Source organism: Apteryx rowi, unplaced genomic scaffold, assembly GCF_003343035.1.
Source record: "Apteryx rowi isolate R43461 unplaced genomic scaffold, aptRow1 scaffold_321, whole genome shotgun sequence".
NCBI lineage: Eukaryota > Metazoa > Chordata > Aves > Apterygiformes > Apterygidae > Apteryx > Apteryx rowi.
In genome coordinates, this window is record NW_020449653.1 from 924,932 (window position 1) to 995,328 (window position 70,397).

Here is a 70,397-nt window from a genome sequence, read left to right on the forward strand (position 1 = left end):
AGTAGGTCTCTGATGTAAAGCTTGTCTAAGACCCATGATTCTGGGGAGAATGCAACACACAATCAAAATAATATAATATTTTAGAGATAACATTATTCTCCTAAACCACTGTATCAGTTTTAGACATTAATGCTCCTTTCAACCCAAATAGCACAGTAAGTATGCCCAAACCCAAAGCAAAATTCTCACTGGAAATTTTCTAAGAAGATTTTGATACCAAGGAGTATATATTTTTTTAACTAGGGTAAGAAATGGAGAGTAAAAGAATAGATAGTCAAATGGCAACTAATATAAACATCTCCTGTTTCACTAATCTAAGATTTTCATTCTTATAGATGAATATAAAAGACTTCTCAGGGAAAAAAAACAAACTCTTATTTAACAAATGCCTTTGAAAAGGCAGAAAATATGCTTAAATGTGCCCTATTTTACACATTCCTTTCATCGTTTAGGGGTTTAATGCCCCTAATCACTTTAATCACTTTGTCATTATGTCAATTTGTGCTTCCCGATCTTTTTTTTTTCCTGTTGTCTCATCTTATATTTAGGCTGTGATCCTGTAAACACTTACCTACATGCTTAATTTTGCTACTCTTAGTAATCTCTTTGAAGTTAAAACGATTATTTGCATTAGTAAAATAAGGCATGTGTGTGCTTGCAGGATGAAGGCCTTAGATTGTAAACTCTTTGGGATAAGACCAGATTGTTTATTACGTAGTCATACAGCTCAAAGCACAGTTGGGTGGAGGTTCTGTTCAGGGAGCCTGGAAATATTGTTAATACATAGATAATTAGTACGTGGGATATCAGTCTGGGGCATAGCAGTCTAGTAGTTGCTGACCCCAGCTGCCACACAGAATCTTTCTCCTTTCTTTTTGCACTTGCTGGGGAGATTTAGCCACAAGATCATTTTTAGGCTGTCATATCTGCTGAGACTTCCTCTTTTCCTCTTTTACCACCTCCTAAAGCAGAATCTTGCCCTGGTGTTGGCAATGTGGTAACCTGGAGCAAGATCATGAGTGTCTTCATGCTGCTGTGCATAGGGAGGTGTAATCAAGATGTGAAACACATAACTGCAGAGCTCTCCAAGCTCCCCTTGTCTGAGAGTTGCTGTCTTCTGAGAGCCATGTAGCACAGCTGCTCACCCCATCTAATGCATGTAATACTTTCATCTTCTCCTCATTTTCCATTTTCCAGGGAGACACAGCCACTACATTTTTGGGGGGCTCCCTTCTCTGATAAGCTAAATGTCTTCTCCTCAGACACTCTGTCTCAGTAATCATTTGTTTAAGACAGCCATCATTTAAAAGCCACTTTGTGAGATGTGTAGAAAGCCTTCCCTAGCTTAATTCTGTGAACACAGCTCTCTATTCTACCACAGAACCTCAAATAATCTTGATATTTGGGATAGAAACTGCTGTAATACTTATCCTCTGGCAACCTCTAAAATAGATATTCCAGTTTTTTGTAATGTAACTTGGAAAATGACTCCTGGCTTTGCATGCAAAACTCAAGATCAAGGTTCAAGAAATAATTATTTCAGTTGATAATGCTAAGCAGGAAAATGGTATTTTTATTACAGTAGTGTCTAGAATTCCAGTAGAGATCAGGACACCATTTTGTTATATTATTAGGAACAGGAATGCTCTTCTACTAAAGAATATACTATAAGAACTTGTCTACAATGTCTAACTATTTTAGTAGTTATACTTAGAGAACGTGACAAAATCTTTGGGACATGAAACTGTGGACAAACGTCCATTTGCTGAGCTGGCTGTACTACTAGGTCACTGTTGCTAGACGCTCTATTCTGACCACTGCTAGATTTGCTAGCAGAGCTGTTATGTGAATGCTCACTTGCCCTCATAGTCAGATAGAGTTAACAAAGATATAGTAGTTAAAATATCTGAACTATCCTGACTGCTTTTGACTAAAATGGTTAGGGAGTGCTCATGCAAGTAGTTCAGCGAAGGCTGTAGTAACCTCTGGCAAGAACACTGCAAAGGGCAACAGGGAGCAAGACTTGCAAAGCACGTCTTTCAACACATGTATCTAGATGGAGAGCTATACCACTCATAGTGCTTTCAAACTGCATCTTAAAACTACTATTGGTCTAAGATATGAACTTAAATCGCTAGGAAGGTGCTGGGGGAGCATGCAATAGGGCAGGATGAATAGAGATGTCCAACAATTGATGTTCTCTAGATAACCACTGGTGTATCAAGAATTGTGCCTCTTAATGAAGTGTTAGAGATTGGCTTTTACAAGCTGTGGTAAAGTACCAAGGGACCGCACTGGAAGATAAGGCAGCTCCTGAGACCTAGTACTGAGATAAGAGTAGAAATGACTTGAAGGAAATGGGTGTGTGGGAGCAGAGGTGGGTCAGTCAAGCACTGAGTGTGCTTCTGCCAGCATGGGGGCAGCCTGCTTTCTGATGACTTGGTTGTTACAGACATCTTGATATTTATCTGACTCCACTTTCTCCTGCCCAGGCTCATCTGTGCCTTCAGTTAGAGTACAAATTCTGTATGTGTGGAGGGTTAACCCAGTTCTTAAAAAGCATGTGTGTGTGTGTGAGGCGGGGTGGGGGTGGGGCAATAGGAGATGAGGAACACAGCTCAGGAGCACAAAACCAAGTCTGAGGACTACTCCCTTGGAGCAGGCCTAAGCTACAGACTTCTGCTGGCAGTTCTGCCAGTGAAAAGCAATCGTTACAGCTACATGCAAAAATCTGTAACTGTACTGAGGAAACAGAATTTTCACTTGCATGTTATTTTGCTTTTATGATTTTTTTTACTAAATGCCAGTATAGCTGTGCTCATCCCTAGAAAACTGTCAGAGCAGACAGGTCCTCTGGGGTTTCTATTGCAAACATGGGATTTCCTTGTACTGGTGATCTTACACAGACGCCAAAGACAAATCACAAGAGAAAGTAGCAGAAACTAGGAACTGTTTTTCTAGGTCTCTGTATGACACACTTACTTTTCTCACAAAACATATTTCTAGTAATACTTACTTTTGATGTCTGAATAGTTAAAGATGTAAAGTAGTAAACAGTATGTGCTTTCACAGCTTGTAGTTTAGATGTCACTGGTTTTCTAATAATTTCTGCTACTGCAGATGACGTGTGAAGGATCGTACCTTTCCCCACCCAAGGCTAAGGAAGTCTGTGATGGCTTAAAATAGGTGTTTGCCAATACAGCTACCTGGTTTAAACACCCTCCTTGGAAACGCCTGTCCCAGCCCACGCGCGCCCACACGGACAGGAAAGACTGTGGAAATGGGTTTTGCTCGTAGGGCATCAACGGAAGCCCGCGGGCTGCCAGACCCTAACTGGGCGCTGGAGCCGCTTTGATGCGCCAGGGAAGGCGCCTGGGGCGCCCAGGCCCCGCTGTCCGCGGTTTCACCGGGGGCTGTGGGGCCGAGCCCCGGGGGCGCTGAGGGCAGTGCCGGAGCGCGGCCCCTGCCCGCGGCAGCCGTTACAGCGCCGCGGCGAGGCAGCCGTTGGGCCGCGCGCGCCGCGGGACGGCTTTTGCAGGCGGACCCGCCGCGCGCGCCTGCGCGCGACGCCCGCGCTCTCCCCCCTCCCCGAGCGCGCGGCCGCTTGCGCCAGTGTCTCGCGCAGCCCCGGCGCTTCCTTCCGGCCGCCATTTTAGTTGCTGTGCCTGGCCTCGCGGCGCCGCCGCTGCTGCTGCTCGAGGAGCGGAGAGCACCCGCCGCACCCAGCCCCGGCCGCCCGCCCGCCGCATCGTGCGGCTGCCCGCTCCTCCGGCTGCCCGCCGCCGCCATGTCCAAGCGCCACCGCCTAGACCTGGGGGACGACTACACCTCCAGCAAGAAACGCGCCGCCGACGGGTGAGGGGTGGCGAAGCCCGGGCAGCGCGGCCTGTGGCGGCGGGGTGGGGGGGGGAGATTACAGAGGCTCCCGCGTAATTCTCTGGCCGCCCCCCGCGGGGCTGGGCCGCCTCAGGCAACGGGGCGGCCGCGATGGGAGGTGGAAGAAGAGGGCTGAGGCGGCGGAGGCCTCATGGCGGACCTCCGGCGCCGCCGTCTCGTCTGGGCAGGCCCAGGAGCCTCGGCGGCTCCCTCTGAGCGCTGGGCCTAGGCCTGGGGTCGGCCTCTCTGGCGGGACTGGGCCCCTCGGCGGGGCGAGGGGACGGGTGGCGGCAGTGTGATGGCAGGGAGCGGGCGGGGAGGGCCTCGTGCGGCGGTGCTGGGCGGGGGAAGGAGAGGAAGCCGCTGGCCTAGCCGCTTGGGCGAGCTGGGTTGGCTCCCGTCGCGGCGGGGGCGGCGCGGTGATCAGCCCGCTCCCCAGCGCCTGGCTTTGTGTGCGTTTCTTTGCTCTTTCTTTCTCTCTTTCTCTTTGGCATCTCTGTGTGTCCCCCCACCCTGTTTGTTTCTTCCCGTCTCTGGCTTGAGAGGTCTGGCAACTCTGGTCCTAGAGGTCGGCACGAGGCATATTCAGCTTGTGCAACTAGCGCCTAACCTAGTAGAAACGTTATTCCTTTGTTAAAAGCTTTAACTCAGTAACCAAGAGGAAGATGGCTGACTTAAACTAAAAATTGGTGTGGGGTGGGATTTTTGCGGGGGGAGGGAGGGGAAGTTGTAACTCCACCCCCTTCACCCCCCCATAAATTCATTAAGGTTACATAAATTGCAGGAACTTGGGCAGTGTGCTCATGCTGTCCTTTTGTACACAGTCATTTCAGTGTGTCCACTGTGTAATCTCTTTTTGCTTCACTTTTGTGCGGGACTCTTAAAACAGACTTCTGGAATGTAAAGGGCCACAAAGAAATATTGTGTTTATCTAGTCTGCTCTTCTGCTGGTACCCAAAAAACTTTCCTGAATTAATTCTTTCCTAAAGTCCAACATCATTGCTTTGGACTCGAATATTTATCCTAGAAAAGTAAATGCCTTACTTTGTTATGAGAACTTGTAGTAATTAAAAATCAACCATAGCAGTTAGTGTTCATTGATAAACTGTCTTTGTTCTTGAAATAGAACTTGCATTTTCTTTAAGTGTGGACTTGAGTAGCTTTAATTTTTAGCTACTAGAGTTTGATATATTTTTGTCAGCTAAACTGAAATGAATATTTTCATTAAACATCTATTTTTTGTATGTATGTAGGATCACCCTGATCTAATTTTTTAATGAAATGGATTGAGCTGCTTATCTCCTCTTGAAATATATTCCCCCCGATTTTCCAAAAGCTTGTATAGCTCTTTTGTGAATACAAAAAGCCATACATATACAGACTTTTGGGGCATACAGATTTTTGTAACATCTTCAAATGGTGATGCCAAAACTTGGTATAATTTGAACCTGGTACAATTGATACTGTTGTGCAGATAATCACTGTTGTTCAGTATTTCCCAGTTTGTTGTAGGGTTGTGGGTTTTATTTTTTTTAGTATTTTTATTTTTTGGTATTACTTCCATTGATTGTCTGCTGTCACCCTGAAGGTGTAGTCTTCCCATTTTGTGTATGCTATAATCAGTTCCCAGCAATGGTATAACTTTTTTACCACAAGTGTTTGATCTTTATTACACCTTAAAAAAAAAACAACTGTACAAGCTCTGGTTTTGTGCCCCTTCTCCCAGCAAAAGCATTAAATGGCATAGGACCAAGAACCAGTCACTATAAGCAGAATTATTGAGTGTGATTATTACTCGAGATCTTAATTCATCTAACACATGCCATACTAACCTTACGTTGTCCTGATTTATTCATAGGGTTGTTAGGTTTTACAGCTTATAGAGGGCTAAGGGATATGCAGGTAGAGTCTTGTTAATAGCATGTATTTACATCTTTTCTATGCAGAGAGAGCCTTTATGCAGTTTAGTTGGTTTTAGAACTGGATTAAGCTAAACTTGAAGTGGCATCTATTCAGGGAGCTAATACAGAAATAGTGGGTGTATTTTACTGACCATCTAACTGTGTAGTATAAAAATTGTATCAGGGTACACTGTACTTTTTAGTTCTGCTTTAGTTGAGGCCATATTTCGGTATATGCAGTTTTGCACAGGAGTGATGTCAGGCCAGCAGGCTTGTAATCACCAATGTAAACTACTTAAGCATGGGCACAACATCTGTTTTCTTTTAGCCTTGAAGTATCTCTCTTGAACAAAAAAACTTCTTGAAATGTGAATTGTATGAAAAGTCTCTGCTTACAATGTTGCTGTGTGAATTATGTTAGTGTCTCTAAATCTGTTAATTTTTTTCTAAACTATTTAACTTCAGTTGCTGCTGCGTAACATCACAGTGCTTGTGTGAGTGCGATCTATCACTGACTTACTATAACTTCTATCTTCATACATGCAGAACAATTTCTCATTTAACGATATTGGTTTTTTTGCATCAACTGCGGACTTTTACAAATACCTATTCAGTAGTGGAAGAATAACACTGATGTTCTATTAGATATGTTTAGACTGTTTAACAGTGATGATCAGTGGTTTTACCTTGTGTGCTGTGTTTCCATTTTTAGTTTTATGTGCTTTTCATCTTAGGACTTAGTGACGTGTTTCTTTTGTAGCCATATGTGTATGTATTCTATATGTGAAAGCTGATAGACGAGACTACTTACAAAAAAAATTGATTATGGAATTGGAGTTTGTGTGCACAACAGATTTGATTAAATCAAAATTCATCTTCTCAGAGATGATGAAAAGTAAGTTAAATGTGACAGTTCTTAAATGAAGAATTGCCAAGTTGCATTTTTAGAAAGTTCAGTAGGTTCATATGGCCCCATAACACATTCAGTATATATCCTACCAAAGTCTTATATGGAGGCTTTCCTTTTTTCTGGAGCGATCAGTCTTCAAAAGATATGAGCTGGAATTCTTTTTTGTACTTTATTCATTAAAATGCTCATCTGGAAGTATTTTTTCACTTACTTCAAACTTGTCAGTGATTGGGAAGCAGACAGCATGTTTTTTGGAATAAAATGTCCTTCCCCTTTTCCTTGGTTGATCCCAGAAGTCTGAATGTGTCTGCCAGTTTTCAGTAATACCAACAGGAGACTGGGAACTGTTTTTAGGAGGAAAAAGTGCTGCTGCAAAACGAATAAACCGATACATGACCAATGAATATTGGAGAGTAAATCTGAGGGCATGTTATATGTTATGTTTTTTCTGTGCTGAGATCTAGTTGCCACCCTTCTATCTTTCTTAAACCTTTTTAAAAGAACAAAGAAAAAACAACTCCCTTGGTTAACCTCTATTGAGGTTAACCTTCATTGAGTTTTTGCCTTCTGAAATGTAAATAAAATTTGATAAGTTTGTTTTCTTAAATGCAGGAATGGGCAGCTGTAAGAGTTAAATGAAGTAATACAAATGGAGGATTAACAGGATTTTCCATTCTGGATCATATTTGTAGTTTATTTACACCAGTACAGTGTTCTTGAGATTATATCTATGCTTTAAACCTGCACTAGTCACTACCATCACAAAAGAAGGCAGTGCTGCCCCCTCTCTTTCTGTGCTGCAAGTGTTTGGGAGACTAGATTAGAAAACTGTTTTGTATTAGAATTAATTTTGGTGGAGATGGGCAGGAAGGGCTTGTTCTTTACAAGGCCACTGAAATGCTTCTACCAACACAAGGATAAGGTTGGCAACAGAGGATAGGTCTGTTTATTTTGACACAAGTGCTGGCTTACACGGTTTTGAAGCATACATGAAGATAAACTCATTTGCTCTGTAGAAGCTTCTGACAGAATTGTTTGCTTAGACAGTTGCAGAATAGTCTGTTTCTGAAGGAATTTTGTTGCTAACTTCTTCATTGGTGTCTAGTCAGAGTGTAAAAACCATTAATAGTATGTCTTATTCTTTCTACTTCCAGATTTTTCCCTCCATGAAGTATGTACTGTTATCAAGTTGTTGTATTTTGCCCTGGTTTTACCATACTTAAATTGCTTTTATAACCTTTATTTCCCTTTCTTATTATGCTGTTACTGTTTCATCACACCTTTATCTATGCCAATACCTGCTGATATTTAAAAATGCTGATTCTTAATAGCTCATTAACTTAAAAAAAACCAAAAAACCACAAAACCTTGATCCATTTGTCTGTTATCATTAGACTCTTCCACCATGAAGTGTAGTATTATGGAGCTTAGTTCCTTCAATTTGTAATGGGGTAATTTTCCTCTAGCAGAGTATAATACCCTACTAGATACTGCAATGCATGCCTGCCATTTTTATGTAAAAAGAGATTTCTAGCTTGTACAGTATTTGACAGTGTTAGAACTATGCTGGGGTGTTAGAACTATGCTGGCTATGGTGTTTCAGATTCAAGCAAAAGATATAAATGAGCCTTGTTTTTTATCATTTATTGTTTTTTAGGTAGTTCAGTGTCCAAAGACTTAGGAAAGCCTATTGAAAGGGAATTAGGACAGTGACAGTCAGCAGTGTATTTTGTTACCCTCCTTTCTTCTCAGTTTCGCCTATGTTAAAAGAAGTATTTTTAAAAGTACAATACAAAATAATGTAATGGCTATTAATTATGACAACMTCTGAAGCTATAATGTCAAAATATTGGAGGGAAGAATGTCCATACAGTCTGCCTAGATTATGTTCATTTTTACAAGAACAAGAGTGCTGGTCCTTCTTGATGTCTAGCATATTTTGAATTAGAATTTATAAAATCAGTATTAATATAAATTGTTCTTGTTTGCATCACCATTCCTATAGGTAGGAATTCCCATATTAGCTTATTGGTTGTATTCTATATGAGTTCATGCTTGGGGGCGGGGAGGTGTGTTCAACAGCTTTCACTCTTACTCTTAGGCATGCCTGAGAGCTGGTGAAGAAGGGAGGTGGAATTTCTTACTATTAATCTTTTGATTTTAAACTAGTTTAAAATTAGTGGAGTGTTTTTATTTAGTGGGATATAACTGCTGCAGAATTGGGAAGTTTTGATCTTTATTAAAAGCATGTAGCAACAGTTCTTTGGGTAAAACTGGGGATTTCTTGTGAGTGTTTCAACCATTAGTAGGGAGAGTGAAATTATGTACAAAAACAAGTATGTGGAGTTGCAAAAGCAAACTGCCACTAAGATTGAGGCCAGAGATTGAATTTGGACTGGGTAACTATAGTGAAAATAATGCTGTTTTTCTTTTGCAAGTACAATGAACTTTTTTTTTGGACTTCAAGATTACTTGAGGTTTAATATGAATTACTTTTCCTTGACCAGTTTGATGTTTACTAGCTTCATTTTAGCTTTATAATTTATTCTTAATTTAGAGAAAATGAACCAAATATTTACACTCCAGCAAATCTGAAACTGGAATTGCTTTGTGCTTTTTTTAAGTTTGTATCTCTCTCTGCCATGGTGAGGAGGTTAAGTATTTATGTAGCTTTTTATGTTGTGGGGTTTTTTTTCTGCAACTTGCTGACAGCTGTTTAGGTAACACAGATTTTTACAAATCATGTTGTTGTAACTATGTGAATGCTACTGTTTCAGGCTTGGTAACAAATAAAACAAATGTTGGTTGCTTCTTAAGTATGGGGTAGGAGGTGGTATTAGAGAAGACAGTACAACTGAAGTGACTGGCTTTTAAGTCTGAGTTTCAGACTCTGCAACCTGCAAATCAAAATTGAGTCACAACTTCACAGGTGACTTGGAGCAAATAAAACTGCAAACTCACTGTGGGATGTGAGAATCAAACTTCTCTCTTGGGGCTCATCTGTCATCTTGAGTTACAGTTCTTGCAGTTGGCATGATTCTGTTGCTAGGCAGGCAAGAAGAGTATTTAGCAGTTTCTTATTTTTCTGCAGCAACAGCAAATAGGGACAGGAAGAATTCTGAGAAAAGTCAAGGATGCATAGCTAGTTCTTGATAATAAGTGAATAGGATCAAGACGATGCTGTTCTTATGTGATTGCTTTAACCTTGCCTATGCTGAGAGGAACTATGGCAAAACTTATGTACAATGAGTGTAACTACTTTGTGTAACTAACATTCAGTATGCATCATATACTGTTATTCATTCTCTGCTTATCCTTCCTGGTAGCTGTTTGCAAGACTGTTTCAAATATTTGGTTTATATCCACTTTGTATTAGAAACCTTAAAGTTTCTGTTTTTATTTAGATTCCTGCTCTACCTTTAAATATTCAGGTGTCTCATTTTTCTGCTGTGTTTCCTAACTCACTTTAGGAAGGATCGGGACCGGGACAGGGACCGTGATGACCGTTCTAAAGATCGTGACAGGGATCGGGACAGAGACAGAGATCGTGACAGAGAAAGGGACAAGGAAAAAGATTTTCGACCTACATCAAATTCTACATATTTTGCTGCTGCTGGGTTACAGCCTATAAAGCCAGCAATGATTCCACACAGTATTAACCCTTTCACAAATCTACCACATACACCTCGATATTATGACATACTGAAGAAACGACTACAACTCCCTGTCTGGGAATATAAAGAAAGATTTACAGATATTTTGATTAGGCATCAGTCATTTGTACTGGTTGGAGAGACTGGGTCTGGTAAAACAACACAGGTGAGTTGTTCTCTACTTGATACCATAATTTTTAATGGTTGAGACTGTTGCTAACTGGGGTGTTAATCTTCTTTGGTTCCTTGAAATTCATTGTGCAAGGATACTTCACAAGGCTTGTTCAAAACTAGTTTTGACTGTTTTAATTGTTTAATGAGTATAAAAGTAGGTGAGAATCTTTCAGCATCTTCCCTTTTCACAGTTCTGTTCTGTTCTCTGGTCTCCTATTTCTGGTAGGCTTTCTGGTAGTTTATCCTTTTTGATGAGGAAGATGGAGGCTTTAACTCTAGACAAAAGTGTACTAATCCACCGTTTGAGATGATTGTTGCCAGCTTATATCTGTAGTTCATTTAGCTGGCTTGTGTAGGTAGTAGCTGGAAATCAAGAAAAATGTTATGGAAGTACACACCTGTTAGTGTTTGAAACATAGTGCTACAGATATGAACTTAATGTGAATTGAAACATCAGATACAATTATGGCATGATCTGTCTTGGATAATGTGTTTTGGTGCTATTCAGACATGAGAGGAAGAGATTCTTTTGTTGGTGGTGCTACAGCTTTACAGATGCTGTGTGACTTCTCAGAGGTCTTGTAGTTTTTCGGTACTACAGTTAAATTGTGTTCACAACTCCTGTCTGTGGGCTGTATCCATCAAAAAAAAAAAAAAATCAAAGAATTTGCAGATGCCCTTAAATGCCATAACATTTTTCTCTTTCATTGTTACCTGCCCTCACTAATGTTCTTATAGGTTGCTGTGTCCTTCATAGCATAGTTAGATGCTTGTCTGGATCCTGTCTTTAAGTCTGTTGGAGCTGGGTAAAATCACATTTTTAATAAATTCATGGCTTTCAAAATCCTCCTCAGCACTGGTGGGGACTCTGAGTGATGACAGATCTGCAGAGTCTCCTAACTGTTAAAAAGGATTTTGTGGGTCAGTAAAATGGAGAAGACCTGAGATATGGGCACACTGCAGTGCATTTATAGTGAGGTAAACTTGCTCAGAAATTTAATCTATAGTCTGATTTGCTGGTTACAATTTGTGGAAAAGTGATGTAAAAAAGTTCTTTATTCTGTAACCTGATGCATTCCTTTTATCTAGGGAGAAAATTAGGTACTGAAGTATGTCTTAGTCTTTATAGTTTAAAGTGGATTATAGCTAATTTAATCTAGGTATTACAGAAATTTTTAGTCATAAAACAGAATTTGAAAGTCTGGAGAATATGAAGGACATATGTACATTGATTACCTCTTATAACTGCACCTGATATCTTCAAAATAATATGCCCTTCTTGCTGCAAATTTCAAGAATCAATTTATTTAGGTGGTACATGACAGCATTATCAGTATTTCTTTTCTAATGTGTCAGCTGAGACCAGGATTTTACAGAATTCTTCAGATAACTTTGATTATATAGTTGAAAGATGGTATTCTGAACATTCATGTAAAAAAATTGGTACTTGTCTAACTGTGTGATCAGAGAATTCAGAGATCTAAAGGATGCGTGTTTTTAACACCTGTGATTTAAATTTCAAATATGTCTTACTGTCATGTAGTTCCCAAGGCATAAAGCTCTTCTAGAACTGTTGTAGTAATTTACCTCTTACTTTCTGAAATGTCTTAAGAAACCTAAGGCATATTAAATCCTAAAAAAGGAATCGAAGCTACAAAAAGCACATAAGTCATCTTGGAAATTTGTTTCCTCTGAATTTTATTTTTATGATACTGCAGRTATCACTTGAAACATTTGTGGGTGCCCCTGTGGGAATGTAATTTGTGGTCATATGCTATCTTAAACCTAGTTCTTGTTTTGTTTAGCATGTTTTGTTTTACTTTCATTGACCAGAGTAAGGTAAAATTTCTTTTGTGGCTAAGAAGCCTTCTAATGCTCAAACTGTGTTCTTGAACTGTTATGTTTGCTTTTGTCCAGTTTAAAGTTGGCATTACTTGAAAACTACAACAAACTGTCTTTCCTAAATAATTCTGTCTTTCCTTTCATGGCAAAGAGACTCTAGTAGTAGATAATGTTTTGAGAGTTATCTGCCGTCTTTGGTCCCTTTCCCCAATTAACATGTGCAAGTGTTTTCCCTTCAGCGTTGTAGAGCGCCCAGGTATGGAAAAGCTTGACTTTGACAGTGGGAACAAGAAGGAAGAAATTTTCCTGAAGGTCTTGTTCCACATAAACTCATAAAAAACCTCTTCATTAAACTATACTCTGAAAATATACTGAATATATTTGAAGCCAAGACCATTAATTTTGAAGTCTTCAGTATTTGCAATGGCTTGATTTGTAATTTAAACGTGAGTTTATAAGTTGACTGTTTTCCTCAAACCTTCTCAGAGTATGTTCAGTACTGTAATGGTGGAATGGATGTGCTGAATTTCTGCAAGAGGAGGTTAAATACTTGCTATAATTGCAACATGCACTCCCTTTTAAATGTGAGATCATATGCTGTGCCTGTATTATGACTTCAGAGTAGGCCATAGAGTGAATAGTAGAGTAGCACCTGCTTTTATTGAGAGTCTTAATGATAAAGAACCAAACACTTCTTCACATAATGCAAGGGATGCCACTTTGTCAGCAAGTTTTCGTGGCAGGTCAGGTCTAAAAGCAAGATGTTGTGAGCATGGCTTATTCTCCTGCTGTCCTTGTGGTCTACAAAATAATTATGACTGGTGAAAGTCTGATTCCATTTCAACTAATGGAAATTCTGAGAATTTTACTGTATAACTTTAAACAGGGAAAGTTTTCAATAAATTCAACTGGCTTACTTGTATCCTTCTTAGAAGAAGCAGAGGGGCAGCGTGCCACCTTCTGTCCTGTGTCTGTTTGAAAGCCTGTCTTTCCTTTGACTTTAAAATAGTCTTTAACAGCCCTCAGTGCTTCTTGTCTTTGATATGGCAAAACACTGTGTAGTCCCTTCATCATGTTTATTTTGGTTGCAATTTGAAAACGTCTCTATATTGAAAAAGTTCTTAAGGTTAAGAGATGCTCATGCATTTGGTGTTGTTGCAATGCCCTTTTTTTTTTTTTAATGAAAGTCAAATCTTTCAGTTATTGTAGGTTTTTTTTTCTTTTGTGAAGGTGGTGAGTTAACTTTGTTAGTTTACAAGGATCAGATGATATGAACTATTCTGTATATTCCCCAAAGTGATCATGGTTGAAGTGGAAAATATAGTATGGCGCAGTCCTTTTTCTTTGCATGTCTTTTAAAGCTGGATGTGAAAAGCTTTGTGGTGATCATCTAAATCAGCCTATCCCCTTAGAGACTGTAAAGGCTTTTTTTTTTTTTCATTTGACCATGACTGGAGGTTCTGCTATTACCTAGAAAGCCACTTTTAAATTATTTAAATTTAATGCTGCTGTGGCCCGACAGACTTGCTGTTTTAAGGTTCAAGTCAGAACTTGCTCTATTTAAAGTGAAGAAGCTTCAGCTAGTATGCTTAGAGCTGTTTTCCCTGGTGGCTTGTAAAGCAACTGCATTTTTCTATGCTGTGTATTTGGGAAGTGTGTGTGTTACTGGATAGGAATCCAGGTTCAGGTTACCAGTGCTGCTATTACTTTTAGCTGTGAATAGATTTTTCTTATGTTTCTGAGTTCTTTTCTGTTTAGAAGTCAGTTATCAATCTCCAGTCATATTTTGATAGTCTCTGCCTTAATTTTTCAAAATTACAATGAAAGTATGTTCCCCATTTAAAAAGGGGGGCATGTGGTTTTTATTACAGYGTATGCTTGTCTGCTGTGTGTATGTTTTAATGTTAAATTGTGCTGTGAAAATACAGAATTTTAGAAGAAAAAACTTGCTGATATAGTTCAAATATATACAGATTTTTCTGTTCTGCATTGGTGTGACTGTATAAATGGTAGCATTTTTCTCTTTGAATGTGAGCTTTTAAGTAAGAATACTTTGAGAAGCAATTACTAAGGAGGAGTGGATTTTACTTGATCTCCAGACTTAGAAGTAGTGACGTCTAGAGATGTCTCCTCATAAAACATCATACTAAGAACACCTTAAGAATATTCCATCTTCCTCATCAAGCTGTTAGTAACTTTAGAGCTTCCTGTGAATCAAGCTGCTGCTTCTGGATTGTTCTTACTATTTCCAGATTCCTGATAGTAACAGAAAATTGCTGACTGACAAATAAATGTTGATATAGGAACCAGAGCATTAGGTTTTCATATCTAGTTGACAACATTTCCAAAGAGCTAAGAGTTAACTAAATGGACATTCCTAATTCATTTTACTTGCCATGACTTCCGGCTAAGACAATTTTTACATTGTTAAACTTTTCTTTTTGCTTATGTATTAATGAGCAGTGCTTTTTTTAAAGCCACAAAGCATGTTTTATTTACTATACAAGTTAAAACACTAAAATTTGCTAAGGCTCTTGGATACCTCTGGAGCATGACAGCTGCTGATCAATAGCTCTAAGGAATTGATCCGACAGTACTTAAAGGTACTGTGAGCCTATGTGATTTCCTTTATAACTTGAAAAAAATTATGTATGTGCTTTAGTGTGGATGTGCTTTACTAACTGGTGTTGGATCCAACTAACTTAACTGTTTGCTCTCTCTAGATATTTTTGCACAAACAATTGGCATCTGAGTGGAATCATAATAGTAAATTTATTTGATAAAATTCAAAGGTTACAGATTACATCTGGCCATTAGAGGAAGTGTACTTAAAACTGAATTTAACTCTTGACAGATCCCTCAGTGGTGTGTTGATTACATGCGCTCTTTACCTGGACCGAAGAGGGGAGTAGCATGTACCCAGCCTAGGAGAGTAGCTGCAATGAGTGTGGCACAGCGAGTTGCTGATGAAATGGATGTAATGCTGGGCCAGGAGGTTGGTTACTCTATTCGATTTGAAGACTGCAGTAGTGCAAAAACTATTTTGAAGTAAGTATGGTAATTGTCATTTACAGGTATAATGCAGCCTACTTTGGGGGGGGATTATAGGGCAGTAACAGGTGTGAGCAAAGTTTTGAAAGGTGTAATGGGGAGAGGAGTGAAATCTATGGACAATCACTCTCCATGTTTGGGTGAAGAAGGAGGAAGGGAACTCTAGCATGACCTGAGAGAAGCTTGGCATGGGGCTTGGAAAATCAAAAGTGAGTCATTCGTCTTACAGAAATCCCTGTGTCCTGTGGATATTACTTTTAAGTGATCCATAAAGAGGAAGTTGAACTGAAGATGTATTTTTGAGCAAGGAGCTGCTAGAATAGAGCACTACAGCGTTCAGTTTCTCCATATTATGCATTCAGATGGCCTTTGTCTCCAGTAACTTCCTCAGTTGGTTACTACAGTAAGGGGAACTACTGATAAGTTTAAAAATTGACCTGTACCTGACTCAAGGGTGTGTACTCTGAAGTCTGAGTACAAGGGTGGTTTAGTTGTCAACTCTTTTAGATTCCTGTGCTTTGTAGGTTGAACCAGGACCACTTAATGTGGTTGGTAGATGACATTCAGAATGCTCGGTGTCTAACTTTCATTGTTGAAGAGGATTCCTCCTGTTTTTTTTCCATGAGTCTTGCTTGTCTGTTTCAAAGAACAGTGATTTGCGATCAAAATGTGTCTTCTCTTTTGCTCATACAAGTAGTTGAAGGCTGGGAATAAAGTCTGAGTAAAAAGAAATTATAAGTTGAGAAGGAAAAGCAAAAAAATGAGCAGAAGTAGTGACTTGGAAGCGGAAAAGGGGAGAAACAATTGTAGAACATAATATTTCTAGGTTTTCAGAGTTATGTTCCCCTCCCATTTCCCTGTCTTTAGTTGTAGACCTGCAGGTCTGCCAGTAATAGTCTGCAGGCTACTTGTAAATGTTGCAAACCTTGTTTCCCCTTCCCTCTTTTTAAGTCCCGCCCCTCTTCCCACCTGATTTCATGTATTCTCTGCAGTAATTGTTATTTAAGATTTTTACATGGGCTTGTTATGCTATCAGAAATAGTTTACTGGTATTTTTCTTTAAAAAAAAATGTTGAGGAAAGGTTTCGTTTAACTTAGTTGATTAGTGAATTTGATGTAAAAATTCTTTCATGTCAGTCATTAATAGAAATTTTTATTAAAATTGCTTTTGTGTGCATTCAGGTATATGACTGATGGTATGTTACTTCGTGAGGCAATGAATGATCCTTTGCTGGAGCGCTATGGTGTTATAATTCTTGATGAGGCCCATGAGAGAACACTGGCTACTGATATTTTGATGGGAGTTTTGAAAGAGGTTGTAAGACAGAGAGCTGACTTGAAGGTCAGTAATGGTGAAGCCCAACAGCTTCTCCTTTGTGGTTACAAGCATACCAAATAGGGACATTTGTGTGCTTACTATTAGCTGATTATAAAACTAGCCAGTAGATTAACTGCTTTTGATTTGTTAATGACAATCTCTGTTGGAAAGATAACTCTGGGAAGGTTTAAATGCAGTTTCTATTGAAGGAAATACTAGAAAGAATATCAGTCTTAGCTTAACCTTTCCAAATGTGACTAAACTTTTTTTGGACCTTGAAAACAAGGTTGTTGTATTCTACTGAAAAAAAGCATGCTTAAGTCGCACAGTTAATAGTAAGAAAATATACTCAACTGTAACATGTTTCAAGCATATCATTTCATAGATCCTTGTCAACCTTTAGACTAACTGTCTTTTTGTCCTCCAAACCTACAGGTTATAGTTATGAGTGCTACTTTAGATGCTGGCAAGTTTCAGATCTATTTTGATAACTGTCCTCTCCTAACTATCCCGGGACGTACCCATCCTGTGGAGATATTCTATACTCCAGAACCGGAAAGGGACTACCTTGAGGCTGCCATTCGAACAGTGATCCAAATTCACATGTGTGAAGAAGAGGAAGGAGATCTCTTACTCTTTCTTACTGGACAAGAGGTACTTTCTTTTCCTTTTTTTCATAAATTGCTATATATAGAAATTGTTTTCAGAGGCTTACATGAACGGAAATGTTTACTTGGCTTTTCTTGCTCATCATTTCTAAGTGACTTAAGGTTCTCTCCCTGTCATTCACAGAATGCTTAAGCACCTGAAGTGTATCTTTAATATACATATTCTATGCAAAACTTCTCTAAAATGAAAATTCTCTTCTTAATCAAGTTATTCTGAAATAGAAACCTAGAGTATGAATCCCAGATTTGTACTGAGGTGTATAAAAGTAACTAAATTCAGAAGTTCTAGGTATCTGGTAGCATTCAAGCTTTTGACTGAAAGAGTAGTTCTGTGCGCTTCCTGGATTGTAGAAATCAAGAATAGCCCTTTGGCTCTGTTATTTAGAGAGCTACTATTCTTCATAAAAAAAATTTTTTTAATTGCTTTGAGTATCTGTTTTTTTTCTGTACCACAAATATTGGGAGTTTTATCTCAGAAGTGCACTCAGTAATGTGTAGAAGAAGCTTGTAGAAAATCATGTAAGCTAAACTACAGGAGGAAAATGAGGTTTTCCAGGAAATCTTAAATCCTTTACTTGAAATAGGCTGTAGCTTTCTTTAGTACTATCTGTTGCATGCTTATAAGAATTTCAAAGCTTATTGGTAGATGGAGGTGGAAGAAGGATATGGAAAAGGACAGGTATTGTGAAAGGTACTTGACTAGATCAACCTGAAATTTGTATTTTTAGTAGGGAGAGAGGCCTCAACTAGCAAGAGTACTTGATTTTTATATTTCTCTAATTAGTTTGCTCTGTGGTAGAGGTGCTGCTAGTGAAAGCTTGCAGGTGATTGAAACACATCTCCATTTCCCCAAAAGGCTTGCTCAACATCATCATTTTACCTGTAGCCAATTTTCCTTTGTCCTGGAAAGTTTTGCTGTAAGCACAGCTGTGGGGCTCAGCTGTGGGGCTCATTAGCTAGAGTCTTGCTGTTGATTTTTCTTGCCTCCAGGCTGGTTCTAGGCAGATATGCTCTGCAGTTCTTGAGGATTCTGGAAAACTATGTGAACAGGGTGCAGGATGATAAGACTTTCCTTATCAGAAGGATGCATCTATGAAGCTGAAACTTCTGTTTCTGTTCTGTAAACTTTTTTTTTTAAACAGGGAAGAATTGCAATGGCCTAAAGCAGAAGGTCCTTTCTAGCTACCGCCTTCACTACCCACTTAACTGGAAGTAACTTACATAGGCAATAAAATGATAGGAATTAGAACAGATTAGTTAAGATGTATAAAAAGTTGATGATGGAAGCTGGAGATGTTGATTCTGTGTTGTCAGGCCCAAAACCAAAAAAGTTTTAAGTACATTAGAAATCAAAGGAATCTTAATTGGATAAGCCTGTTATTGAATGAAGATAAAATTGTTGTTAATGGTGCAGAAATAAATGTTCAATAACACTTTCATTTCCCGTCCTGAAAGAGGTACATGATTATGTTGAATGGACAGATTTTCAGTCCATTAGTAGCAAAAGAAAATGCTAAAAACAATATCTATTAGGAATAACCATTTCAAAACCCAACTTGTATCCCATAATCCCTATAAAGAGGAGAAGTCATGTCTTGATTGTTTTTTAAAAAAACTTGATGTCAGGGAAATTTCAGCACATAGAAGGAATGTTCATGTGTTGTACCAATATTCAAAAAGGGAAAGTGAGATGACCTGGATAACTGTAGGCAGAATTAGAAAATCTGATGGGGAATTTGGTTTATAAAGAAATAAGTGTAATTTGCATTTCAGTCAACATGTTTCTTCTGGATAATAAGTTTTGTCAAATTTGTTTTCAGTTGTTGAGACTGTTTTGTAGATTAATTATGTAGATGTGTATTTGAGGCATTTGATAAAGTACACTTTGAATGTCTCAAGACTGGCTAGCCTGCAGATCTCAAAGTTAGTTGTCTGCTGGAGTTCTGTGAAATCAGTATTAGATTGCATGCTTCAGCAAAATGAGTAATCTGTGAATAAGTTTCATCTATAGTGATTTTACACTTGTGGGTGATTCAGTTTGAAGGAGACAAATAAATAATGACAAGAGAACTGTATAGATCTGTCTGCATGTCTTAGTAACCCGGACATTTATGAATTCGGAGCATGTCTCCCCAATATCCTTTTCTCCTTACAGCAAAATGTGTCATTATATATTTAGGAGAAAGAATCCTGGATTCTACTTGGAGACTGGAAGTGCAGATCAGCACTGTTCTTGAATGAAAGTAAAAATCCTGAAATATATAATTGTGAAGTTCGGGTGTCAGTGTTCCAACAAGGTTTAAAATGTGATGTTGGTAAAAACTGAAGTCAAAATTGAAAACTTAGTTGCTCAGTAGTTGTGATTAAATGGGGTTAAGATAGTATACTGGGCTGCAGCTCACACAGGTTGTATCTTGCTTCAGCTTCACATGGAAGTTGTTGGGGAGCTGGGGAACATAAACTGAAAGAGTAATACTAATAATTGTGCTAAAGGCGGGACACTTCTTGTTTTTCATGCATTAGAGATGATGTCAATGTGAAATATTTCAAGTAGACCAAGTTAAAAAGATCCTGAATATTGAATCATGTTCAGACAAGTTCAGTCTTGACTTACTGACAGAGCAGCTCTCAATTGTTTTAAGTGTTGAGTCTTCTTCCATGGAAGACTTTTTTGGGGGGGGGGGGCGGTGGCGGCAGCGGCAAGTACTTCATTTTATAAAGTTTTGTTTTTCTCAATCTATATTCAGGCCATCCTTGATCTCCTGAAATATTATAGCTCAAAAGGCCAGTTGTCTTGACTGTTTCTTCATCCTACCACATACCAGTTTGCTTTCATTGCTGGGGGAAGAAAGGGAAATTGATAAAGGCCATGCAGCTTTAAGAGCAAAGACAAAGTATTTCTAGAAGGCTTATGACATCAAAGCCAGATGTGGATGGCTGTGCCCCATCTATGACAAACTCATAAGAGAAGGGGGAGGATTAAGGTGTTTCCCAAATATTTCTGGTTTGGGAAGCCTTTTTTATTTAAGCATTCAGATTTTTTTTTTTTCATACTCACTTCAAACAGGGTAAAATTGCCTTATGTCTTATGTTGATTTTTCAGCGTTTTTTTTTTTTTCCCTTTCAGGGTTAAATAGCTATGTCTACTTGATTCATTTATCCATGATGAAACTCGGCTTAACTATAGTATAGCGGCTGATCTGCTGTAGTTAAAACTGTAATCTCCTATTTTAAAAGATCTTAAAATACTTTAACTGGAACAGTCTTGAAGTGTTGCTCATCTTGTGAGATAGCATGGGGAGAAAAGTGCTCCAGATAAAGGGTCAATTGAAGAAAGGGTTTCTGAAATAATGTTCCCAAGGTTCATGTGTACAGAATTGTCCTATTCTATTTTGTAGGCCCGAGTACTCCCTAGCATTAATTATTCTGAAGTGATATCACCTGTCACCATCTTTTTGAAGAAACAGTTCTTGTAAAGATAATGGGGTAAGATGTAAATCATCAGTTTGAGCAGAGACTGACCAGCAAGTTAAGCTGGTGTTCATGCCTATCGGTTTGGCCTATGAGCCAGAATGTTTGCAAACACTTACAGTATCTAGATGGTTCAGCTCAGGGTAATGTACCTTTGGCCATTAGATAACTCTCATTTAGTTTCAGTGTAAATTCAAGCATCATCCATGATAGCTTTAAAAGCAGTGAAAGGACAGCTCAGTTCTCTTCCTGTATATTTTCAGAAAGCTTTGTTCTGATGGTTGATATTGTTGAGAAGCTTTAAAAATCTTCTCTGGTTTAGGGATCAGACGGTCCCTTCCAGTTCTTTCAAAGTCTTGAATAACTACAATAATAAAACTGTAGTTATCTGGGTCATTCTTATTCTTAACAAGAGGTCCTGCATTGCTATTTCTCAGCTTTGAGGTATTGCCTCTATTTTAATTTACCAATCTTTACTATGGTGACTTTCTAAATCTTGCTCCTTTCAGGGTTTTTTGGGTAGGTACTGTGCAGAAACAAAGGGGAAGGGAATTGAGGTTATTGAATTGTATTTTACCAGGTGGTAATTTAACTCAGTAACCTAATTCCTGCTAGTCCTCCCTGGTATTTCAGGGATTTTTTTTTTTGGCTGCCTCTCAATTTCAGTAGAGCTACGTACTTGGGGGTGGGGGGGAGGACTTGATGCAAGTGGATTGTTTGGCACAAACTCACTTCTTAAAGATGTGATGCACTAACTGAATAATACGTGCAACTGCTTCTATAATTCTGTTCTGTTTTTCTTCTTGCTAGTAGTTATCCTTCAATATGTGGACCTCACTTTTACTGCAGAAATATCAGGGAAAGAAATGAAAGTGAATTTCTGCTGAGCATTCAGTTTGAATAGTGTAATAAAGACTTTATATTCAACAGCTGATAAGGAACAAAAAATGGGACTGTGCATGATAAGCAAAATTAGTCTCTTGGTTCTGTGGTTAATTTTATACAACTCCTCTTAGATGAACTGCTAGTATGTTCAAATCCTTACTTTCTGATGCAGAGCTAGGGAATGTTAAGTACTGGAGCAATGAGATGATGAACTTAGGCAGTGGAGATACAGTATTCTGGAAGAATTTAGGGAGTTGGAGAGGTATTGGTCCATTGTTCACTTAGTTCTAAGTCTCTCAATCTTGGCTGTGTGTTCTGACACAGAGCCTGAGGAATCAAAGTGTTTCTAAATTAAACCTAATGCTGGCACAGACTGCTTAAAAAATCATGTTTGGAAGATTTGCTGTGATTAGGCTTTCAAAAATGAGGTATTTCAGGAAAACTTGAGTAATCAAGGTATTATTAACAGAAGAGTCTTATTCACATTTTTAATGTTTTTGTTTTGGTAGTATTGACTAATATAAATCAAAGGGAATGGTGGGGAATTAGTCACTTTACAAGTGTATCACTGAAGGGAAAAGAAGTTAAACCATAGGAAAACTATTGTATCTGATCTTCCCAGTTTGAAATACTGTCGGCTTTTCATAGTATCTCCCCGGCTCACCTCTGTCAGGTTGAAGGAAGAAGCTTCTTGAAGGAGACCATTGTTTTGCCCTCCTTTCAGCAATGTGGGAGGCTTTATGCAATTAGGAAAAGAAGGAAATTTTAGTGTAGTCATAGTGTGTAGGAGAAAGTAAGGATTTAGTTTTACAAATAAGAGGGGCTCAGCTCCGCTTTCAGAAATGTTCTGAACTCATGTTCTAGCTGAAGTAATTCTTCTGCATGTTCTTCTGTGAGCACAAAAATGGGTATTAGGCTCTTCCTCTGGGATGAGGTTTGCAAGCAGTAGTGGGCAATATGAGACAGAAATGTAGGAAGAAGGGACAAACTATGAGAAGATGATTTTAGGCATTAAAGAGACTAACCTGCAACCAGTGCTTTCTGTGCTTAGTTTAACTATTGTAAGGGAGTAAGAGGCTGTTGACCAGTGAGCGTTGACTGACTTATTCAGTACCCTTGTTACAAAGAGTAAACGCAGCTGTCTACTTGGTACTCTGCTTTAATTCAGTTCCTCTACAATGATGCTGAACATACCGGTATTAGCATGAGTAGTCTACTTCACTATTGATTCTAAACAATCAGTTTATAGGAGTCATAGCAAACTTGTGGGGATACTCTGAGCCAGTACTATGGAAGTTGCCTCAAACTTGAATATAGCTGGTAGTACTGACTTCAGCCTGAAGGATTCTGTCAGTATATATGATAGTCATCCCAGTGTTGATAAGGTACCTGGGTCTGTTGCTACTGTCACAGTTCAGAAATTTTAACGGTGAAATAAGCATGCTCCTTGTGTCACCTGGAGATATGCCTTACATTAAAGTGATCAGAGACAGTTATATCAACATGCTTCAATTGGTTCTTTTGCTATCCAGTACAGCTGCTGCATCTGACATTAAGGGCATCTGGAATAAAAGGTAAATTCTACTCTTAAGATTCATATTACAGTGCAGAAAATGGTACTTTACATAGCCCTCTCTGAGTGACTGAAGATATCTCAATAGCTCTTTGCCAGTTCTTTAAAGTGTGGTGTGTACCTTACCTTCTCTTGACTTGAGAGATGAGCATATCAGATGTCTTTGCGGGAGGATAGTGGATGGTCTTTAATGGTTAAAGCACCCATACCTGTTTGGTTTTATTTTCTTTCATTTCTTTCAGTTACTACACTTAATACACCCCTCCCACCAATCTACAGCATTTATAACCTTTTTCCAGAATGTGTGCATGTTTTGTGTACTTTTACTATAGTATTTAACATTGTTTATGGCAGAGTGTGTGACTTGGCGTGTGCTGTTTTGGCTTTTGACTACTTGTACCTGTAGTTATGTACAATTACATCAAAATTTTTCAGTATTTCACTGGAGCAAAGGTTCTGCTCTGTGTCAGTTTGAATTGTTTAATAATATCAATTGTTCCACCTGTAGGCATATTGATCACCCATAAGAAGGGAAAATAAAAGAAAGCACTGCTTTTGATTTCTTGATAGTGTGTGGGGTTTTTTTGCTTGGGGGATGTGGGGGGTGGTTGGGAGAAGTGGCACTAGTTGTCAGCCTGCTTCCTGAGGAGGTGGGTTAAGATGCAGTAAAAGTCTGGACAGATTCAGGAGGCACAGGTCACCTCCCTGTTGCTTTGTGAAAATAGATGTCTCCCCTACCATTTCTAATAAATCAGAGGGAAATTGCTTGCCTTGTTCTTGCTTCTTTTTTCCAAAACAAGATGCAGCTAAGCTCTCCTACTTGCTTAGGCCTTGCTGACCTTTGTGGCACAAAATGGAAAATCCAGTTGACATTCTGAACTCTTTTGGTATCTCAGAATTGCTTTTTGACAGGCGTTCTAAATACTGCCCAATGTCAACCAGTGGTTTGACAACCAAGAAGTCTGCTCAGGGTTTTGTGTAAACAAGCCTTAATCACACCAACTTCTTGGAAGGAATAATGTTTAAATTATCTTAAATTTGGACACTTAAAGTCAGATTTTTCTTTTCTTGGTTAATGCTTTTCTCTCTCTCTCTTTTTTTTTTTTTGTAAACCATCTTTATCTATTTGTAGGTACAAAATAAAGTGTTGACTCTTGCTTGGATGTTTAGGTGACTTCACTTTTGCTAGTTGAAAAATATTCCTGAAGAGCTTAAGGGGGTAAAGAAGGCAGGAATGCAGCAGGGGTTTTCAGACACTTTGAGGAAAATCAGTGGTGTCTCTTCCACCCCCTGCCATCCCCCCACCTACCTCCTTGATCACTTGAGTATCCATAAAAAGAAATATTTTCTCTTTGCTGATGCTTGTGTGTCTTTGGAGCTTATCCAAGTAGAATAGGTTATGCTGCTGAGTGCATGGAAGAACATTGAGAACTCCACATTAATATTTAAAATATACTGCTGTAGACCTCTTATCTGCTACCTGAATCTAGCTTCCACAGTATTTCAGCTGAACTATAGGTGCCGTAAGTATATCATCAATATGTTTTGACAGGATCAAGCAAGAAGTTTTTGAGAACTTTGATATAAATGGTAGACTGCTGGCTAGGGTAATTCTAATGACTAGATTTGGTGAAGTATAGGTATAGTATGTTGAAAGTGTGTGGAGCTAAATGAGCATTTTGGCTAGCATGTAACCTTTCTTCTTTCTGTGGTTTGTTTGCTGATTACCTCTGGTCAGCTCTTTTCAGATGAATGCATTGCACAATTTCATTTACAACAATTTTACTGGGAGCTAAATACTCCTAAAAGGTCCTTAGTTTCCTAAGGAACTAGGATCAAATTCACTCTAACTTCAGCATTGCCTGTGTCTGGCACCTGTTGCACAATAGACCTACTTTCTTTGATTAATTCTGGAGCAGGTCCTTGTACAGACACACCGGGCGAACTCAATTCTAACTGTGGTTCCTCTGATCCTGTGCTTAGTTCTGTTGCTAGTACCCTGGTATCCTCTGTCTCAAGTAGCCAGGACTTCAAGGAGTTTTTCTAGGCATAATTTAAATGTAGCACAAGCTCAGTCTACCTTCCTTTTTCTTTTCCTCCAAGAAGAACCACCTCTTCTTACATGTGGGTTGACGTAGTAATCCCTTTTCAAGGGACTGTGTAATAGACCTGGAGTAATAAAGATGGTGTGCAAATATTTAAATCTGTAAGAAAAGTTTTTCATACTTGAGTAGTTCAAGGCTATTGTAACTTGTCCTCAGAGGATTAAAGTTAGGATTGTGCATTCAACCATATCTCATATTTCTAGACTTAAATGTTTTCGGGTGATGCAAAGGAATCTTTGACACTTAACTTTGAATGCTTAATGCTTTCAAGCTATTTTTGCTACACATGTCTTAGATTGTGTAATTTTGGATAGCTTTTTGGAATGGTTTCTGACATAATCTCAGTTTTAGTGTGATGCTGTAATTGGAGGGTCCTTAAATATCATTCTTCAGGTGAAACTTAGGATGAAAGTCAGGTGGCTGTGGATAAAACTGATGTAGAGATAAAATACCTGGCAAGGTGTTGAATATAAGGACCCCCCCCCCCCCAAACACAGACTTAATAAAGCAATTCAGTACTACTGGGTTCTTTTTTATTACTGCCTCTAAAAGAGCTTCAGTGGCACTTGGTGACTGGCATCCTCCTTTCAGCAGCATATGATGAAAGGTCCATAGTTATCTCTGCAAATTTGCAGAGAGTAATGATTATATATGCATTTGTCATCTCTGTGTTGAAGTATTTTAATGAGTTCTGATTAGGGATACTTAAACTACATTGGGAAACTCTAGGGAGAAAGAACACTTTATCTCTTCTGAAAGCTGATACGTAGCTGTGGACACACGTGACCTGGGGAGTGTGATGCTCTCATTTATCACTGATTGCTTGCTTGTATTGTATTCTATCTTAAGTATAAACTATCCTGGAGTCTCTAGTCATTAGTGTTGAAGATTAAGCCTCCTGCCCAGCCTCAGAGCTTTTCCAGTTACAAGTGTAATCTGCTCAAATTCCATGAAACAGAATGTAGTGATGTTCAGAGCAGGAACTAATGTCTGTGCTATTTTAATTTTGTATTAAAACACAAGCCAAATACTAAAATAAAAAGTTTATCTTTCAAAAATGTTTAACTGATGCACAAATACCAGTTTATCAAGACTTTGTGACTAGGTGAAAATTTAAGGAAACACAGTGTGCCAAACTATTTACTTTGAAATACTTTATTTTTCTCACCATTATGAAAGTATTAATCTGTTCAACTACTGTGTATGGTCTGTCAGGTAAGCTGTTTTTTTTCTTTTACACTGGGAGGATTTTAATGAACTTTCAGAAAGAGTTTGTCAGCAGAATACCAGATATTGCCATCTGTTTAAAGAAAATTTTTCTTGTTAGTAAACCAGTAGGGGGCATTCTAGCTCAGTTTCGTATATACCTTTTATATTTTATGAAAGGTTTATTGGATTTCTTGGCAAAGTGCACCTTTAAAAGTTTTTTTTGTAAATACCTGCAGTTCATTCAAATTTGCAAGATAATGCGAGAAGGCATTAGCCTTATTAAAGGACTCTGACATCAAAGGGGATAGTCATGTAGCCTTTCTTTTGCCATGCTTATGTTAATTCTATATACTGGTCAATACAGAACATGAGTTATACTTTTTGTGCTTATTTAAAGCACTCTACTGAATACTATTAAGCAAAAACTGGAAAGTCTCTTTAAGAACAAATGAAAAAGACTCCCAAATCTGTCAGATTTACTTTAGGTTCTGTCTGAATATATAGATTCTGAAAGGGAAGCTGATTTTGCTCTCCTAAATCCTGTTTAAAGCAGTAATTTTACAGAGGCTTTAGATTACCTGAAGGTTTGCATGTGGTTTTGAGTCTTGAACATCATTTTAACTTTAGGCTGATGATTAATTCGTCGTAAGGGAGATCTAGCCTGTTTATTGGAGTATATATTGTAGCCATTTTCAGCTTTTTTTCTAAATTGATTCTGCTAATGGTGACTTCATTCTCCCATCAGTGGTTCAGCTGAAATCTCAGTAGTTGGTAAGAGTACATCTTGGTCATAGTAATGGCGGCACTGTAATTTTTAAGCTGAAGTTTAATGAATTGTTATTCATTGCCCTAATTTGTGTGCACTTTAGTTTTCTGTTTTCATTAAATCTTTTCATAGTTACAGGTCACCCAACATAAGTGCAGTAGCTTTAAAATGAAACTGAGTTGTAAATGATTAGGCAGGGTTAAACTTTCTTGTCTATCAAGTCAGTCAGAAAATGGGCCTGCAAATACTGTAGAAAATACTAAGATCAGCACATGAAAAAATCTTTCTTCAGAGTAGTTTTGATTTTAAGCTTAAATGGGATTTCAGTTAAGTTTAAAATAAAAATATGAAATGCCGGATTGAGAGGTTTGGTTCTTGAGCATCCATGTTTATACTGTAAAGGTGTTTGTTCTCATTAGGTACAATGAAGCAAATCTTCCATGTAATTGCATTAGTGATACGTGACATTAAAGCTTAATTGGCTTATTTAAAATATCTTGCACATCAATTTCTTTTAGATTGTGAAAATTGAAAAGGTCATGAATGCAGTTTAATATTCCAGGGTGAGAGTTTTCAATTTTAGTACAATTTGTAGGGAATTAATTAGGAAACATGTCTAAAAGAAAAAGGGTGTTGAATGCAAATTAGACTGTTCATTAGAGTACAGAAGCTGAGGCATCTTGGAGTGTTGAGGAAAATCCAATGGAAATTCAGCAACCACCTTTTTTCCCCCTCCCTTTTTTAGTAAAAATTATTGCAATTTATTTTTCTGCATCTAGACTTAATGTGATTGTCATAAGGTGCTCTAAAATAAAGTGCTACCGTTTTCATGGGCTTCTTTTAACCAATACTTTTGTTTTGTAGGAGATTGATGAAGCCTGCAAGAGGATAAAACGTGAAATTGATGATTTGGGTCCTGAAGTTGGTGACATCAAAATCATTCCATTGTATTCTACCCTTCCTCCACAGCAACAGCAAAGGATTTTTGAACCTCCCCCACCAAAAAAGCAAAATGGGGCAATAGGAAGAAAGGTAAATAATATAAAAAATGTGTTCTATTTTAGCATGCTGTTCAGTAACAAGCTACTCACAGTTGTGTTGAATTAAATATGAGTTTCAGCCGTTAAGTAAATTTGGACAGCAACAAATGGAAAGCTTTTTTTATGAAGTCTTGAATACCATAATCCAATATTTATCCTGTTTAGATTTTTAGATAACCCTTTTTCTTAGTGCAATTCGAAATTGTGATGTCCATCTGTAAATAATAAGGATTTGAACTGAGTGGGAATAGCAGTCACATAAGCTTCTGTGAGAAATAAGGTAAATCAGATAATGAATTTGACAACCACATGATTTAAGTGGAGGGATGGGATTTTTTTTTTCATAGCAATTATTCTGAGACATGCTCTTAGAAACTGAATTGGTCATCTATTCAGAGGATGCTGTCAGGCAGGTTTTGTCTCTTTCTCGAGGCTTAAGAGAAGGTGCAAGTTAAAACAAATGTATCAGAGGTTCCTGTTTTCTGAAGCAATAAGCAAGGAGTTGGGGTGCTTTCCTTTCATAGGTTGAAATGGATCGAGAAACTGATAAACTTGTGAAATGGCGTTAGTGAATATGTTGTGTAAGATTTAATAGTTCACTTGCTGAATGCTTGCATAAACCACACTAGGAATGTGTCAGTATTTCTCCAAAACTGAAAATTTGGAAGGAGTCTCAACAGAGCTTGTTCAAGCTAAACTAATACTATATGAAACTAACATTTCCAAAGTTAGATTTTGAAGGTCAAAGCTGAATCATACTGTCTGCTCTAGGGAGGGTTTGTTCCTTGATTATTTTCCTTTTTTTGTGTAGTACAATGCATGCAGAATACTAGTGACAACTTCCTAGTGTTCTGGAAGAATAAATCACTTATTAAATTTTGTGAAATGATCCTCTTTTTTCATATTGAAGTTGATTGCAGAAAGCAAACAATCTGAAATCATGAAAGTAATGCTGCAACAAGATTGTATTAGCAAATGACTTGAATGAATGAAATTGCTTCTCAGTGATGAACAAGTGATAGCTGTGTATTTTCATTAAACTTCCATTTATGTTTAAAAGTGTGCTTTGAAATAGGCCATTTCTGGTTTTCTTGGTAAGTGGATAACAGATGCAGTATGTAGCTTTCATTATGCTGAACTGACAAAGCCTGTACTAGTGTCTAGCAAGACTCTCACTGTAGCAGCTATTTTTACTACAATAAAAATTGCTAGGCTAGGAAGTTTTAAACTGTTGGCAAAAGCAGGCATAGAACATGTAAGCAACAGGTTCAGACCTATGAAGCCATTACGTGTTTAAAAAGAGGCAGGAGGGAATGTACTTCGTACTGCCTCTTCACTGTAGTTTAAATTATATTTGTGTGCTTTGGTTGAAACACATTCTGGCTTTTGGTTTTTGTTTTTTCATCTGCATAGCAAATCTAGCAATAAGTGGAAACTTGTGTAGTTTGTAGAATTATTTAAATGTTTTTAGTGTTGGTTTCTATCAATCAAGGTATTTGAAATAGGACCTTGGGTTACTGGACCTCTGCTATCTAACAAGATGCCTGCTTTTGCACCATCTCCTGTGGGAGTTAAATGTAGTTTTTAGAACTGTTGAGGAAAGAATTAGTAGGTCCAAATCATTTCAAAATCTGTAATGGTCATGAAAACTAAGTTAAGCAGTATCTGAATGTGTATCTCTTGAGATTTAACTGTGTGAAAGAAAAGTAAGATACTAGAAGTTGTGTAGCATCTTGCAATAATAGTAATGGTAAAAATTAATATTGTTGCTTGATTACTTAGCTTATTGTCCTCTCCTTACACATTCTAGGGAAGATCAGCTATTACTGCAAGAAAGCTTAAGATACAAGATGAAAATGCTTTTTTATTTACAGCTAATCAGAGTATTTTGTTCTTCCTCTGGAGGAAGATGAAGATGATGACTCAAAGAGCCTTCCTACTCCCCTTTCCTCCCCCACTTGCCACAAATAACTGACTTGTTTACTCTTAATTTAAAATGGGCCTGGGAATTTACCAGGACCCTCACTGTATTGGGATGTCATACAAGAGGATATAACTTTCTATATCCCTTTGGATTATCTGCTGGAAGTGTTCCCCATCTATCATACTTTGTGTTAGCCTCTAACCTGTTGAAAACATCATCTCTTGCCTTCCTCAGGGACCTTACTACCCGCTTTTAACTTTCACTTTTTCACTTACTCACTACCCACCATTACGTCTGAATTTTCACGTACTGGATTTCTGATAGTCTTTAACTCAGTTTTCCTCTCTTAAGTTGTTGAAGGGCGCTGTTGTCCTTTGGTTTTGGTCATTAGTATGTAGCTAATGATACAAATGATTCCATTTGTTTATATAGCTATATAACTATGCAAACATAACAAATGAACACAAAAGTATTTTTGCTATACAGTCTACCAGTGAGTCATGCCTTCTTTTATCTCTAAAAGATCTTTCTAGAGTGCCTACTGACTCCATTCAGCTTATATTTGATTCAGTTTTGAAGATTTTTCCCTTAACTGTGAAAGAGTTGTTGACTTCCAAGAAAGGAATTATCAGCATAGTCTGTTGTACAGAATTTGATGCTAGTTACTTACTCAGGTATAGTCCATTGTTTAACTTGGGAGAGGCAGAGCATCTTATGTGTTATTTCTAGGGCTTCGAAAGCTAATAAACCACTGCTTAATTATCTGTAAAATTTAACAGTTTAAAGTTTCAAGTTTGGAGTTGGTATTTTAAGCATTCCACTGTTGCATCTGACAGCCAGAAGGTGGTCGTTCCCAATCATGACCATATTCTTTGCAGGGAGAAAATAGTCAGAAGCATGTTTTCTTTTTTAACCAACAGTAAATCCCAAGTGGGATTGGGCTTTTCCTTTGTATTCTCTTTATGATGGTTGACATGTCCTTTAAAAATAGGAGATGGGAGGTGGGAGGAAGAGAAAAGGAGCATTGATGTTGACTAGTGTCTTTTGTGATTCATCTGAGGCTTGTGCATGCTATTGCAGGTACCTTGAATCTCATTGTATGATTATTTAATCTCAATGCAAATCAGATATGAATGTTTTGTTACCATATTTGGCATAGATGAGAAAAAACTCTGGCTATGTCATGTATAAACAGAAAAGTATGCCAGAATTGAATTCCCGGACTGTTCTGTTTGTTTCACTAGTCTTAAGGGTTACTAGTTAATGCCATTATATGTAGACATATGATTTTTAATATTCCAAATAACTTGTTTAAATTATTCTCTAAACCTGTTCAGTGTATTAGACTGCTAATCTGATACTTAAGAACCTTTTCAACATAACCATTTCTGTAATTGAAAAACTGTAGTTAAAGCTAATTAGGTACAATTTATTATTTTACATAATCAAGTGCTAATTTCATTCCTCTGACTTCCAAGTAACTCTTTTTTGATTTGGGCTCTAAAGATGTGGAGGAGCTTCCCCAAGCTTTTTCTTGAGTTTTGTGAGTTTTTACATTAGTTAGTTAAGTTTCTTAAGCAATGTAACAAATGAGATATGTATAAAACACTGTCCTCTTATGCGAATAACTGGTTTTCTTTACTCTTGGAAAGTGTCACCTGATTCGAGCACAAGTTAAATAAGCTTGAGTACAATTTAAATTGTTGGGCCTTTGTGGACTAAGTACACTAACAGTGTTGAATTTTCAATATTGCCGTGTCCTACTGGAAATTGGTGGTAAAAGTGGGACCAATACTTTTTGATACTGCTCTATAATTGGTATTTGAAGACTGTGGATGTGGATGCCTCATGCATTAGTATATTCAGAAAAAGTTGAGAGGTTTTAGATAAGATACACTGCGTTATTCTCCAACAGCAAGCTGAATGGCATGCATGCATACACTGTTATGAATGTGGATTAATTATCGTTTTAACATGGAAATGCTAGTTCAATTTACATCTTTAATGACTTGCAAATTTTTTATGAAAATCTATCGTGCTACTGTGTCAGCACTTAATTGTGTTGATATGTTTGTGGCTTTTGTCTCTGACTAATCTGTGCAGCTTACCTGTGGATGAGAAGGGAATTGATTTTTTTGTTCGTTTTTGTTTTGTTTTTATTTGAAGAATTTTAAATAGCAGGTCATTTCAGGGTGGAACACTAACTCCAGATTGATTTCAAATATTTTTCCAACTAAGTATTGCTTTAATTATGTAGTAGCGTTTGGGCAAGCCTAGATATTAAGTCTACTTAAGAGGAGATGAGTTGGGGTAATAGGCAGCTGACTGGCAAAGTGAACAGAAGGAAGGAAGATCGGAACAGAATTATACATCTAGTCTGGCCACTGATTTTTATTGCAATTCTGAACAAATTGTTAGGGATCTCAAATTCTAATTGCTGAAAACAGTTATGATGGAATGCTCTGAAATTGAGAAGTGAAAGTTAGGTAGTTTTGGTGATGTACCAAACTAATTTTGGGTCTTCCTTAAGGTAGCTGATTTAAATTTTCTATTAATATGTAATTTAATATGGTCACTATTTGAATGAGAACTAAGGATTTGTGTAGACTGGTACACTGCATCTGTGGCCATAATGGCAGTGAATAATGCCTCAGAACTCAGCTATCCCCTTTGCTTTAATTTTTGTATGAGATTTAACCTTCAGATATTTTGTAGTACTTTGAAAACACAACCTCCAAAATATATAAAGATATTTGAATATCAGATAATTAAAAAAGGTAAAATTAAATTTCAGGATTTTAGCTAGAATGTATTGATTGCTTTATTTCAAACCAAGTAAAAAAAGCATACTACACTGCTGGTAAATGTAAAATAATGTAGACATTAAAAGGTGTATGTCTGCTTTTTGACTGCTGCTAATATCTGCTGTGTGAAACAAAAAGCTTTACTGAGTGCTTAACTGAGGAGAAGCATCTGTGTATAAAATGTACTCATCTAAGTATATTTATATAGGCCTTGACTTAATATTTTTTGACCAGTTTGCTCTACTTGGTCTTTAAAAAGAAAAAAGTTTATAAAACCAGTATTAACAGAAGATGTCAAAGGGACGTAATGTAACTTGTCATTTTGTACTGAAGATGTGGGTAAAATATTAAGTAAATTAGTAAAATATATGCTCTTCTGTTTCTTAATATAATAAGTGTTAGTTTTAATGGAGAAATAGGGGAGCAGAAACATGGTGGACAGAACTTACACTGACGTCAGTAGAAGTTCATAGTTTTCTGATCGTCCTATAAAAGTCTGGGAGGACAGCTCTTGTGGTTATTGATGAGGTGAAAGAAAATGCTGAAAACTCCCAGCTTGTGTAAAGACAGAATCAGGGATCTATCTGCATGCATCACTTCATGACAAAGTCGTTGCATATACTATTTTATTTTTCAACAGGTTGTTGTGTCCACCAACATTGCTGAGACATCATTAACAATAGATGGTGTTGTGTTTGTGATTGATCCTGGCTTTGCGAAACAAAAGGTAAATGCAACTTCAGTTACTATTTCCTCAGAGTAGAAAAGACTTTTGGCATCTGGGTTGTTCAGGTAACTGTTCTTTTTGTAAACACAGGTCTTTTTTTATTTGAAATCTTGAGCTTGAATTTTCTACTTCTTTACAGTAGGCTTGCACTTAGTCTGTAAACTTACCGAGCTGTCCAGAAAACTGCAGTGCAGAAGTATCTTAGTTTTTAAAAAAACTAAATATGAGGATTTTGATTTAGGCCTGAAATACGGATTTTCTGGATATTTTTGGGAGGATGGTTTTGCACTGTATGTCTGTGTTTGAGAATGCTCAAGTAGAACCAAGAAATATGCCAAGATCATCTGAAAGTAAAAGATAACTGGTGGCAGAAGCCACCTCTTGTTTTAAGTCATGTCAGTGTAGAAAACTTCAGTACTAAAATAAGAAGAGAAATAACACCTAGGTTAGTATTGTTTTTTTCATCACTACCTATCATGTGGTGTTGCAGCCCTGAAGATCCTACATGATAGAGCATGTATTGCATTTCTCAGAACACCATGGGAAGTTCAGAGGGGCTGAAGTAGCCTGCTCGCAGTCAAACCAAGAGCTGAATAAAGAATAGATTACAAGTCTCTCAGCTTCATTTAGTTCTTTCACCAACTGTGATCTTCATAACTTGATTTCTTAGACTTTTCCTTTAGTATTTGCACATTTTGTCAGCCTTTTAATTATCGCACAATGAGAGGTGCAGCAGAATGTGAGTAGAGATGCATCTTCATACACAAGTTACAATGATCACTTAGGTTTAGCTTTTTTTCCCCCCAGTATTTCTTATGCTAGAAGAAAATCTTCTCTGTGAAGAAATAAAGTTCTTGAGCACTTTTTTTTTAAACTCATTCATACTAGGGGAATAGTGTTAAAATATGGACCAAAGAAAGTCTTCAACTGAAACTGCTCTCTGACTACCGTCTTTCTTACAGTATCTTCCTTTCTATAAGCCCTAATGGGTTGGCAGGGCTGCTGTTTGTGTTTAACTGCAATGRAAACATTACTGCAAATTCCAGGATATATTTTGTACTGTGGCAGATTACATGTGTCCTTGAAATATAGTATTGCTTTGTCATCAGTATGATTTTACAGTTGCATTCAAACCTTAATGTTAGATTTTTCTGACCTCCAGAACAAGATTATTCAGCCTTATAATTCCATCAAGAAGACTTGTTTTTGCATGGAATTATTTGAGTATCAAGAGTGTGTTTAGCACTCTATAGAACAAATTGGACATATTAGTTCTGCCATGAAAATCTTATCTAAAAATACACACATTTAAACAGTACAGGGAGCCTGGCAGGAGAAGATACCAACAAATGAAAAAAGCAAATGCTGTTCTCTATGCGGTTGTATTTGAAGCTTTCTGTCACTGATTCAAAGGCTTTTGTAGCCAAAGGGTTTTTTTGTGGGGGGGGGGGGGGAGGTTCCCTCTCCTTTCAGATATGTACAATTGCTTGTGATTTCCTTGTCAGAAATTGTGTTTGAAAACATGTTTAAAGCCGCCTTGTTTTTTAGATAACACCACTCATGGATAAGAATGCTTCTTCTTTTCTGCTCTGATTCCACTTTCAAATAGGTATATAATCCTCGTATCAGGGTGGAGTCTCTCTTGGTGACTGCAATTAGTAAAGCTTCTGCTCAGCAGCGAGCTGGCCGTGCTGGTCGTACTAGACCAGGCAAGTGCTTCAGGCTTTATACAGAGAAGGCTTACAAGACTGAAATGCAGGTAAGATTAGCTTTTTTTTGTGTGTGTGTCTCTAAGAACTTTTGTATTGATACAGAAAGTGGAATGCTACACTACTGAACAGAATTAGAAGTTGAATGTTTAAATAGTTTAAAGTTCCTGGAAAAGGCAAAGTACATTTCTTTTATTATTGGAGGTTTTTTTTCCTTTTCCCTAGGACAACACATACCCAGAAATTCTGAGATCTAACCTGGGATCTGTAGTGTTGCAGCTCAAGAAGCTTGGTATAGATGATTTGGTACACTTTGATTTTATGGACCCACCAGGTATTTGCATCATATTTTATCTTGCCTTCTGTAAGCATTTTGTTTTGACTGTAGAAAACTTTAATTTCAGTGAATGTTTTATGCAATAACAGCCTAGGGTAAACTTTAGAGAATTTTTTTTGCACTGCTTTTGTCATAATCCTTAAGGAAATTCTTCACTTATCCTGAAACTTGGTGCTTTTGTGTCTTATCAAAGAAAGTTTCTGTTGCTGTCTGCATGAGAGCTTTTAATGGAACCAAGAAATCTACTGGATGTCCCTAACCTGCAGAGGATAAGACACAATTATGTGCATTAGACAACCTATTAACTTGAAGCTTTTTTTTACTTACTGCCTTGATTACACATTCTAATTACATATCAATTAACAACTGTATGTTAATTGGCTAGCATTTTTAAAGCTGAATACATGTTTCTTGGCTCAAGCTATAAAGTTAATGTACACCTCTGTTCTAACAGTGTTTACCATTCATATATATTTTTAAATAGCTGGGTTATATTGCTAATTAAAAACATAGATCAGCCATGTATGGATAAATCAAATGTGTTATTTCTAAAATAAAAATAATATTTATAATCTGTAAACATTTTACTAGTATTACAGAACTGCATTCTTTGTTCATGCTATACAGTGTATGTGCGAGTTTAGCAGGAAGACTTTCGGGTTCCATTCTGGGTTTTTTGTGTGTGTAATATACTTTCACTTATGAGGAATGCAGGATTAGGAGAACGTTTTTGTAGGCTCAGATTTGTGAAAGTTTATAGGCATCTAAAGCACATGGTTGAGATTTTAGGACAATACTCAATCTATTTTGTATGAAACAAGGGAGCATGCATCAGCACTTTCGGACTACTGGATGTTGCTTCGATGTTGAATATTGCACAGTGCCACTCCTGTGTGAATTTTGAACAGCAATACTTTTCAAACATTCAAGGCTTTTGGTCCAGTTAAGAACTCTTCTAAACAAGTGATTCTGCCCCCCAACTAACTGGTCTTTAATGTGTATAAATGAATTTGGTAACAGTTAGTGTTTGGAGTTTAGTTGAATGGACAGTGAAAAATAAGGTTATAGTAGTCTGTGCTTCCTCATGTTTGCTACTTAAAGCAGTTTGATTAGCATGTCTACACACACACCTATAATTTTTTTTTTTTCCAGCTCCTGAAACTTTGATGAGAGCCTTAGAGCTTTTGAATTATCTAGCTGCTTTAAACGATGATGGAGACTTGACTGAGTTGGGATCCATGATGGCTGAATTTCCACTGGACCCACAACTGGCTAAAATGGTTATTGCAAGTTGTGACTACAACTGTTCTAATGAGGTCCTATCTATTACTGCCATGTTGTCAGGTAATAGCAGGGRAAGATGTTAAGCAAAATAGACATCTTCGGTTTGGGGGAAAATTTGAGTTTTCCACCTCAAATGTCTAAGCATTATAAAGAGATTTTTAATAAATCTAGAACTGTTTCAAAACTTCAGATAGGGATTTAGTCATTATGGATTTGTATGTTGACCTGCAGTTAATGATTAGTACAGTTAAGGAATAAACATGCATAAAATGGTCAATCTGTTTGATCTTAACTTGCTTAAAAGTATGTATATATTTGAGTTGATATAGGGAAGAATTTCAGGCTAGTGGAACAGAAACTTCCTTTTTAGGCTTATAGTCAAGACCAGGAATGTCAGCTTAGCCACTCTGCTTTTAAGATAGGGAAATCTGTTTTGTATTGTGCATTTCTCTGCACTTCGATAAATCCCAATATTCCCAAAAGGATTACAGTATAATTTGTATTAAACTGCTAAACTTGTACAGGTACACATGAAGTGATGTTTTCAGTCGTATTAAGTGGTGAAGCTGAAGAGGAGCCCTTACTCTTAAAGGGAAGGAGGAAACCTTCCTTGGGGGAGGGTGTGTATTTGTAACAATAAATCTGTGTGCAAAGCTGTACTCTGCTGCATTGTGTGAATAGCACTGAGCCAGAGCAGAGCTGCTTGTCAAGGAGATCTTGATGAGATGATAAATCTTGGTGAACAAGCTTTGCATTTCAATTCCCAGTCACATAGAAACTACTTCATTTTATACTTAGTCTTTATAGGGCAAGCAGCAAGGCTTAATCCATTATGAAAGTGGGGTTGTTCTTATTCATAATTACTGTTGTTTCTTTTGGGTTTGTTGTTCTTTTAGCAGACTCTTCACAATGCAGATGTGCTACTGGTTACATGCTTAACTTGGATGATTAGAAACAATGTTTTGGCTAAGTGTAAAATCTGTTATTTCAGTTTAGTCTTACAGTATATTTATATGAAAGTTTTTAAGAACAAGCTAAAATGTCTGTTGCAGAGTTATTGTTCAGACTCAGAGCAGATGGGCAGGGCAGAATCTAATAATTTTTTGTGATTAAATGATAGGCTTAATTGCGGAGGTGGTGGTAGGTTGGTGCCTGTCTTTCTGTTCTTCCCCCTGCCTTCCCTCACCCCAGAAATTTACTAACGAACAGTAAGTCTTAATATTTTTGTCTGATGCCTTCATCTGATTTAGCCTACTCCTTTTTCTATTTATCTTCTCCCAACCTATAATACTTTTTTGTTTTGAGGCACAATTAATATTATGGTAAATAATATCTTAAAGTTGACTTGAAGCTGGTTACCATCTGGGTAGTAACTAAAAATCTGCTTTTTGAAAACAAAATATTCACAGTATTTGTAAGGGCTATTTTCCAAAGTAAAGACTTTATTGATCTCCCTCCCTCCTCCCCCCCCGCCACAGCATGATATAATATGGTATGTTGCGATCTCTTAAKTACGCATAAGGATTGTCTGACTCTGGATAGCAATTCACATGTTAATAGTTTGGGCTAAATACCAGAAAGGAGGAAAGGATAGCATTGAGTGCATGAGCAGATTAAATGATCATACATGTTTAAAACTATTTTTATAAGAGCTTTCTAGGCCACATTAGGGTTTGTAGCTGTCAGGGTGTCTTGTATAAGTGTAAATTCTGTAATTCGCTGTAGTGTCTTGCTGTGAGGCTTCACATACATACAGCTTTTTCATACAGCAAGTGCTATTAACTATTCAAAACAGTGAGTTAAGTCAGTCATAGAATAACTTGAAGCTTCCTTTTATTAGCCTGAGTTGGAAATTAAAATACCCTTTATCTTTTTTCAAATATTGGACCCAAAATACAGGGTGTTTATTTCACACCTACATTTCCATTTTCTTTAATGCATTGGTCTTTCTGATTTGTTAATATGTGATTCACTATTGCAGTGTGTATTTTCACTGAAATTCCATCTAGTATTCAGCTCCTGTGACATACTTAATCTTGAAGTGTAATGTTTTGGGGCTTTTAGGGGGATTAAAGGAAAAAAAAAATCACAGGGCTGTCGTCTACTAGGGACAGGTGAGATGCAAAAAAGTGTTCTAATGAGATTGAACTTCAATTATGGTAAGGCTAACATAGCCCCAAGGAGCTAGAAAAATAAAGGATTTGTAGCATCTTAGCATTAAGATTATTGAAACTTAACACATGCAAAAAACTTAGTTTTATCTGCAGTGGGGTCTCTGTAAAGAGGCAGACTGTTTTGAGGTGTTTAAGATCTCTATGCAGTTAAGTTCCTTCATAACTACTTTCAACTTCTTGTTAATTAATATTGATGTTAAAAACCTATTGAATGTTGACAGACCATGAATTAAGTTGGCTGCAATGATATTTGTGGTCTTTCATAGTCTGAACTTGGAATCTTAAAACCTAATTTTGGATTCAAGTTAGTGTAAGAAGGAATCTGATTATGSAAGAGAATATGATGATAGACATAGCTTATCACATTGGTATTTTTATTTTAAATAGTGCCAAAGGACGGTTTAACCTTCCACCACTACCGCTACCATCACAACCTTTAGACTTCTTAATACCTTCATTTGCATATCTTTCTGTATACCAGTGCTGATAACAATACCATCTGGGGAAGATGACTTAACTTTAGTGTGTTCTGTCTAGTAGCGGACTTGTAATAATGTTTGTTTAAACTGTGCTAGTGCAGTATAGTTTCAGAACTACCTTCTGCACTCTGTCCACAGAGGCTCACTGAGGAAAAAAAGCTTGTAATTAAAGTATTTGTTATGTGGTACTGGTTCCTGGTAGAGCTATCAGCACTGGGTCTTGAACAAAGATCTGTTGAGCCTTCCAGTATATTCAGGCAATCTTGATGGCCTTCAGAATAGAGACTTTGATGCCTGCTTACAGTTCTAGTAAAAATAAACAGGTACTCTGTAGCTTTGAAACCCTCTTGTCTTACAGATGTGGTTAGGTGTTGATGTACCAAATCAAGGTAGTAAACAGTCCAAGATGCAGTTGGAGGCCATCCTGCCCTGCCCTATGCTCTGTGAACTGACCTAGCTAGGCCTTGTTCCTCTATCTGTGAATGCGTGACTCATCGATATGGGCGTTTGTGTTGGGCCCATACCAACCTTGTTTAGTCCCACAGTGTTTTGTTCGCCCCACGGAAGCAAAGAAAGCAGCAGATGAAGCCAAGATGAGATTTGCCCACATAGATGGAGATCATTTGACGTTGCTGAATGTCTACCATGCTTTCAAACAAAGTAAGTGCATCTGTTCTAGCAAAATATTTTTAATACTTTGTGCTGTCAACTTTTGTTCCTGGCTTCCAGGAACAGTTAAAAATTTGAGCTTTTTAATGTAACTTAAATTTTAAATTTAAAAAAAAAAAAGTTAGAGCTGTTTAAGTTCTTTGCCTCTTTTACTGTTTTCCTTGGGAGGAGGAAAAACAACTAGCTAACAGATCAACGGATTCCATAATAAACTGCTGGGTCTGGAGACAAGCCAGGCTTTTAAGTCAATGCTGGGTAACCTTGGAGAGAAGGAAGTAAGCTTTCCTTTAATTAAGAAATATTGGAAATTTGTTATCTGACATTAATTGCAGAAAAATCTGCAAACTTGTTTAGTAACTTCTAAGGGAGAGCAGAGCAAAAAAAACATTCTGAAATGGGATGTTCTTGAGAGCAAAAGAGCTTAAATTTTATCTTTCTAAATACAGTTGGAATTCTGAAATATGACCTTGGGATAGCTTGAGAGATAAAAAGGTGATGCATCAACAAGAAATAAATTTATCATATGGTTCCATAAGTTATTTGACTTACCTCACTTCTGTGCATTGATTTTATGCAAAATGTGCTATTATGGCATAGTTCAAGTGTATTTTTAGTAGCTTGAGAAAGACAGAAACATACAGGTGAAGCTAAGAGTTCTCTTGAAAAATGGCTATAGAAGTAGCTTTTTGAACAGTGACTTATGTCAAGTTTACCTTGGCTATAAGTCAAAAGAGTGCTCTTAATTGCTAAGGAAGGTTAAGTTGAAATTGGATGCTTTAGTTGCACTTCATGTGTGTCAGTAAACAAAAAGCAACATTTTTACCCTGGGTAAAAAAATCATGGTGCTCCTTTTCATTGCTGTTTTGATCTGGGAATTTTGCATTGAAACATTCTGACATTGTATCACTATGTAGCAATTCAAAATCATGGGTGTCCGCATAGGGAAAGTCCAAACAAAGGTCTTCAAAACTCTGACTTCAAACTTCAGAACAATAACAGAGAAACTTTTACTCAGCATTTACAAATTGGAGACATTTGCCAGTCTGCTGCTTGTTTTCTCTTAATCTTTTTTAGTTAACAGAATTCTTCAGCCAGTTAAATGGTCAAGGCATATGCTTGGGATACAGGAAAACTTTAATCTGCTCCTGTGAATGTTGACTCCATATACAATGTGAAACAGCCTTGTCTAATTCAAAATAAGGTTCAAATTTTGTTTCTCACAGTCCCCAAGAGTCCCTTTGGTCTTTGTAGGCTTTTTTGGAGTTGAAATAATTCCAGATACAATAAATCAGTTTGAAAGATTTTAGGTTTTGATATTTCAGGCAGAAAAACAACTTGCTACTTTTTTTTTTCACTGTAGCATTGTATATCTGCAAAGTTTGAGTTCTAGCAGTAATTCATAACTTTTGTGTAAGAATTCCTTCTATTCCTAATTTCGTGCACTTTGTCAAAATAAATATAGCAGAATATACCAGTTTTTAATAGATTAAAAAAACAAACTTACAGGCTATTTAATTTTAACTAGAGGGGATCCTTTTCCAGTGCTGCAGACAAACTGTTATATGTTGATTAGGATTTAGCTAATACAATCGTGTCAATATTCTCTTGCGGAATGATAAGTTGTCAGTCCTTAAGTCCTTAGGTGCAAAACTTTTCTGCTACCAGAATATATCTTAGTGAAGAACAGGTGCTATCAGTTTTTAAGGAAAGTGGCTATGTGCAGAACTATCAGTAGTATTTGCACCATCTTTTTCTTCCTTGTTTCCCCACTCAAATTCCAACCAAGTCCTTTGTTAGTATCTGTCAGAATCAAATCTGTATTGGGGGGGAAGGGAGAGGGGAAGGAGATACTTTACTTTCAGTTGTATTGAATTTAGGCATCTTTAGTATTCTTTTATCATATTTTGAGAGGAGCTGGTGACACACCTAGTTAGATGAACTGAACACCAAGGAATTACGTTTCATTTCCAGAATAGATCTCCTAGTCACTTTTATTTATAAATTATATTCTGTATTTACCAGAGTTTGATAATGTCTTGTTTGAGTGAAGCAAGGTTTTTCAGGGAAGGAATTGTTTGGGGAATCTTGTTCAGTTTAACTGTGAAATTGAGTTTACTTCTGGTATGGAAGATCAGGAAATAAAAATGCAGATACTGTTTGTATCTAGAACAGTATAAAACATTAGTTATGGATCATCTAAAGTGCATGGTTCAAATGGCATGGAAAGTAACCCATTTAGGTACTTTTAATTAACCATAATGATTCTGCTGTATGACCTGTAAGACTTTCTGCATTCATCCTTTGTTTAAAATATATTCTGTAGGATAATGTGCACAAACAACTTAAAATTCTCTCAAATTATGTAACCTTTCTTTGTTTCAATGCAAATTAAGGATAGAATCTCTCTATGCAAGAGTAAATTTTAAATGTTGAATTTTGTTAGAGCTAGTTTTTAGATTAATGAAGTGACAAAGATTAGAAGAGCATCATTGAAGAGTAACAGATTTGGTAGGGAGAACTAGATTTCTTAGTGTTAAACATCTATAGTTTTATACTGAGAGAATGGTAAGAGCAGGTTTGAGCCAGATTTTTTATTAGAGCTACCAGTAGTAGAAACAGTAACTTGAAACCACTGTGGTGGTACTTGTCTYTGCAAGTTTTCAGGACGGATTTTGAAAACTTACTTTCATTGACATCCATCTCTTAAAATCTGAGTGTATACAGAATGAATCAGTTGTCATATATCTAATCTGTCTAGCTAATACAGAATGAGAGATGTGGAATTCTGTAGGTGTTACTGGTTCTGTACTTTATCAGTCACCTAAATTCACTTAAACTTCTGTGAGGTGTATCACATTTAGTGCTAGATTAGTATGCTTGTTTAGCTCTTAAACAGTTATTTGAATGGTTAATTTAAAGACTGTGCGTTCATCTTGGTTTCTCAAACACAAGAAAGTTGTACATAACGATATTGTATATTCATTGCATGCTACAGTTAAAATGCTCCTTATGTCCAATTACACTTCACGTTGCAGCTTTGGAAGATAGTTTTCCTAGTCGTCCGATGCTTTCAAAATGTGAGAAATTCATTGGTCTGGTATTCCAGCAGAACAGCAGTGCTCCTGTGTGCATTATCATGCACACAAAAAACCCCCCTAATTTTTGCTTGTTCTGACCACACGCCTCCTGAATAGAAAACAATTTAGACAAGTTAACTAATGCGAGAAATCCAGCGAACAGGCTAAGAGCTATTATCATTTATAAAAGTTTATGGTTTTTTTTTTCTGGTTCATCTGACTGATCAATCAATTGGTTGCTGTTTTATTGTTTTAATTGGATAAAATATTCATTTTTGATTCATGTTTTTTAATGTTGCAGATCATGAGTCGGTTCAGTGGTGTTATGACAACTTCATTAACTACAGGTCCCTGATGTCTGCAGACAATGTACGCCAACAGCTGTCACGAATCATGGATAGATTTAATTTGCCTCGTAGAAGCACAGACTTTACCAGCCGAGACTATTACATCAATATAAGAAAGGCATTAGTTACTGGGTATTTCATGCAGGTAAATGTGCATTCTTGTAGGAAACTTTTGTGGCTTTAAGTGTTAGTATGGTTATTGCCATTTATCACAACTTCATGGATGCTATTTATATCAAATTATAGATGGCTAAATATATTATTGCTTAGTCTTTGTCAGGTTGATTGTTAGTCAAGAAGTACATTGTTCAATTTTGTATTTGGAAGACAAGTTGTAGACAGTCTTACTATTTTCAAAATATTTTTTCTGCCATTACCAGTCAGGAATTGACCATTAACTTATGAGTAACTGAGGAGGTAACTTCATAAAATATTTTAAAGCAGCTGTTAAAAAGATATAAACTACAAAATATGCCCAGTTTTCTCATGATTTGTAATCTGATAAAAATAGGGAAAGTATACTTATGTAATTCTCACAGGAGAGGAGTAATTTCTTTTGCATGCTTTCCATGTTTGCATTTCATTTTTAAATTATATGAGTCACAAGTGCCTGAGCTGAGAGACTTTGGAATAGCAGTACATATGTAGAACATGAATGCCTTTGTGCAATGTGCCAGGACTTGACATTGAACTGATCCAAACTGCTGCTTTTAAATCTTGGCTTTGTAACTTTTCAATATTTCATTTTCTCTCCACCTTCAAATTGCCTGGCTTCAAGTTGTATATCTGTAGCCTTGTATTTGCCTTTGGTAGCCTTGCTGTATGCTGCTGGTATTGGAGGAAGTCTCCAGTCTCAAGATGTGTGCTATTTGTAACTCATTTGCCTCCTGAACCAGGATGGGAGATGGAAACTAGTCTCTACTATTACCCCCGGATGCTTTATGTTAGAATTCAGGTCCTTTTTTATTTATATTTTTTATTATTATTATGACGTAGTTCCTTTCTGCTGTGTATTTCCTCTTCGGCATATCATCTTATACCTGGAACTAGAGAGTCCCCTTCTGGCTCTTGCAAACCCAGGAGTATAGACCCTCTACTGGGAGTCTTCATCCTTATCCAGTCCAGACCACTGTGATGGACATACAGATGTTTCCCGAGCAAATGTGCATTCTGATACATCTCAGCAATGTCTCTGCTAGAGCCTCAGATCTCAGTTCTGGAAAACACAACTTTGTTGTTACTGTTACCTTCATTAAAGGCTGACCAGTGCCCATTGCATTTTTTAATTTTTCACCTGGGCTGCACTCAGGTGATACTTGAGTACACAAACTTACCTGTTGAAAAGACACTACTGGTCAGTGCTTAGAACGTGCAGCTTAGAATGCTAAGCAGCTTGACGGGTGCTTGTTTACCACATCTGGACTGGGACACAGACTCAAGCACCAGGTATGTTTTAAAAAACAAACAGAAAAACCTGAGGAGACAGTCTTCCCCAGGGCCGGTAAGCCAGCCATATCTCTAGCATAAACACATTTCTGGGTTTTCAGAATACACATACGTCAATGTTAAGAAGTGCATTTCCCTGTAATGTGAATGGGAGATTAAGACTTTTTTATGGTTATTTTGTTCAGTCCATGCTTTTGATTTGTGCTTCCCTAATCTTTCATCAGGGAAACTTTAACATGCCTTCCCACCTACATCTTTAATTCTGTGAACCTTTGCAAGACAAAGCAGTTCTGCCCAGCTGTTCTTATCAGGCCCCAGGCTGGCTGAGGCAAGTCTGATTTCTAGAGCTTCGCTTTTGTTTGGCAGAGTACCCTATGCCTTCCTCTCTTTGGGCCTGTAAGAGGACATGCCCTTGGAAGTTGGTGCACTGTCAGAGTATGTTTTATGTTTCTCAGAGGTAGAGTGAACCTGTTCTTCTGATAAATCCAAGTAGTGTAGTTTCACATCCATAGCAGAAAAACACTTATTTGGTGAATCAATAGTTAGTTTTTTTGATCTGACATTGTCACAGGGTGTAAAAGACTACTGTTCAAGAGTATCTTACCAATAGAATGAAATCGGCAGTGTAACATATGCCTCAATATTATCAGTGTTAGCTGTTACAGATTACTGCCAAACTTTTTATGGTGAGTCGTCATTGTCCAATTGAATAAGTGAAATTCCTCGAGCCTCAAGAGCTCAGGTAGTTACCTGACCAAATACTTGGAGGGAGATCCGATCCTGCCTTGATATCTAGACATAGGCTTCACTTTCTTGATGGAATCACTGTTTGACTGGTGTTTCATATCTGTGGTGTCTGTACTAGAGGTAAGAAGGATTAGGGATAAATAGGAAAACAATAGCAGACCCTCATTTTAGGGTCTTTTTTCCCCCTGTATAAGTTGCCTTGTAAGTTTATCCCAAAATCTTGCTGTAAACTGTATGCAACTCTGCCTTATTCAACAAATTATTCTGTAGCTGTTCAATCAAAACTTCTACTGCTCAGGAGTTTGAGATACCACTGCATATTCTTGCTGTGAATAGAGTAGTAGGCTCATGCTGATGAAAATAGAAGCTTTTCCAGAAATCTTCTCAGGTTTTTGTTTACATAATCCAAAGGTTCTCCCCTACCCCCTTACCCTGAATGCATAATTAAATTTTTGGGCTGAATCAAGACATAACCTCAACAGGTCTGCCATAGCTATTTGGAGTCAGAGATATTGGCAGTTTCCCTCTCCTTCTCTGTTTGAGCTTGTTTTATCTTAAGTGTCCTTCCCTTTAAACCCTGTGATAGTGTGATGTCTGGATGCTGCTTGACTTTGATTCTGAACCTTCTCTCATGAATTCCATGTTGCTTTGAGTAACCTCGAGTAGAAAATTTATATTTACAAATGCTCAGAAGAGATGTTATTTATCAGCAGCTGAAGTACTTAAAAATGTACAGTCAGTATGCACATTGTCTCTTTTTACTGTCGCTCAGGCTCTGATATTTTTGGGGCTGCTGTTCAGAAAACCTGAGTAATGAGATGCATGCATCAGTCTTTATGCTTTTAGTATAGAACATGCAGAGAATTCAAAGACTGAGCATTTGCAAAGTATGTGCACCTACAGCAGGAAGTGTGTGCATGCAAAGTAGTAAGTCCCATAGGCAACACATGCAGATAATTTGATTCTTTAAACTGGTGTGTTTAAAAAATTCAATGTGAAGTGCAAAAAACAGTAGCAGCCCTCTTTCTGAAATAGTTTGACTGCATTGTTTTCTACTTTAATTGCCTACTGTCCTGAAAAAAACTGAAATTTTATTTGTATCTTGGCTGTAAGATTTTCTGCTAATCAAGACCCTTGGTTGATGTCTGACAATGCAGATCTGTAGAATAATGTATTAAAATATTGGAATAGTGCTAATTGTATAATTGTAACAAGTAGTGCAAATTTGCCCTCCTTCTCTTATCTGCCAGTGACTGACAAATATTGAAGTTCAGCTGGTTGACTGATCATCTTTAACTTTCATATTTAAAATGCAAAGTTGAATTCCAGTAAATCTCTTATAGTCTGGGAAAGGGAATAGAGAATAGTACTACAAGATCACAGCCTTCTGTATACTGGAAAAACTTCTGGAATGATAGATCTTTCCCAACAAGTGAAGTATCTTTTGTGCTAGATTCCCAGGTTCTTCCAGTTCACTAGATTTTTTTATTGCCTTTTTTCACTATTTCAGCATCACACATTAGAATATGCACAGTATATATAAAATAAAGTAAATGTGGTGCTTGCTAAATTATTAAGAAACTGCTTATTGAAAATAAAATAGAAAACAGAGGGGGTAGGAGGGGAAAAAGCAACAGTTTGACTTGTAAAGCTGGAGATAAAAGGAATGGCTTATTACATTGTACTTTAAAGAACTTGCTTTTTATCATATATGAGATCTGAGAGTAGAATTGTTTGCATTTTCGAAGGGAAAATGCTGTATGAAACATGCATTTCCAATCTAGTAATGAAGGCAGAACAAAAATTAACTGAAAAATGAAGTCAAATCTATTTCAAGGTGGAACAAACTACTGTAGTGTGTGGTGGAGACACCACTCTCCTGGGTTGTCTTCAAGTCAAGCCCGACTACCTTTTTGGAAAACATGGTTTAGTCAAACACAGGTTATATTAGGGTCATTACAGCGGATGAAATTAAATGACCTGTGACATACAAGGAGTTAAGATGACCTGATAGTCCTTACCTGGCTTTAAACTCTATGAATAAAACAAAACAGTCACTCAGTTATGTGGAAAAAAATCTCTCATCTTGCTGAATGCCAGATGATTGGACTGCTATTTAAAATCTCATTCTTGCCAAGACTTAGTCTTTGGGGCTACTCAGTGTATAAAATGTGTATATTTTGTAACATACATAATCAGGCTCCTACAGTAACAGAATGGTAATCCACAACATGAAGATGGTCATCGGTGCCTTTAAGGGTATTCATTTCTCTTTTCAAAGAATGCAGAAGAATGTTTCCGAAGCTATTAAAGTTTCAAACTAGTGTTGCATGATGCTCAAGTAGGAATTTCAGAAATCCAAGCAACAGACATTGCTCCTTTGCTGCGTACTAGCATCCTTATTTTTGTCTAAAAAGGAAAGGCAGAGGAAACTCTTATTTCTCTAAACTATCAAGACTCTCTCTCCAGACATAATGGCTTTAAGAATTTAATAAAAGATGGGTCTTATTTTTTATACGATTTTTGCTTTTGTCCTTTTAAGTGCATTTGGCTTTATGGTGTTTGTCTTTGGCTCAAGACCCCAGGATGGGCCCTCTAGGTTCTGTGGCATGATAGGTAATAGCACACTTTAAGTTCTAAGGGGAGGGGTGTGTGTTTGGGGGAGCGGAGGGGGGCTCATTCTTAATAAAATTGTGACAGCCACAAAACCTGTATTACAGGACTTGAACTAAATACTTTTTTTATGATGGCAGATGTTGTGGCGGCCACTTCTGCTGTGTGGATTTGTCATCTTGATAAAAGCATTATAAGTGTCTGTAAATTACCAGTGAATTGGCTGGTCTGGCTCTTTCTAGAATCGTGTTTGTGCAGTTCTTTGTGTGAAGAAACCAGTCCGAAAAATGCTTCTTCCTGACTGCATTTGATAGAAATGCATTTTATAATTCTATAGTTTCTGTGGAAGCTGATGATTTTTATACTCTGAAAAATGTACTGGAGGGAGAGTTGTCATTTGGCATACTATTTGGTGAGAAGTGCTGCCTGGTTATCCAGGTGTCATTCTCAAGTCTGATGAAGGTAAAACATAAATAAAACCACATCTGCAAAAGACAAACCAGTTAAAATATCTGTAGGAGACATTGCTGAAGAAATTAAGCCTAGGGTTTTTTCTTTTGCTATGTGAAAACTAATTGAAGAGGTGTCTGATTTCATAGCATATTTGTTATGGATTCTTTATTCCATTAACTCATTTCATAGCATCCATTAGCAAAGAATCTGTTCTTGGTAAAATATTTAGGCTTTATAGGCCTGTTTCCCATTTGAATTCTTGCGAGGGGGTACAGAGGAATTCATCTTTTTCTTTGCAGCCTATTTTCTCTTATCCAAGAAAATGTCTAGACAACTTTTGCAGTGAAGCAGTGCTTGTTTTAATTGCCATAGAGATGCGAGTTTGAAGGTGGTTTTTTTTTTGTAAGATGAAATGTTATTTCTTCTAGTTAGCAAGTCAAGAACATCTGGTGTCAGCAAGGGGTTGACCCCCCCCCCCCCCCCCGCCCCAATTCATTTAGGATACACTTCACCCATGCCACTAGACGGTTCATTTTTCCATCCTTCCTGGCTCCCAGCTCCTGCTGTTCGTCTTGTGCTGGCCCTTGCATGAGACCTCCCTCTCAGCTGGATTTAACCTAATTAACTAAATAAAACAGCAGAAAACACAGCTGAAGTTCTCTGCCAAGTCAGTGAGTTATATTGTTGAAGGGTCCAACAAACATCCGAATCTGCATGAGGGAGGGATCAGATCATATAGCTACAAGCAGGAAAGGCAGGAAATGCAAGACTTCCCTTTTTTGGCATTAGAGAGTCATGACATTACATTTTCATAGGCACCTGAACTGGCTGCAAGCATGGGTTCAAAGGAGCATAAGTTTATATGCTGTACCCCCCAAATCCTTGTTCCCTCCCTTATGTCAAGCTTGGTGCTTCTCTGAGCCCATTCTGCATTCTTTCAGCATAGTGATCTGGCAAAACACTGACACCTTCAGAAAAGAACCGGAATTAGCTCTTTGTCAGCTGCACTGAAACAGCTTAGTCCAGGAGGGAGCAGGAAAATGCGGTAGCTGGCAGTTAGATCATTGCTTGCTGTGGAGCCATAGTTTTGTTGTGCGTATTTCAGTATGGAGTGTTTCCATCAGTGAACCTGAAATTCATCTGTAAGCTAACAAGTATACTTAATAGAAACATGTAAATAGGATAAATACTGTAGCTCACTATTGGCTCAAGACTGAAATAAGTCACAGTATTTTTTAACCACTTGAAGGTGATTTATCCCTGACATCTGTCTTCTAAGAAGACATTTTTTTCTTATTTGGGGTTATTCCAGTCCCTTTTCTACCCTGGAAATGGCTGAATATAGGTAATACTTTCTTGTAATTCTGTTCTTTTTTTTGGTGGATATGTTTAATTGGTTATTTTAGAATCTATGTATTCACTTCAGAATTATACAAAGTAAACAGGAAATATGACTTTTTACTATAATTATAAGTGGGGGGGGGGGAAGGAAATTTTAGTGTGCCTTTGGGGAAAACTTGAGGGTGAGACTTTACAGATTTTAATGGAGCTAAGCAAGATTGAGGTGATAAAGGTAAATTGTATTGATTTTAAATTTAAGAGAACACCGCTTCCTAGAATAAAATTTAAATAAGTGGATTGTTCTGTCCTTTTATAGATAGAACTGAAACAGCTAAAATGCACTGAAAGACTCTTGTACACATGTTTTACTTCCATCTGAAAAAATTGAATTGATTTAAGAAAAAAACAAATCTCCTTTAAAAACAGGCATAATCCTAGAGTAACATAAATGTTAATGACTGTGCTAAACAGGTCTGAGATGGATGAGTTTCTAGTCTAGTCTGGCTTGCCACTATACTGCTATTTAATCTTGCAAACATTGGATTGAGTTAGATGGAATTGAGCTTAAATTGTTACAGGCAGTGCCCTGTTAATCTCCATTTAAAAGAGCCTCTATTGGCTGTCCAAACTTGAAATAAAATAGTGTGGTTTCAGAGCTTTTGTGAAAAAGATTTGCAGACTATTGAAATACTTTTTTTTCCACTAGCAAAGCATGTTCTAGATAGTAGTGTCACAAAATATTTAAGAAAAGCACATGCTCTATTTAAAATACATAATTTGTTGTTAAGGAAATGTCCTTACTTAAAATTAGAATGTGAGGTAGGTATTGCTYCAGAAATCTTGGGATTTTAAGCTAATATATGGAATTCACCTTGGACTAGCAAAAAAATAAAAAGGCAGGGGCGGATGTTTCCTTAATTCTAGGTATATTTCTCCAATGAAGTACAATGTGTAAGGGAAGACAGCTAATGATGAAATGAATAGAAATATGTATCTTTCAAAACATACTCTTTTATCTATGGTCTGTTCTGCTTAATCTTTTACAGGGATGTGTGTGTATATATATCTTGAAGTAAATACTGAGATAATCTTGAATTATTAATAACAAAAGGTTAATTTTAGTTACCTCTTTTATTAGGTTAACTATTCTTAGAGAGGATATCCTTTTAAGGATAACTGACTGCTTTACCAAATCTTAATGAACTAGATATCAGAACATCTCAGTGAGGTAGACATTATTCCCTTTCACAAAGCAAAGAGCTTGGTCAGAGAGAGGTTAATTGATTTCTACCAAGGTCACAGCAGAAGTGTGTTGCTGAACCTACATTTTTCAGCTCTGAAGCTCATGCTGTAACAAGGCTGTTCCTCAACAAGAGGATTTGTAGAATAATATAGGTAACAGTGAAGTTATTACTAGAACACTACATTAACAAAAACTTAAAAGGATGCTTTGAAGCTTACTGGTCCTACAGAAGCTAGTACAATGAAGTTCTTGAAGTACATATTTGTGTTGGACCACTGACTTTGTATGATGTTATAAACCTGTCCAATAAATACTTCCTTCCAATACTTCTGTTTGCGTTGCTGCTGTTCTAATAATGATTATTCTCTTTGGGTGAGGACTATTGACCATTTTTGTATGTTGCTTGAACTGTTTATTAGTATATATGTTTATTGTGGCAATTAGCAAAAAATTTGGTTTTTGTGTATAAAAGAAACTGAATAGTTGCAATAATCAATGTGCCAAATTCAGATGAGGTTTGAAAGTTGGGGTTATGTACGAATTTGTGTGGTAATGAAAGAATGTCTTTTTACATAGGTGGCGCATTTGGAACGAACAGGGCATTACTTAACAGTAAAGGACAACCAAGTGGTGCAGTTGCATCCTTCTACTGTTCTTGATCATAAACCAGAATGGGTGCTTTATAATGAGTTTGTCCTTACAACAAAGAACTACATTCGGACATGTACAGACATCAAGCCAGAATGGTAAGCAAAAAGTCTCAAAACAGTGATGACCTACTGTAAAACTTTTTTCCCCTTTTTAAAATTGAGAATATTCCTTTCACTTCTCACAAAGCTAATATTGTTTAAATGTTTTGGGTAATGGCAGTGGTCTGGGCTTATGAACTTGCAGATGACTAAAAATTTTCTTGGTAGATACTTGTTTCTGTTTGTGAGTTCTGTGTAAAACTCAGGTGCCCAGGTCTGTATGCAGTGCATGGAGAAATGTTCGACTTAAACACTTTAGTAAGCCTGCTGGGTAGGAGCTGCCTGGAGTGCTAGTCAGCTGAAAATATTAAGTTTGGGGATATGTCCTAGCACCCATCTGTGTACCTGAGTTAGATACTGGCAGATGCCTCTGTTCACAAGATCTAGAACTTCTCTTGGGAGTAGGCATTTCTAACTTTTTTTTTAAGGATTTGAACAGGATTCAGGGTTTTTTTTTAACATACTGTGAATGAAAGAGGTGGTAATCTTGGTAAAACCTGCCTTGTCATAATATCTAATCAGTAGAATGCATATCAAGGAAATGAGAGGTCTGATCCTCAGCAGACCAGTGGAGGTCTGAATCATCTCATCCATCTTCAGAGGTGACTGCCAGATTGTAAGCTTTGGGGATAAGGGAAKTTTTTCTACCTGCTGTTGAAATTGATGTTGCACAGAAGACATGTAAGCCAGGAGACTTGTTGTGTACACCATTGTGTATAGTATTTTAATGGAAAATACAGGTTTGAATTCTTCTGTAGATCTCTTCTTTCTGAATAGGCACTGTATAACCTAAAGGCTGGCCTCCAGGATCGTAGCACCTTTTTTTTTTGGTTGCATTTTTAAGCTTAAAACAGCTAAGCTTGGACTGTTACACAAATTGATATTTAGATGGTCTTTTGTACCTTCTGGACTTTTACATTAAGCTGACTTTGTGGGGTGTTTCTGCATGTGCTAAAGCAGAAACATGGGTCTGTAAGGGATATCAGGCAGAGCAGGAGGATTTCTTGTTACAATTAAGTGCTGCTTTTTTGCTTTGGACTTTGGCACTTGCACAGGATACAACTGAAATTTAAACATCTGTGAATGCATGTAACCTTTCATTAATGTTGGGCTCATGAGATGAGTTGAAAATAAAAGAATGGGTAATCTTTCTGTTTCACTCAGTTGGGGAATTTCTATAGGATGCATCTTAAAATTTGAGTATTAGTAACAACCTTCTCCTTTTTTGACAGGCTGGTGAAAATTGCCCCTCAATATTATGACATGAGCAATTTTCCACAGTGTGAAGCAAAGAGACAGTTGGACCGCATCATTGCCAAACTTCAGTCCAAGGAATACTCACAGTACTGAATTTATGCTTTGAACTGAAGTTATTCAGAGGACAGCTTTAAAAGATGAATGAATTCAAAGTTCAAGTTGTGCTCTTCACTTTGGTTCAATAATGGCCTTTATTTGAAAGCTTTTTAATTTTTCTTTACAGTAAATATTCCATTCTGATTTCATAAATTAAACATTTATGCCTCCCTTTTGTGTTGACACTGTAGCTCATACTGGAAAAGCTGATCAATGTTTTGCAGTTTATTGAAAGTAGTTCTATATATAACAATGTTATAAGCATTTCTTTAGAAATGGTTGAAAATGCTTCTAAAAATGTGATTATCGACCATGGTATGCATGATCGTTGTAATTGTTGACATTCCTTTTAGAAGTTGTGAAATGTTACAACTTGTGCTTATGTAGACACAATCTTCAGCTTCAGTACAAAGGTACTGACTTCAATAAAGTCTATTTATACTAATTTTGTGCCACAGTATGTCAGTATTTCTATTGTTTTGATCAAAATGTGAGAAACCATTTAATCTTCAGTTCAACTGCTATTTTATTGATATGGCAATAGTTTATTAATTTCAGTGCAGATGTTTAAGTAGCACAATTACAGTGACATCAGTATAATATACAGTGTTAATCCCTTGCAAACTTCTCTGAATTGCTGAATTGTTTTAAAAGTGAAATGTGTATAAACTTGTCTGAAGAGTGCTTTCTTCAAACATATTCCTAGATATCTCTTGGGCAAAATTGTAATAAAATGTCCTGTAAAGTGAAGTGTCTGTGGCCAGTTAGAAATTACCATTCTGGGCCACGTTCAGATACAGTTTCAGATAAAGATCAGCACAAACAATGAGCCACACTGTAGGACAAATTACACTTGACTACTATAATTCTGCAGTGATTTTAGTGAAATACAACTTGACAGGCTTTTCAAGATGGAAAAGTTAATCCCAGGTTATTTATAATAAGACTTAACATATTTGGGATTTCAGATTTTTATCTTCTTTGGAATACATCTGAGATCCAGCCCTTCTGGCAAAAGTAAGTTGGAGCAACTCTTGCCAGAACAGGCTGGCTTAGAATGGGTGCTGGGTGCTCTTCAGTTTTTTTCCATGCTATAGGGCTGAAGCAAAAGTAGGGTATGCTTGGAGAGTAGGATAGTTGCCTAAGATAAACTACTGGAAGACTAATCTTAAGAACTGATGTTTGGGGTATCCTGTTTAACTTCTAGCATTTGGCTACAAAACTACTTGGAATGGAGTCTGAAAATTCTCTTCTATTTCCAAGTTTCTTTTTCTAAAACGCAGTTTAAATGGTGGGGAGTAGAGAAGGTTGGAAAATGATTTTTGTTGTTGTTGTTAGCAATGAAAACAGTGTGAGGGAAGACAACCTGTCTGAAGATGAAAGTTTGAGTGGATTCATAATACACAGTGAGACTCATGAGTCTGTCCAGACTTTGAGAAGTGGGGGACCTCCCCCACTTCAGGAATTGAGATCCTTCTGTTCTCTTTAATGCGCACTCTACTGCACCATGAGAGAACTTAAATTTCAGCAGGAAGAAGGAGGGCGACTGACCTTTTTATAAAATATTTGAATTGATTTAAGTCATCTGACTACAAATTACAACAGATGTATTTAACATGTAGGTATCCTGATCTACTGAAGCATTTTATTTCAAACTAGTATTCCTAAAAATAAGAATCTCTAAAACAAATTCTGCTGTAGAGTACATATTGCACTTCAGATTTAAAGTTTCATGTTGTATTTGGTCAGCATCCTCTTCTGGGAGGGGAAGGGGGCAGAAGGATGGGGGTGACTTTTGTGTGACACTGTCTAATCCTTACTCCACAGGTAAGAATTTCTCTAGTATTCGTGTGCAGCCTTCAGCTAAATGGTGTAGGACCTTCTGTATGATTTTTCTTAGGTGTAGGGAGGTCCACAAACAGCCAGTTCTCAGCATGAAATTGCTTGAGGACCCCAGAAGCAGCTGGCATAAATTACACCAGCTTTGGTTCTGGGGTACCTTGAGAATAGGGGAGCAGATGGTTATGGCTGTGAGTGGAACTTGACACTGGAGAGACTATGGCCTGTAAGTGGGTGGGGTGTTTTTTCCCTTCTCCACCTGCTAATTGTCATACCAACAAACTCAGCTTGGGCCATGACAGCCAACCTGGGATCTTTCACTCTTGTGCATCTTTGCTACCATGAATGCAAATCCTACAGGCCAAATTAATGTCCTCTGACAGCTGTGCAGCCCTGCTATCTTCCAATTAAGTCAGCGACACCTGTGCAATCCACCTAAAGGCACTAGGGTGCACTGGTGTCATTGGCTTAATTGGAAGACTGTCAGGTTGCACAGCTGTCATGGGGGACAGAACAGGCCAGATCCTCCCCTGCTGCCTTGCTGTGGGGGATGCATGCCTTGGAGAGCAGCTTGGCTATGGGGAACCCCCCTGGAATCTGGGGGCTAGTGGTTCAAGGAAATGCTGAAGCTCAAGCATCTTGGGAATCTAGTGCACTTGATACCTGCATGATATTAGTATATGTCATCATGATTCCCTGGAAGACACTTTTCTTCTTTAAATTGAACTGATGTTCAAAATATTTGCAATACTTAAGTTTAGGACTAAAACATTTTCTTAGGCAGGACTATATCTGTTAAATATGCAGTAGTTTATTCACCAGCAACTTTAATCATGTAGTAAGGAATAGACCTAGGGCTGGAGTGGGGAAGCTCAGTTTCTTAGTGCAGGCATCATGCAATAGATGTTTCTTTGTGGCATAATACTAATTTTTAACAGCAGTAAGTGAGAGTTGTATTTAAGGGTTTTTCAGCAGTGACAGGTAGCCTCGCTTAAATCTCTGTGGACACCCTTGAGTTACTGCAAACTTCACTTCTACTTTTTTTTGCAGAGAAGTATTTTTTTAGAGCCATATACTATATGGGACATATAGTGGAAATGGAACAAATTAACTAATACCATGTGCTGCAAGAAAAAGTACTGGCCCTCACTCTGTGAAGGAGTAATGAATGGGATGTGTCGTCTTAGACACCTTCCAGTTCCCGAAAGGAAACTACTAGGAACCCTTTTCTTAACTAAGATCTCAGGGATAGAACAGATGCAGGTAAAATAACCTGGTTTTGAGCATAGGTCTGTTTTTTTTTCCTGTAAGTTGAGCATTTTGAAAGCTAAAACCTCATTCCTGTTTTTCTGAGGGAAAAACTGAAGATTGGCAAGATCAGAAAGAGTTGCCCAGAGCCATAAAAGGAGAGCATGAGGGAGATCCAGGAATCGCACTGCTTTTCTGTGAGCATACAGAGCTCACTGCCTACTGCGTAGAACAGATTAAAATATCGCAGCTATACTCATCATCCTGACTTTGGTTTTGGCTGCTTATAATGCAGACTGCAGTAATTGGGGAAAAAAGTCAGCAATTACAAAATGGAAAAGAATTTGGTATTGTCAAATCAAGTCTCATGCATTTTATTTTTGGGGGGGAAATGCCATAGCTAACTAAAATAATTCCAGTTTGCTTTATCATGTTAAGATTATGTTCTTAATTGGCAGTAGCCTTGAGAAAACTAGTTAATTTTCTTTTTCCTGGGATGGGTCAAGTTTGTCCTAGGAAGTTTCAGTGAACAATCCTGAAAATGCTCTGCCACTCTTTCTGCTGGTCCATGGAAGGAGGAGTTCTGAATAAACTACCTTTTAATGTGAGTTGCCYGGGACCAACTTTAGCTGTTTGCTGTTCTGCTGTGTTCCCTGCCATACTAATTTCTTGTACCTTGCTTAATAGTATTCAGAGTACTATCTAGAATGGAAGCATGTTCCTTTCAGAAAACTGAAGAATTGGTGTGTTAAGATTAGCTGGTTATCTCCTTTGGAATGATTTTAAATTCAAGGCAATGTTTTATTTACTTAAGGTGATTTTTTTTTTTTTACATGAGGAATTACGGTGGTTTTTGAAAATACCAGGTTTGTATAAGATGAACTATTTATATTGTGTAACTTTTTTTTAATACATGTTATGGATTAGTTAGGAAAACAGTACTAAGCAAAAGGAATATATTTTTTTGAAAAGAGGAGAGTCTTCCATCCTAATAGTGCTTCTACATAATACCTCAAAGCAGTAAAGGGCTAACGTTAATGTGAGGTAATAAGTATGTTTAGGCTTGTTATATACAGAAGTAGTTACTGATGCTTGAATGCGTAAAGCTGTGTTTAGATATGTATCTGCTAACACTATGCAGACATAAGAAGTGACCGGTTATACTGTGTTTAGATTTCTAGGGGGTTTCTAGTATTTAGGGTTTTTTTGTCAGGGAAAGGATTAAATGCTTCATGCTTCACTATGTCTTGATGTCATTTAAAAAAAAAAAAAAACTTTTCAGTTTTATATATACAAAAGTGTAAAAGCTGTGCACTGAAGTTCTATTTGCAGTTACAAGAACATGTATTCATTTATTTGAACTAAAGTGCTGTTGATATAGGACAGTTAGTGTTGATATGTTCTATTTCAGTTTGATCGGTTTTGCATACTAGATTAATACCATAATTTTTGATCCTCCTTTCTCACTTTTTAGATCAAGACTTGTGAAACTGACACAGCTTCAGTTTGTGACTTGTAATTGTCAATATGCGCTGCTTAATGTTTGTCATAAGAAATGCAGCTTAAAAAAAATGCTGAAATTAGCTTTTAGCACATCATTTAAAAAGATGCTTTAAGTCAACAGGCAAGTAGTTTTCCTTCTATCAAGTCAAGCTGTGATTACTAATTTGTAATCAAATTGCTATAGTTTCCTTCATTTTTCTACAGTTCAGCAAAAGTCATATCACACCATGATATTAGAAAGTGGAGAACTGTATTTTAAGGTACATGAATTTATTCACTTACTATTATTTGTGAGGAATAGACATCTATCTCAGTTTTAGAAGAGCTGAAGATTTAAAAATAAACATCTTTTTCTATTAGAAGAAACATAATCTAGTATTACTAGTCTGTTGACCTTTTAAAATTATTTAGCTTCAGGACTACATATGGGACATAAGATTTATATAAAAAAGGAAAAATTATCTGCTTGGTCAGCCTAGTTCATTTTTCTACAAATACATCTTACACTGGTAGCTTTCCTTTTTTGGTATGCTTCCTAGAACTGTTCTGATGCAAAACTGGACATTGGTCCCTAGTAATTCAAACTTCAGATATTTTTGAGCTTGATGAACAGCTTTAAAAACAGTATTGTACCATTATGTGATAGCATTTTTCCCTCTTTTCACTTTCCATTTGCAAATGACAGACTTGGGCTGCCTCTAACTTGCATTGATGCTTTTGAGATAAGTGGTGGGCTTCAAGGAGATTCCAGTATCAAGGGATTAAACTAAATATGGTGACAGTAAAAATAACATTCCTAGAGCAGTAGTAACAGATTAGTTCCAATAACTTGAGGTGTTTTAATTTTGCGGTTTCAATTAAGATATGGTAGTTTCTCAGGAACACTGAATGTATGTTGGACAGGTGATAAAATAATTTTCATTTGTGTACATCTTGGTTATAAGTGATTCTTCAAGTTTTTTCCAGCTATGAAAGCTATGCAGTAGTTACATTGTATAGAGAAATAAAACATAGCACAAATTAATGTTGATAATAAATATTTTCTGTGGCTCTAAACATTTGTTATTTTTGGTTGGTTTTATTCTTTTAGCTAAAGTAGGCTCTTGCCTTCCATTTGAACTCACTGTCTGTTTTGTAAGCATATCACACTAATGTTCCCGGCTTCATTGCTTCCAGCAGCATAAACAATAAACACTTAAACCATCAAGCACTTATCAGGCTTCATACAGTAGAGGGTTGAACCTATTTCCTGACTGCTTTGTCTATTTAAATATTCAGTCATGTAGTGAAACCACTTCTACTTATATTAGTAACAGATTTTGTCCTCAAGAATATCAACCTTGTCAGCTTTATGGAGATGCTAGTTCTCACTATCAAAATTCATGTGTGTTTTTTTTTTTGAAGTACTGCAAACTAAACTTGACCTTTCAAACCTTAGAATGTTATCTTTGAGGTTATTTCATTTTGCATGTTGAATAACAGTAACTGATAAGCTTTTTATTGTGATGGAGACAGTACAGTTCTTTTAAAAAGTTTAATGTACTGTGAACCTTCTGTGAAAGGCTTACAATTCATACAGAGGCAGAAGGTTAAAAGCAGTGAAATTCACCAAATGTTTGTATGAGCAGCTAGCTGTCTAAAACAATAGTGACAACATCATGCCAATGAGTTATTGCATTATGCAATATAATGGAAGTAAACTTAAATTACTGATGCTTTTAAAGACTTTAAAGAATCATTTGATTAAAAGCAGAAACCCAGGAACTGGCAAGAACTTAACATTTCAGTCTTAATATTCAAAATAATACATATCCTGTTGGTTGAAAATAGCCTACTTTCATTTCGAGTAAATTTATAGACAATAAACAGTTTCTTCCTATTATCAAACCAGTGTTAAAGAAAAATCCATAATGGGAATGGGAAAAAAGTATACTAAAATATTTATTTCATTTTGGATGTTAGATCATGGCTGCACCTTACACATTGTGGCTCTAAAGCTCATTGCTGGACTTGCTGCTACATAAATCCAAATACTCTTTCAAATGCCTGTTTTCTACAGATGCAGCATTGCCAAATACTAGGTTAAACTATAATGTGATAGAGTTGTGATTTTCTCCAGCCTGGAGAAATCCTATTTGTTTCTGAAGGAGAATTATGGGAGGAAAAGTGAATAGGAAAATAATTATTTTAAATGTTAATGGCCTACTTCACGATCCTCTTTGTAATCGTATTTGTTCGTCACACAATTGCCTGCAATGAAAATTATTTTTGCAAGTAAAGCTTTAAGAATCTAACAGTTCATAGTCTGCTGGCTTGTTATGTAACTAATGTTTAGCTCATTAGGCACGGTGTGGTTTTATCAATTTATTTGCCTTTTTTTAGCAGTTTCTTTTGATCAAACTAATCTGATTATAAAAAACAACTTTATCAATGCTGAGCTGTCTAGACTCAGAGCAGAACTTCCTAAATTAGCAAAAATTTGGAAGTTGGCAACAAATCTTTGCTCTTACTACTTCCAGACCTTTGATACAAAAAATGTAGAAAATTGCAGAAAAATTCTAATTGCATTTCATTACATTCACATTAATCTGCTTTAAGAAAAACAAAATGATTATTTCCCTTGATTTTTGGAGATACGTAATGGAAAGGACAGGTGCTTACAAGCTGGACAAGAATGTCCAGTACAAAAAACCTACCTAGCTCAGGATAGGTTTCCTCCTAGTGAGGTTTGTTTTTATTAATTGGATCAAATAGGATGAGGTCACCAATGAAATGCAAAGTTAATGATCTGTCAAATCCCTCTGAAATATCTATCAATTATTTATGAGGGTTTGCTGCCTCTTTGTGGTATTTCTTGTATAAAAATGGAACTCTGTGTTGATCAAAGATTTTCTTGGGATAGTGCAAAAGAGTTAAATGCAATCTCCCTGAACTCTACAGAGCATGACTGGGAATCTTTCTTCCCTCCTTCAAATTCCTCCCCACATGATACTGTGCATAGTGCCAAAGAGGTAGTCAAATAATTTTTGAATGTCCATAATATACTTTGTGATGATGAGGTGCTGCTGCTTTATCGGTAAGCTTTGAGTAATGTGCTGAACAAAGAAGTCTCTGATCTTTTTCATTATCTGAGCAATGAAAAGAGATTTCATCATACCTTTCAGTACCTTCATTCTTAGATGATATCTTTACCATCATGGAAAAAATGGTGTTGATTCTACTCTGTTTAAATCACGCAATATTTTGCTAAGGATCTGAATGTACTGAGGAGCAGCGGAATATCAGTGATCTGGATCTGTTTTCAGATGTAAAGATAGTTAAATAATAGGCGGTCTCACAACTGGCCAACCATCTTGATTCCTGCTAATTTGGAATATTTTAGGATTTTTTTGCTTTAATTAGTTACTTCGTGTAGTAACTAATCACAGAGATGTTATTTTTCAGAATTTATAATCTGATAGGCCTTTGTAATTTATTTGCATTGCCAATTGATGGTGAGACTATCAGAGAAAGTTATGAACCACCTCCTAAGTTCAAGCCTGCCTACATTTGAACAGCACGTATTCACTGGCTGTTATTTATAATTCTGGGGTATTGAGCACTAATGGAGATTACTCACGTTGAAAAGCTGCTGGAAGGCCTGAACTAGGAATTAAATTATCATAGTGGCTTCATTTTGTTAACAGTCTCATTGAAAATATCTTGCTTGCAGGACAATCAAACTCATCAGTGTTCTGCTCTTCCACTTCAGTAGACAAAGTTTTAATCAGTGGCACACTTGATCTTGCAGAATTCAAGGAAAATAATTTCCTGCATTTTTTAGATGAGCACAAATACATGTAATCTAGCTTTTAAACTACTGCAGCTTTTTTTATTTCTTTTTGAATAATCAGTTTTACTTCATTCAGTTGCTTATTACATGTAACTTCAATTATCAAGATGACCCAGTGCTTGGATGGGATTAGCTCATGGATGACGAGCAAGCAATTGAAGCTGAACTCGAGCAAGGACTGATAGGGATATCAAAACATTTTGAAAAACGTGCAGTTGTCTTTGAAGCTGTATATTTGCAATTGGTCAATGCACTTATATAGCTTTAGAACACCTTGTTATTGCATTCTGATGGTTTCACATAGCAGCATTTACAAAAAATACTTTCTTACTGGTCTCTTTTTCTTGGAGATGCCATTCCATCTTAGTGGCCAGTCATGTGGCTTCAATTATCTGTTTATCTTTGTTATCTTTTGGATGGAGCACAACAGTGTATGGAATCATCACCATCTAGCAAACTTACAAAAAAATGAATTATATTCCAGATCTTGGTCTTTATCTTCAAGACACTCAACAGCCTGGACTCGGCTCTAGGATGAGAATCATGAGTGACAAAGTCAGAGCCAACGTTTCTCTGGTATAACTGAACTTTCTGAAATAAGGGTAAAATTTGTTTGTGCAGGAAAAGGAAGTAAGCATGCAGGGGCATGTGCAAGCCTAAAACAAAATTCAATAGTAATTAATAATCAGCTAAAATTTCATTGCTTTCTGCTTTAATTGCAAAGAGCATTTCTATGACCATTTCGTCTCTCACCATAGACAGCAAAAACTCCAACACAATACTGGTGCGCATGCTTATCCTTTTGAGGAGAGGCAGATGTTAGTCACCTAGTTTAATGCACTGTTTGAAAGTGTTCAGATACCATGGTGACGTACACAATCTAAAAAGGATATCGGACATAATATAATAGAACTTTAGAAAAGCTGACTGATAAATTCTTATACCTACATTCAGTACTCACTGAATGGAAAGTATCCATTTGCTATATTTTGATAAAGGCCACCATTGGCCATTATATCAGTTATAGAGCAATTTTCTCTATGGAATTTTCCTTTAGCTGCATTCTGCAGAACCTTGTATTTTTTGAATGGTGGCATCTGATTGAAATTTGGGGCATTTTACTGGAATATCCTTGAAAATTTGTATTGCGATTCATCTTGATCTATTTAGATTATATTGGATCTTCTGCACATGCAGTTGTATATAGGGTTGAGGCTGATGATTCCAATGTGCAGAAGCTCTTCTGGGAACTCAAATCTCTTAATTAACTTGGAACTATCCTATCTAGCAGTTTGAAGAAGAAAGTCATTTGAATTTTAGCTAGAATACAGTGAGAAGCCAATGAAAAAGCAAAACACTGAAGTAATGTGTTCAAAGTGACTGTGGTTGCTCTGTTCTCATCTACTGGCGGTCTCATTCTCAGTTATGCCTAATTTTACATTTTTGTAAAATTATAGACATCAATTATCTTAAAAGTTAAATAGAAACCTAACATTTTGGAGTCTTAGTTCCAGTGTTAAGTAGTTTTCTGCTCTTCTGGGACTATTTTCTTTTATAAACATTRTTTAACATTGTTGCCCATCTTTTCCATTGGTATCAAGGGATTAGGGTCTGGTACTTAACTGTTGATCTCCTCAAATATTAAAAGGACGTAATACTTAGCTCCAGAGGCATTTATAAAGCAAAATGAAATCATTTGATAGAAGGTGCTAAGGAAGCTTTAAAGTATTAGCCTAATAGAAAACCTCTCRGTGAACTTTTAAAGTCTTTCCTCTTCAATTTTTATGGACTGTCTTAATTGACCCTTATGCACTTATGAACAGGCTAAGTAGAAATATTCTTTTTTTCACCTGCAAATAAGATGCAGGAACAGCTTCTCAATTTATTTTTGAATATCTGACATTATAGGCATTTCCCAATGAGAAGAGATTTTCAATTAATGAAGTCTAGGAAAGTCAGAAATAAAAAAGTACATGTGTCTGCCAATGCTGAGAGCTTGAAAAAAAGTGAGGATGGTGGATTAAAAAATGGTGCCCACAAACCATGATGAGGTATTTGTGATTTCAAGCTTCAAAAATAGTGGAGAGCTGTTTTTTATAAACAAGGCCACAGTATTCAGCTTAAATGCTATACTGATTGTTGGAGGGACACTAAACTACATAAATAAAATGTACAGTCATTGAATATCACTTTGAGCTGCTGAATCTTAATTTAGAGGCTATAACTGATTACAGTTGATTTCTGATCCCCATGGGACTGTTCTGACACAAATATGTTTACATGAAATACATGAGTTAAAGATGAACGTCTCTTCTTCCATCTCAAAGTTTTCCATATGCTTCTCAGACCAAAGATCTCTAAGAGAAGCTTTCCTTTTCAGGCAATTTCTCAAGAGATCACTCTCCTTAAAATAAAGATATGTGCTTTTCATGACGCCCTGGCTTTTGCCTGCAAAACACAGCCTTTCAGCTATGTTTATTCTTTGAAGGGTCTCTCCCACAACTTGGCACTGGGTGATACCAGATCTATTTACTGGCTCAAGCAGCAGTCCCAGCCCTTAGCCTTGTCTTCGTGCACCAGCCTCAGGGGAATGAGGACGTGTTGCCTGTGAGGAGACAGCACAACCTCAATTTGAAAGTTTCACCTTGATTCACCTTACTCCCTTACTGGAGAGACTTTTCAGTTTAAAAAAAAAAGTAGGCTTTGAAACAATTTAGGGCTTCAAGTTGAAAACATGGAAGCAAAGAGTAAACAAAATGAAATTCTACACTATATTTAAAAAGATTCCTTTCTAGCTGCTTTGCTATCCTTTATCTAGAAGTTCTCTGGCACATCCTAACTGCAAAAGCATCACAGTGCCATCCTGTGTGTGTGTGTCAAAAGATTAAACTAATTTCCTCTGTTCTGCCTCTACCAGTAGGCCTCTTTCTTTCAGTGCAGATGGAGTATTAATGGTTATCCTGAGGAGGTTACTTTTGTTATTCAAATGTTTCCTGGATTTTGCTCTTCCCTCCAGTCCTCCTCAAGCCAGTTGTTACAAGTTCTTTACAAGAATTTGTTTTATATTACCTCCATCTTACTCCTTCCTGCCCAGACTGAACACACCTTACCAGTCTTCTCTATGGAGCTTTTAACACATTGGGATATTAGACATGGGTAATTTGTAGATTTTATTTTTAGTTTTTTATCTTTACCAATTTTTTATAGAGACCAAGCAGATTTGATGAGATGGTGTTTTGGCCAATCCGTTTCCTCCATGAATAACATCAGTTTGGGGAACTCCAGTGTCACACTGTGGCATTCATTGATGGGAAGCCACTAATTTTAGTGAAATGGTCTGTTCTTTTCCAGAGGCAGAGAGAAAATTCAGTAAGCAATTTGTCAAGTTTTGTCACAATATAATCATTACCTAAGTAGTACTGGGAGTGCTGCTTTTTTGCATGGTCTTTGTACCTTTCTGTTCTTCCGCTTTAACAGTGATTTAAAAACCCAACTTAAAATGTTAAACATTGTGTTTACTGCTCTTAAAGAACACAGTTCACTGACTGCTGCCAGATGGGAAATAATTTTACTGGTGCTGCTTCCACCATCTTCTGCTAGCACTGGGGGAAAAGTAAGCAGGAGGCGATATTGATGCTTCATTCAGATGGTGAGGTATTGATTTGGACAGCCTGAGGAGAGATACTGGATTTGGTACTTTTGTGCAGTACTAGTATTTAGGGCTTCTATTATTTCAGCTCTGCTTTGTCCACATGTTGAAGCACAAGGCCATCTATTTGGACAAAACCTTTGCTTAGAGAAAAAAAACATAGAAAACACAGTGAGCAGCCTTCTGCAATATGTCCAAATATTGCCAAAGACTGTTCATAAACCTTTTACTGGAATTTAAAAGATAACTGAAATATGTATGTTATTTTGAAAAAGATTTCAAATTAAGTTTAGATTTGGACCTTAAGCACCCAGGATCTGTTCTGAGGCTTGTAAAGAACACTGCACTGGTGATGCAGATACTACGTCTCTCTGTCAGCAGAGACTGGAGGTGAAGTAGAGTAGAAAGAGTAGAAAGAGTAGAAAAAAGGCTATCTACTGAAGTGTATAAATGCATCAGGGATTAGCAAGACAAAAAAAAACAGAACAAAACAGAATTTCATAGTGCAAACTTTATCTGAACAACACTGACCCCTCAGAAGGAGGAGAAGGGGACAATTCAAGAATCATGGTGAGGTGCCAAGGAAATTAAATTTTACGCCTTAATTTTTGCTACCTGAAAGGATGAAACAAATTCTTAAACTACATGAAGTTTTGTACTGATAAGCAGCCTTGACAGGCTGAAGGCTCTCAAAGAAAATGCCGGAGCAATTTGAGAAACAAATCATTGGGATTGTAGTGAACAACTTGTTTCAGATGTAGTTTCCATAATCTATTGCTGGGAACCTTCCTACTATATGTTTACCTGGTTTAGGACAGGTTGAAATGCACTTTGACCTAGTATGGAGCAGGGCTGTCGGTCATGAAAATTCCTCTGGATACCTTCGTCCTTTCGCAAGGAGAAAAGAAGTTGGCCCACATTAAAACGCTTATATTCTATTACTACATTCAGCTGTGTTTCATGGTATCGTTCTATTTGGAGACTGATTTGAAGAAAATCATTTTTATTCAACAAATAGAATGGCCAAAGATTGACTTTTTTCCCTAAAATATAGGAAGCAGGTCAGCAGGAGTGAGGAACTTCAGTGGGTCTACAGACAGAGGCATAAGTGGCAGAAAACTGTCTCTTGTCTTTTCCGTCGATTGTTATGGATTGTTACGACTGTGCTGGGTGCTGCTCAACAAATTACAGGCATGCATTTGGGCCCTCTTCCATGGAAGAGGTGCAAAAATAATGCCTTTTTAATGAAAAACATATAATACATATATTCTTATATGAGAGAAAATCTTTATTCCCCTCCCCCCCAAATTACTATGTACACTATTTGCTTTCCATTTGTACTTATCTGCTTTTTGTGACATTAATGTTAGCAGATGAGGAAAATGTTTCCTCTTGTTGGCAATTATGCTTTAAGTTTTGGTTATACAATCAGTACAAGGAATATTCAAGAAACATGGTCAATCTAATCTATTTCTGCTAATTACTTGGCAAATGCTTTAAAATCATTATATACAGTGTAACTTCATTCTGTCAAATGCATTTTGAAAACAGGTTATCTGCTGCTAGTTTTACCTTTTCTTATGATTCTAAAGTGTTCCCTGTTAACCTGTGGCATTTTTGCAAAATGGCATTGTCATTATTTTAATATGAGGAGGTGACTGTGAATGTACCGAAAGTGGCAGGAGGAAAGCCACATGGCCGGTGCCACTTTTGTAATTACTTACACGCTTAAAGAAAGGATCCAACTTTGCTCCCGTTCCTTGAAAACCGCAATGTGGAGGCAAACTCCACCCGGAATGGAAGGAGAGAGGGCAGGACGGGAGAACACGCGGGGCCGCACCTGACTGGCGCTCTCCCGCGGGCGGGCGGCGGCCGTTGGCGGCGACCGTTGGCGGCGGCGCCCCCTCCCCCCGCCAGGCGCCCGCCCTCGGCGGCCCGAGCGGGCTGCGCTGCGGGGCCGGAGCTGCGCCCGCCGCGCCGCGCAGCGCAGCTCGGCGCCTCCGCTCCTTCACCCACCTCTCGTCGGCCACGGCTCGCAGCCTGCGCACTGAGCCCGAACTTTTCGCGAGCGGGCCGGGCCGGGCCGGCGGCCGGGGAGGGCCGGCGGCGGCCGCGCATCGCCACTTGCCCGCTCCTTCCCTCCCCGCCGCGGTGCAGTCGCAGGTCCTGCAAGCGCCCCCTTGTTTCCTTGCGCAGACTGCTTCGCCGAGGAGGAGACGGGGGTGGGTGGGGATGGAGAGGTCGCCGGGCGCTGGTGATTTAGCACCGGGGTCTGTAGCAGAGCCCGTGCCCGGCGGCGGCGGCAGCGGTGGCGGCAGCGGAGCGAGCGCGCACACGTGACTCCGGCTGTGGCTCCTCAGTGCCGCTACAAACAGGCGCGCACACACACACGCACTCACTCACTCACTCACTCACTCCCCGCTCCTCCATCCGGCCTCTCTCCCGCTCGCACGCACCGTGCAAGCCACCGCCGCCGCCGCCAGGGCAAAGCTGTCGGCACACTCCGCGGCGGCAGCACCAGCAGCAGCTGCACCAGCAGCAGCGGCAGCGATCGCGCAAGAGGCAAGAGTTTGCTGCGTGCCTTCCCGAAGCGGTTTTGCGCCCAGAGGATGGCCGGCTGCGGGCTGTCAGAAGATGCTTTCTTCTCTTCCTTCTTTTACAACTACACCTCCTCCTGGGAGACCTCCTACAACCAGGTAAGGGGTGGCTGGTGCTGCGAGGCGCACTCGCCCCCCCTGCACCCGCCGGTCTCCTCAGGGGAGGCAAAGGCGGCGCCGGTGTGTGCAGGAAGGGGGCTGTAAGTGAGGGCTGCTCAGCGTGGCTTTAAAAGGGGGGGAGGAGATCGGCCAAGAAAAGAAATGAGAGAAAAGAGCCTTTTTCATGCGTGTGTCTTTCAGGCCCTTTCCTCTCCTTCCCTCCGCCTTCGCCCCCCCCGTGAGGGAGAGGAGAGGGGTGCGGAAGAGGCGAGGGAGGGGAATTTGGGCGCGGGCGCGGTAGCGGTAGCGTGCGGGGGGCTGCGCGTTACCCAGACACAACTCGGAGCCCGGCGAGGCAACTCGAGCGGAGCCTCCCCGTGGCTCCCTCCGCTGTGCTCGCCCCCCCCCCCCCCGGCGCACGCAGGGGCCCGGGGGCAGCCAGAGCAGTTTGCCTGGGGGGGAGGCATGTGAGTGACAGCCTTGACTCAAAAGCCCCCCCCCTTTACCCTGTCCCTCAGAAATGGCTGAATATGCATTTAACGTAGGAATTTCGGAGCCTGCCTCTGTGGATATAGTTCAGTTTATTCCTCTCTCCTTGCGATGCTCTTCCCTCCCTTCACGTACTTAACTTTGATGACTGTGCAATGCAGAGCGTGCATCTAAATAGCCCCCGGCTCCTTCTGCCGGGCAGCCCTGCCTCGCCGGAGCGGCGGCTCGGGCCGTGGGGGTGGCTGGCGAGATGGGTAGGAAAGGCAGCGGGGAAGAGTGCAGAAAAAAACAGAAATCACGTCTGAGATGTAGAGTGCTATTCTGGGAGCCTCCGAAACGTCTTTAATTAAATAACTGCTGTAGTCTGCTGCCCCCGCTGCTTGTTTGGTGAAAGTCTACAGGCAACTGTCATTTATAAACTACATCGGGATGTGTGTGTGTGCGCAAGGGGGGTGTCTGGTGCCAGCGTGACGGGAAAAGTTGGGCAGCGGGTGGCAGGGGCTGCGGGCGGGTGCGAGGACCCCCGCGCGGTGGAGGCGGCGCGGGGGCCGGGGCCGGGGCCGGGCCGGGCCGGGTCTGTCAGGTGGCGGCGGGGTCGGACAGCCTCGCCTCCCGCCTCCTCCCTGCTGGGGGCAGAGCGCCGCTGACCTCATGGAAAAACGTGCAGCCACAGTCCTGGTTTCCAGGAAACCGAAATTCCCAAACTAGCAGTTGCCAGTTTAAGGTTACACCTCGTAGCGAGGGATCACGAAGCCGCACACTCCGCTCTGCCTCCAGGAGTTAATAATACAGAGAGGGGGGAGCAGGGCTCCTCCTCCGGCAGCAGCCAGCCGGCAGCCGCGGCGCGGCGCGGGCAGGAGTTCGGGGGCCTGGAACCCCACAGCCGGGTCTGCCCTGGAAGCAGCCGGTCGGTGCTGAGCGCTGGTGGCGTGGGCGCGACCGGCGTTTACCGGGCCCATCTCGGCAGGCACCCCGCGGGGGGCAAACCTGCCTGCCGATTTTGCTACCCCTGTCTGGGGGAGAGTCTTGCTAAGAGGGAACAAGCGAGCACGCTTGTGCTGACACGCCGGAGAGGGGGGTTTAACGTAGAGAACAGACACACACGTGTATCAGGCCAAACGCGGGGCGCGCTGCCGGCTGTTCCCCGAGTGGGCCGAAGCCGCTCCGCCGTGGCGGGTGAATCGCTCGGTGCCGCCCCCGGCCCCGGCCCCGCGCTCCGCGGC

General features: G+C 38.3%; 1 protein-coding gene across 1 annotated transcript; it reads left to right on the top strand.

Moving 5' to 3' along the window:
- The first annotated feature begins 3,640 nt into the window (after positions 1 to 3,640).
- Positions 3,641 to 59,564, top strand: DHX15 (DEAH-box helicase 15). Its single transcript, XM_026071087.1, has 14 exons — positions 3,641 to 3,855; positions 10,158 to 10,506; positions 15,211 to 15,404; positions 16,590 to 16,749; positions 17,161 to 17,379; positions 28,267 to 28,434; positions 33,811 to 33,897; positions 35,507 to 35,656; positions 35,832 to 35,940; positions 37,096 to 37,287; positions 40,418 to 40,540; positions 43,928 to 44,118; positions 52,393 to 52,562; positions 53,798 to 59,564. The coding sequence occupies exons 1-14, from the start codon at positions 3,788 to 3,790 to the stop codon at positions 53,913 to 53,915; spliced, it is 2,298 nt and encodes a 765-aa protein (XP_025926872.1). The 5' UTR covers positions 3,641 to 3,787; the 3' UTR covers positions 53,916 to 59,564.
- The last annotated feature ends 10,833 nt before the right edge of the window (positions 59,565 to 70,397 follow it).

What these genes read in the sequence shown, in the direction of transcription:
- DHX15 (XM_026071087.1), top strand. Translation starts at nt 3,788, where the DNA reads ATGTCCAAGCGCCACCGCCTAGACCTGGGGGACGACTACACCTCCAGC. An exon ending in CTTACAAGACTGAAATGCAG is followed by an intron (nt 35,657 to 35,831) that starts GTAAGATTAGCT and finishes CCTTTTCCCTAG; the next exon opens with GACAACACATACCCAGAAAT. An exon ending in TGATTTTATGGACCCACCAG is followed by an intron (nt 35,941 to 37,095) that starts GTATTTGCATCA and finishes TTTTTTTTCCAG; the next exon opens with CTCCTGAAACTTTGATGAGA.